The 67,570-nt window shown below is 32.0% G+C and overlaps 4 protein-coding genes across 4 annotated transcripts in view; 1 reads left to right on the top strand and 3 right to left on the bottom strand.

Moving 5' to 3' along the window:
- LOC111714304 (DNA fragmentation factor subunit beta) overlaps positions 1-15,172 on the top strand; it is an 18,556-nt gene extending 3,384 nt beyond the window's left edge. Inside the window, exons 6-15 of the mRNA XM_023489386.1 lie at positions 541-620; positions 912-1,074; positions 1,625-1,662; positions 4,777-4,935; positions 6,799-6,833; positions 7,004-7,056; positions 12,018-12,097; positions 12,545-12,614; positions 13,618-13,659; positions 14,757-15,172. Coding sequence (XP_023345154.1) covers positions 541-620; positions 912-1,074; positions 1,625-1,662; positions 4,777-4,935; positions 6,799-6,833; positions 7,004-7,056; positions 12,018-12,097; positions 12,545-12,614; positions 13,618-13,659; positions 14,757-14,840 — 804 coding nt within the window. The 3' untranslated portion in view covers positions 14,841-15,172. The remainder of the gene's footprint in view (positions 1-540; positions 621-911; positions 1,075-1,624; positions 1,663-4,776; positions 4,936-6,798; positions 6,834-7,003; positions 7,057-12,017; positions 12,098-12,544; positions 12,615-13,617; positions 13,660-14,756) is intronic.
- A 4,519-nt stretch (positions 15,173-19,691) lies between these two features.
- LOC111714303 (FMRFamide receptor) lies at positions 19,692-34,850 on the bottom strand. Its single transcript, XM_023489385.1, has 17 exons — positions 34,753-34,850; positions 33,878-33,962; positions 33,533-33,591; positions 32,859-32,959; positions 31,727-31,853; positions 30,872-30,937; positions 30,602-30,715; positions 29,989-30,056; positions 29,457-29,517; positions 28,924-28,980; positions 28,411-28,518; positions 27,277-27,408; positions 25,926-25,973; positions 25,208-25,270; positions 22,213-22,270; positions 21,358-21,551; positions 19,692-20,565 (listed from the first exon to the last, which is right to left on the bottom strand). Exons 1-17 carry the CDS (start codon positions 34,782-34,784, stop codon positions 20,241-20,243), a joined length of 1,698 nt encoding a protein of 565 aa, XP_023345153.1. The 5' UTR covers positions 34,785-34,850; the 3' UTR covers positions 19,692-20,240.
- Positions 34,851-41,074: 6,224 nt separating this feature from the next.
- On the bottom strand, positions 41,075-44,331 carry LOC111714300 (multiple coagulation factor deficiency protein 2 homolog). The gene is made up of 7 exons (XM_023489375.1): positions 44,271-44,331; positions 43,929-44,018; positions 43,134-43,310; positions 42,131-42,219; positions 41,916-41,992; positions 41,625-41,714; positions 41,075-41,273 (listed from the first exon to the last, which is right to left on the bottom strand). The coding sequence occupies exons 2-7, from the start codon at positions 43,993-43,995 to the stop codon at positions 41,132-41,134; spliced, it is 642 nt and encodes a 213-aa protein (XP_023345143.1). The 5' UTR covers positions 43,996-44,018; positions 44,271-44,331; the 3' UTR covers positions 41,075-41,131.
- A 17,988-nt stretch (positions 44,332-62,319) lies between these two features.
- On the bottom strand, positions 62,320-65,819 carry LOC111714306 (uncharacterized). The gene is made up of 4 exons (XM_023489389.1): positions 65,687-65,819; positions 64,971-65,040; positions 63,581-64,026; positions 62,320-63,009 (listed from the first exon to the last, which is right to left on the bottom strand). Exons 3-4 carry the CDS (start codon positions 64,004-64,006, stop codon positions 62,947-62,949), a joined length of 489 nt encoding a protein of 162 aa, XP_023345157.1. The 5' UTR covers positions 64,007-64,026; positions 64,971-65,040; positions 65,687-65,819; the 3' UTR covers positions 62,320-62,946.
- Positions 65,820-67,570: the final 1,751 nt, after the last annotated feature.

The raw sequence follows: 67,570 nt of genomic DNA, 5'->3' as shown, positions 1-67,570 counted from the left end.
ATGTTAATGATGTTAATGATGTTAATGATGTTAATGATGTTAATGATGTTAATGATGTTAATGATGTTAATTATGTTAATGATGTTAATGATGTTAATGATGTCCAACAGAAAACGAGGTTTTCGTAAGTGAAACCAATTTTCAAAATTACAGTAATTGTTAAAGCAACGGATGACAATTTTTTTTGAAACCACAACCTTTTTTAGGCAAATAAACAATTTTATCTAGTTTTTTTAAATGATAATTGTTTAATGAATGAAAACAGTCTAACGTTAATTTTGCCTTTTGGACTTCCCAAACTGTATTGTTCGGACACCTGAGCGAAACTCTTGTGTTTCTTTTTTGGGGTGTATACATTTGCGTAGATTTTAGTTTAAGAAATCAGAAAATGTAAAGAAATTACATTAAATAGTATTTATTAACAAAAATATTGGTTTCTACAAATTTGTCTGACCTCAATTACGAAACTGGGTTTCATTACGATACTCAGTCTTAAGTTTTGGGCTCTGGATGTTCTTTGTACAGTTTAAACATTTTCAGGAAGTTCTCGAGTTTATGCGAGAAGATTTTGAGACAAAGTACACAGAAATCAGGGATGGAACTTTAAGAATTATTACACCGTTTAATTATCGACAAGTCGTCTTCCTCTTTTTTTGACGGGTCGTCTTCCTGTTATTCTGGCGCAGACTGTGTAGAAAAATAATATTACCACCATTTGGTGAAGAATATCTTATTTCTTTATGAACATTTCCGCACAATAAAATATTTTACTGAAGGAAAAAGGTTTTAATTAAAAAAAAGTATTTTTGTCCATTCATTTGGAAAATTGTCGAGATTAATATAAGATGTTTTAAGTGATTTTTATTATTATTATTATTATTATTATTATTATTATTATTATTTAACGGGAGGGCTCAGCATCTTTTGGGGCCTAAAAACCCCTTCGGCTCGGATGGTAAGATGATGAGACTTGCCTTCCCTCCCTCGTTATTTTGGCTGTTATTGTTTTGTTGCAGTACACGTGACGAGGATCCTGATTGGTTCGGAGACCTCAATACCCGAGCTAAAACAAAGGAAAACAAGTTTTTTATTTTGTTTTTATTTTTAGCGTTTTATGTTTCATTTGATATCCGAGGTTTAGAATAAATTGAAAAAGATTGAAATTCATAGATCAAAGATCAAAAGGATGAAAGATTTTATCAACTCTTCATATCAGCAGTGCATTTTTTTCAAATAAATCGTGTATTTTTCTTCAGTAAAATTTATTTTAAGAGTTGTTAACTTAGCTTTGACATTTTAGAGCTGTTTTAACAAAGCTCTCCAGTGATCCTTCAGATATAAATAATTTTTTGAAGAAGGTATTTGAACAGTTAACATTTTATATTCTAACAGAATTGTTTAGAAAAAAAATCAAGGATTGGCGACGCGATTTCAATTTCATTTAAAGAGTTAAATGAAATTAAATCGTTTTTTATTATTATGAGTATTAAATTTTGACAATTTCCATCCATGAAAAATATATATTTTTAGCCAGAGAAAAAAGATATCTTATTCACTTGAATTTACGTTTTTTTTTAATGATCAAGGTTATTTGTTATTGAATTTATAAATCTTGTTTATTTAGGAGGAGTTTATGTACAGAAACTGTCAGGCAAGAATAAGGTAAATATCTAGTTATATCCATTTATTCTATATATATATATATATATTTTGCTTGTCTGGTTGTCCGTTTGTATCCAATAAACGTCAAAACGGCTGAACCGATCGGGCCCAAATTTATTGTGGAACCTCGCGTGACCCCATGGAAGGTTATGGATGATCGAATTTTCAAAAATTTGCCTTCATCACAATTCTATTTTTGAAAATTCGAAAATCCACGATTTTTTTTTTTTAAATCCGCGAATTTTTTGTTTGTTTTTGTTTTACAATGTACACAAAATGAACATGCTCACAATAAAAAGGAAAGATAGCGCGAAGTGTCCTAAAAGCTTATAATATAGATACTTTGCTTGTCTGTTTGAGTGTCTGTCTGTTCGTTTGTATCCAAAATCGTCAAAACGGCTCAACAGATCGGGCCCAAATTTTGTGTGGGACCTCACATGACCCCTGGGAATGGTTATGCATGCTCCAAATTACAAAAAATTCTGTGCAAAAGTTTTTCATTTTTGTAAAATTTTGAAAATGCGCGAAAAAATATTATGAAATCAGCAAACTTTTTTTGTTTTTGTTTTATATCATACAAAGAGAAGAGGCTCACATATAAAACCACAATCACGCACCTCTCCCCCTTTAGTAAAAGAAAATTCATTCTATATGAAGCATAAAGTCTGACCGTGTCAACCTTGTTGCACCGGCTATTCCTGTCCATAGAGCTAGGTGCAGTACAAACTTGAACTGGAAAGGTTGACCAGGCTCAGAAATTCATATGTACTACGGCTGCCAAGTGTCAGTTCAATTAAAAGTTAAAAGCGCCTAATTTACATCCATATCCTTAAAAGCTTTGTTTGATCTAGTACGAATTATGTATCCATGTTTTTTTTTCTCTAAACTGTTTTTTTTCATGCGCAGTTTCTCTGCAAAAGTGGCTTCCGCATTCCTTGTTTATAAGCCTAGTAAATATATAAAGTAGTAATCTCTGTTTGTCTGTTGCGATTAGAACTTTGGAACCTCTAAAATTTTGACTGAGGAACTTATTAGAACCAGGGGAATGTTCTTAGCTTGGTTTAAAACGTTTAAGTTAAGTGGGTTAAATATTTTAGAGCAATTTTAGTTTCTAGACAAAGCTGGGTTCCCTATCTAATAAAGCATACTACCGGATATAATAGATGGGCAAAACAGAGTTACCCACGAAGAAGACACTTTAACGACGACCTTAATTTCTCTTTAATGACGACCTTAATTTCTCTTTAATGGCGACCTTAATTTCTTACGTTTCTTCATCTTTTATAAGTTCTATAAATGATTTGGCAAAGAAATTAAAAATCGAGAATCACGAATGTAAGAAAATGGCTGAATCTAATCTGTAAAGTCGTCTTTGAAGCCTCATCCTTTATGGGTGTATCTAGGTATTGAATGGGGTCACACCAAGGTTGTATAATACAACTTTGGGTCACACGGTATTCATATAAAAACATGCAGCAAGAAGGATATTTTTTGAAAGTTGAAATTTACCCAAAATTGTTTCAAATCTGAGGAAATGCCGCCCATAGATGTAAGTGATATAAATGGCGTATGAATAAATTTAACTTTTGAAAATATTGAAACTTTAATTATAACCTTTCTGATTACTCTGCGACTATCTCAGGGGGGAAACACATTAAGTTGTAGGATCGAAATGCAAAAAATTGAAAATTTATAACGGCCGCGTTCTCCCATCGAAAACTCATATACTTAAGTACAGTTTTATAAGAAAATAAAATTAAAATATGATTAAATTTTGTAGATTTCTTTGTAAGATAAGTTTTTAAAAAGATTTTTTCTTCAAGTTTCCTGAAAATAATCTTTCTTACAACGAACAATATTGAATTCATCTTTAAAATTTGATTTGTTATCGAAATTGAATCATTTCCGAGATCTGTTCAATTCAATAAACTATGTCTAAAGAAAAATTTAGAAACACTTACTTTAGAGAAAAGCCTGTTTAACCCTATTCCCGCTGGGGGGGGGGGTCAATTTGACCCCCCCCCCTGTAGTTTTTTTTACATAACTCAAAAAGTATTGGTCTGAGGCTGTTGAAATTTTCTGACTTTTCTTACATACCCAAAGCCCTCCCTTTAGGCCTAAAACCGGGCTTTATTACTAACTGCCTGAGTCCTCAGGCACACTGCCTGAATGACTGCTTTTGCCTGTAACAAACTAAATCTTTGTTTTGACCCACTTTCACTTGTCAGATTTTGATAAAATTTAGCTTTTTGGAAAGCCTATGACATAAGGAAACGGATTGCACAAGTTTTGCGAGAAAAAATTGCAAATTTTTTGCAAACAACCTGTCAAAGGAAATTTGCACATTTTTAGTTTTTCTTGATTAAAAATCAGGTTAATTAAAATTTTGCAAAACTTTTTGCATATTTGAAATGGCATGGTCAAGGGCTTTTCAAAAATGTATAATTTGTCATTTTTTGGACAAATTTTTTTTGCAAACATTTTTACTATAAAACTGGATTTTGCGATAAAAAATTCAATTTTCGCAAATTTGCAATTTTTTTTTGCAGATTCTAAAAGTAGAGCACAAGAGCTTTCTAATGATGTATCATTTGTCATATTTGGACATAAAACATGGGATTTAGAGGGGGGGGTCAAATTGACCCCCCCAGCGTATCCTGGTTTTCAAGTACCCCAGCAGGGATAGGGTTAATATTTATAGTTTTTGATACTGTTTGCTAACCTTACACTTTGGATTAAAATTTTTTAAGAAATCCACTTAAACTATTTTTTAAAAGCCGTGAAATTATAATTTATAATTTATATAAAATATTTAGTTATCAGAAGACCAATGGATCACGCAGTGTCACTATTTCGAGTAATATATGTATATATGGTACAGTGGGACCCAGTAAAATGTGGAATATGAAGACGACATTTGTATTATTTATGCCGTTTTGCAGCAAGTGTTACCAGTAGGTTGAAAATCAACTAATTATGTGAAATAAGTCCGTGTACACACTGTACAATTGCTTTGTTTTTGTTCATTGGTCTATTTGAAATTATAACTGGAGATTTACAGTCGTCTTCCATATCCACAGTTTTATGTATCCCACTGTCTAATCTCTAATTTAGGGGATACTTATCCCGTGCTGAACTCCAGCTCAAGGAATGGAAGGGTTCCATGAAAGCGCGGGAAATGTTCCAGAAAATTTGTGAAAGTTTCCGCCTGGAACTGAAGGGGAACGGGTTCCATGGAGAAATGTTCCAAAGATCTGCTCAGCAGATTAACAGGTCTAATATTTATTTTATAATTAAAACTAAAACTATCAGAAGTCGGAACTCTTTTGTGAGGTAATGTTAATTTTGAATGCTTGATCTCGATATCTAATGTTGGCTGTGGGCACTTTTAAATTTAAGGATAAATGCTTGATCCCTCTAGATCCAGACTGCTATACACATAGATCCAAACTGCTGTACACATAGATCCAGACTGCTATACACATAGATCCAGACTGCTATACATATAGATCCAGACTGCTATACACATTTGCATCATTTTTAAAGACTGGGTCGATTTTAAAGTAACACAACTCTTAGCCTTTGATTTTAACTATCGCTAATTTACTTATAGTCTTTTTCTAGCCATAGACACTTACATAAAAAGTTGTTTTGATCTTTTTGAAGAAATTGGCAAATTACTCATCATTTTCTCAGTTCATCCTAGATTATAGTCTTTGTAAGACTTCTCTCTCCCAAGCTGTCTTATTCAAGCCTAGGTGCTGAGAAAGCTGTATCCTGAAATGCTGGAATACATAAACAGGAAAGAGTAATAATCAAAAAGAGGAAGAATATTTAAAAAGAGTCCTAAAGCATTCTAGCAGTACATTATACACACATCCGACTTTGTACCTAACCTACTCAGCAAATGTAGCCCTCATGGAAAATCTCTGATCACATATGCTAATGATAAAGGGACAATTCCCCAGCTGTATTTACGATGCAGATCTAGTGTGATAATGGGATAATGTATCCTAATTCTGCATACACATAGGAAAGATGTATAAAACCAGAGGAAAAAAAACAGGGATTTTCTGCAAGAAGATCTCTAGATCTACTTCCTAAACCTCCAACCTTATCCTACTTCACGAGCAGATATAGTGGAACTCAGAAACCCCTGTACTATGGAATCTTAATCAAAACTTTCTGAGAGGGATCAGCAATTTGGCATGGTAGTACTTGTCCTAGGGAGTGCTTGAACCTACCTGAATACAGTATTAGGCTATGGAGATCTTTTTGAACCTTTTTTTTAGATTACTGCAGGATATATGAATAATGCAGCAGATTCTACTAATTTGAATCCGGGGGGGTATAATCCTGTAGAAAAATTGGCAAAGTCAGCTTCATGATGAGCTTACATAATCGTGTGGAGGAGCGTGCTAATCAAATTCAGAATATAGAAATACAAATTGCTTTATCAACTATCTTCAGAATTACATATTACCCTTTCTGTGGGGGGGGGGTATGCAGATAACACAGACAACACAGTTAACATTTACGAGTCGCTTACAAATTGTAATTTGTAAAAATATGAAAATAAAAAAATAACTTAGGAATTGAGTTTTTGCCACAAATTAAAAAATGTCTATTCACTTTATCTTTGCAACCTGATGTTGACCTTTGATATTTCAAACTTATTTTATTTTATCTAATAGAATTTATAGTTTTAAATATCAAAGGTGTATGACATCGGGTTACAAAGAAATAAGGATTAAATAATCTAAGTTTGTGGCTAAAACATGATTTTTTTGTAAAAAAACTCATCAATTTCTACGTGATAGTTATTAACCCTTGAATCACTGTGATGGAGAAGTTATTTTCAGTAAAATATTTTTTTCCCATAATATATTAGTTTTCCACAAAAAAAGAATTCACGAAATTTTTATTATTATTTTAAATAAAACTAAAGCAGGAAAATATTGTTTTTCAGAATTTAAACTTTGAATATTTTAAAGTTTTTTTAAAAATAATTGTTTGTCAATTCTTTTAAGTTGGTATTTTTTCCCGTTCAGTTACTGTGTTTAAACTGAACGGTTCTTTTCGGAATCGGTAATTTTCTAAAAAAATTCCACGCAACATCATTTCTTTTTGTTTCAGAATTTGTGACAGTGCGGGCTTATTCAAATGCGAAGGAAAGTTTTAAACTTCTTAATTAAAATTTTTAGAAAATTAACATTTTAGTTTGATTTTTGTATCAACGTATATAAAACAACATTTTTTGATCTATTAATCAAATTAATAATTTTATTTAGCAAAACTTTTAAAATAAATTTGTCACGTTGTTTACAACGTTATTACTAAGGCTTATACCGGGAACCACGGTGCTCCTATTCAGCAGCAGGAGAAAAAAATCAGGTAAAAAGGCTCGAAATTACGATAGTAAGAAAATCGCTTATTTGCAGCAAAAGAAGGATGAATTCCAAATAAAAGAAAAAAACGCTTAATTGTCAGAAAATACTGGATGACTGCGATTTTTTGTTGAATATGAGCGATTTTTTGTCGCTTGTTTGGTAGCCATCCAACTTTTGCTGCCAATTAAAGGATGTTGTTGATTTCGAAATGCATGCAAGCCATTTTTCTTTAATTTCTCCTATTACAATTTTTTGTTGCATTTTTAATAGATATAATTAATAATATAATTACATATAGTCTGTATAGTCCCGTATTACGTCACAAGAACTTCAGCCATTGGTGACGTAATAGGTCCATATGTAATTATAATATCAATTATATCTATTAAAAATGCAAAATAAAAATTATAATATTATAATAGGAACAAACCTGAGATATCGTCGTTTTCAGATTGTTTGCGTATTTGTTGAATATGATCTGTTTAATACTACAACTTTTATACAAAATCTGGCATATGCCCGTTTTGGTATAATTTTGACACAGTTTTATATTAATTTCTCGAGACAGGAACATCAGATAGATGTTTTATTGGTATCGTTCAAGTCCTGAGATTCTCAGATTTCAGGATATATCCCCTTTCATTCTTCCTTTACAGTCCCTTTAATTAGCAACCTATACCCCCTTTCATTCTTCCTTTACAGTCCCTTTAATTAGCAACCTATACCCCCTCTCATTTTTCTTTTTCAGTCCCTTTAATTAGCAACTTTAATTAGCGAAACTTGAAAGCAGATTCATCATTTTTAAATCTGTCCAGCCCGTGATTTAAAAAATTCAGAAAATACGGCTCGGGTCTAAGCATTCGTTGGGCCTTATTTGCGGCTTGAGCTTTCGGATTCAAGCTGCATCTTATTTTCCACAGGGTTGAGTTTAAAAACCGGTTTAATATTCTATTTGGCGGATTTTCATGGTAGGAATTGACGCATTCCCAGTTTTTATGAGAACAAGACGCAACATTGAGCCTTATTCTCCACTAAACCCTACTAAGGTCGGTTTTATTTTCATTAAGCCGAACTCCTTAAGTCGAGCCGAAGATCTTGCAGCTGTCAATCATGTGAAACAAGCTGTCGTCAGAGTTGGGTCGAAGATTGTGTCTTAAAGTCGGGTTTAAGGAATTACGGCTCGAGCTGAAGTTTTTAAATCGCGGGCTCGGATCTCTGTGATATTAAATTTAGTTCGTTAATTTTCACACAAAAAAATTGTTCTTCTTTCTTTTATATTTACAATAGAAAATGAATAATGTAATTCAATGTTCTTGAGTGTTTTTTTGAAAAATATATATTTCCAGCTTATTTTTCTGCACTCCTTTTATATTTGACAGAATTCTTACAAACTGCATGTTAAATGCGTTTTTTTATTAATTTTTAATGCCCTTGTTGCACAGTTTGTTTTGTAAAAGTTTCAATTTTTAATGAGTCGCACAATTATTTGAGAGTAAAATCTTGGAATCTAAGTTTACTTTTAAAAAAATCAAGTCGTTTTAAGTATTTTTCGTCTTTTTTAATTTCTCGGGGGGGGGGGGGCGATCCACTTTAGTAGTTAGGTTTGATATTTTATTTTATTTGCGTTGCCCATTGAATTTTAAAAACACACGAAAAAAACACGAATTTTGAATAGGAAAAAAAACATGGCTTTTCCAGCTATAGCTAACACATAAATATTAGTACGTTTTATACTAGTTATGAGTTTAGTATGTTCATTTATCTACTAAACAAAAACATTGAAAGAGAGATAGATTAATTCCTCCTCGAATTAATCTCTTCTCGCAAATAGGGATGGGAATAAAATAAGATTTTAACATTTCAAAACTGTACTTTGTAAAAGTTTGCTATTTTAAAAGCATGCAAAAATATTATCCTAAAAAAAATAAAGGAAAAAATTAACAAAAAAATAAGGTTTTAAAACGGTCCATTTCGATTATGTTTTGCTTGTATCTTCTCTGATGGTCAATATTTGCCAAATTTTTAAAACAAACAATTTTGAAATTAGTAAAACATCTCAAATTTTTATGGAATCTTTTAAAAGTCGAAAACCTTTAACTCTGTATTAAAGAATAAACCAATTTTTTGCCCATCACTACTTTCTAAGAAATCTACCTTATAACTGATGATCATCTTGGTATCCGAAACATTGTTGCTCTCTGGATCCAGATTCGGAACCAAAGAATATCAATAAAAAAACTGGTTCTTAAAGTGCTTGCCTCAAACTTAATTATCTAATCCTTTGACCTTTGCAACCTGAGCCCGGATTTAAAAACTTCGGCTCGAGCCGTAATTCCTTAAACCCGACTTTAAGACCCAATCTTCGACCCAACTCTGACGACAGCTTTGGTCACGTAATTGACAGCTGCAAGATCTTCGACTCTGAGCCCGCGATTTTAAAAACTCGGGAAAATACGGCTCAGGTCTAAGTTGTTAATAATCTCATTTTCCACAGAGTTGAGTTCAAAAAACCGGTTTAATATTCTTTTTGGTGGATTTTCATGGAAGTAATTGGTTTTTATGAGAATAGACTCAACAACATTTAGCCTTATTCTCCATTAAAACCAACCAAGGTCGGTTTTATTTTCATTGGGCCTAACTTCTTAAGTCGAGCGGAAGATCATGCAGCTGTCAATCACGTAACACAAGCTGTCGTCAGAGTTGGGTCGAAAAGTGGGTCTTAAAGTCGGGTTTAAGGAATTACGACTCGAGCCAAAATTTTTAAATCGCAGGCTCTGATCGTAGATCTTTGATATACTAGATCAAATAGTCAAAGTTAAAAAATAAGGGTTATACACCATCAGGCTGCAAATATTTATGAATTTGAAAATTATGACTTGAGATGTGTTAAGTTTCTTTCAAGTGAGTCAGACAGTTCCGAAAATTCTTCCTTACATTTAGGATTTGAAAAGTACAAACTATTTGGTTTATTGTTTATTACTTATACTATTATATGGAGCCATCCGTACAACAGTGCTTTGTTTCAGGCTGAAAGAAGTTATAGTTATAGTATTTATTTTCAAACATAAAATACAAAATAATAATGCATGATGGTTTAGCAAAACACAAAAGTAAATTTAATATGAGCAAATTGAAAATATAATGTTACAATTACTTTGTTCTGACCGGTATTTGTTGAAACAAACTGTTTATATTGAAATATCAACTGAATAAACATTCATTGTGCCTTAACAAGTAGATACTTAGTCAGCACTCAAATAATCAAAACATTTTCAGGAATTCATTCATTGAACTTATACAATACATATTGATTCAGCAAAAGTAGCAATGTATTCTTGTTGACTGTAGTAGACTTTGACATCCACCATTGGCAAAGGGTGTGAACCCATTCAGTAGACTTTGACATCCACCATTAGCAAAGGGTGTGAACCCATTCAGTAGACTTTGACATCCACCATTAGCAAAGGGTGTGAACCCATAATCGTTGACTGTAGTAGACTTTGACATATACCATTAGCAAAGGGTGCGAACCCTTACTCAGTGACTTTAGTAGACTTTGACATCTAGCATTACCGAAGGGTGTGAACCCATACTCGTTGACTGTAGTAGACTTTGACATTCACCATTATCAAAGGGTGTACACCCTTACTCGTTGACTGTAGTAGACTTTGACATTCACCATTATCAAAGGGTGTACACCCTTACTCGTTGACTGTAGTAGACTTTGACATCTACCATTAGCAAAGGGTGTGAACCCATACTCGTTGACTGTAGTAGACTTTGACATCTACCATTTTTAAAGGGTGTGCACCCATACTCGTTGACTGTAGTAGACTTTGACATCTACCATTAGCAAAGGGTGTAAACCCATACTCGTTAACTGTAGTAGACTTTGACATTCACCATTATCAAAGGGTTTTAACCTGTTCTTATTTACTTTAGTAGACTTTGACATCTACCATTAGTAAAGGGCTTGAACCCATACTCGTTGACTGTAGTAGACTTTGACATATACCATTATCAAAGGGTGTAAACCCATACCAACGAGGTTAAAGTGTATAGAGTGATGATGTACGCTAATCCTTTACTTATTTCATAGGCCATAAACTATACCGAGAGCGTACTGCATATTTGTTTATTATAAGTTGATTCTGGCCTAACCTATAGTATATCAATATTAGTAAACAGTAGTAAGTGTATAGTACAGCTAACTGAACAATCCTCCCCCTGACCCATACTCGTTGACTGCATAAAGGTTATATAAGGGTTGCGACACTAGTCCTGAATATATTCTGCAAGCATTTTGCATGCTTTCTCTCAGAGAGAGGGGCTGTTGAGACCTGGACTGCTTTCTACTAACTAAGTAATTGATAAACTCCTAATAGATGCTTGTGTGATATGTAAGTTTGGTTCATTGTGAACAGCCAATAAAGTTTCAGCAAAAAATTAACCCCCAAAAAATCTAAAATTCCTAACTGGACAAATTCTTGGAGTGAAAACTCAAGAGAGGCTCGACTTAATTGAGGGAGGGTGTGCAGGGCCGCCATGAGCCCCGCAAAATGGTCTCCAAGCCTCCGTAACCGCAGATGAGTATTTAAAATGACCTGGCGCTTCCCCTAAACGTTAGAATATATTTTATATAAGTAATAAATAAAATGTTTAAAAGAAAATATTTAATCTCTAATTTATGGTTATGCAGTGTTATCTAAATATTGCATCTCTGCTAAAATATTAAATATTTTTTCAAAAAATTTGTATACATTTCTTATGTACTATATATTCTAAAGGATAGGGGTAGAGTGGCTCCAGAGGCTTGAGTCTCTATTGCTTGGATCCATTGACCGACTTTAATGAATTTGAGCTGGGTAGCTCATAATCGCCGATTCAAAGTTAAAGATTCATGAGGATTTGATCGAAAGTTCAGCGACCTTTTTAAATACAAATTTTTGATTTTGCTTGATGCAGGTTCATGAGATAAACCCATATAGGAGTAGGGAACACAGAATACTCTTCTCAACCTGGAATCTAGATCATGTCATAGAGAGGTGATATTTCACATTTCATACATATCATGATTCTTACGTTTGTAACGTTGACTGTTGTAAATGAATATGTCCGAGGGGGACTTAACATTCAAGGGATGCCTCCGCCCCCTGTGTTAACTGACTTGACCCCTCAAAGAAACCATAGTTTTTATTTCTCCCCCTAACTGTATACGCACTAATATTTATCTAAAATTTTATAAAGGATATATTTTTAATTAGAACAGTTACAATTAAAATTATTATAATAAAATCGATGCCATTGTTTTTCTTGTTTTTAATTTACTTTTTTTGAATTGAATATGGCGCTGTTTGATTAAATTTATTATTCTTTCAGTTTTTATCGTAAAACATTTTAAGATATGAAAAATTAAAATTTGTTTAAGGTTCTAGAAAATATGAAAGTTGTGAAATGATTCTGAATTTATATATTGATATATTTTATTTAAGATCCCGCAGTATTGTCCCTAGCATGATAGAAGCTGTAGAAACTTTGGAAAAATCAAAGAAAAAACTTAAGGAACATATTTCATCTTCAAAATATACTTTGCTTCGTCTGAATGTCTGTTTGTTTTTAAATTTAAATGTCAAAACTTCACATGACCCCGGGGAAGGTTTTTATGGATGCTCAGAGTAACTAAAAGTTGTCTCAAAAATCTTGAAAATCCATGAAAATAAAAAATTGTAAATCCTCAAAATATTTTATTTTTGTTTTATCGAAGATTAGAATACATTGTTTTCGTAATCTTTAAGTGTTAATTTATAGATTAGCCTACAAATAATTTCATTTTTTTTTCAATCCTCTGTGTAAAAAGGTTCAATTTTTGGCATCAACAAGGAAATTTTTTAATTAAGTCTCTATGAAAAAGGGCAACTTAAGTTTTCTTTTTTCAATTATGAGAAATCCATGTAATTATGAACTAACTTCTATTTATTCTTCATTCATATTTTTTGATTTCTTTTTAAAAGGAAAACTCATCTGTAATTTAATAATCTGTTATTCTAGAAGAAAACAAATTAANGGGGTCGACTCTTTTTGCCTCAGAGCACTCTCATTTTTGACACTATCACCGTGAAATTCTTTGAATTTTGATAAAAAGAAAGTTAAAGGATGTTTTTTGTAAAATAATTTTTTTATGCATAGGGTAGGGTGCACCGTGCAGGGCGGTAAAAAGCCCGGTCTGTGTTGAAAAATCTAAAATAGCCCATAACTTTTATTATGACTAAAGCTACCTATCTAAAAACTATAATTTTGAAAAGCCCTTGAAAAATGGATGTAGAAACATGTGTCACAATTTGATATTTGTTTAAAACAAACAGATACTTTTTAAAAAAAAAATTTCAACCCTCCTCAGCACCTAAAATATAAAAGTCATTGATCTAACTTTTTCAATGTGCTAGCCTTGAAAAATTGGGCTATGAACATGCATTTCAACCCGATGCTTTTCTCTAAGGCCTTTTTCTAGAAGGGGGGGGGGGGGATGATGGACATAATTTAATTAAGAAATATTATGATTATGCAGATTAACAATGAATACTTTTATTCTCTTCTATTCACACGAAAGGTTTGTTTTTTATTAATTTGATGATTTATCTCTTTATTATGGAGAAGATTCAGGATTCTTTGAAATGGTTTAAAGTAAATTAAAATAGTTCGATTTAAAACCTATACTTCTATTTAAAACTAAATAGAGTTAGAGATTTTCGCCGATCACTTTTTAAAATTTGTAATTGTAAATTCCAAATACTTTCAGTTCTAATTTTCAGAAAGTTTAAATTCTTAAATATCATGCATATCTTAATTTTAAAGTTCAAAGTTAGTTTTCGAGTGAAATTGGCACAAGTTTTAGAATATATAAATTTCAGCCATGGTTTATTTAATCAGATTTCAAACATTAATCCCCCAGTGTCCGAATTTAATGAATTTAAGCCGGTCTCAAATCCCCCAAAAACCGGTTTCAATTCAACGTCGGCTGAAATCTTGAAAAATTGAATACAATTTAAGGAGAAAATGCTGATAAATTGAGTATAAATTAAAACAGAAAATGGGCGCGAAGTACTCTGATAGTTTAGTTATATATATATATATATATCAGGCATTGATTTTGTTATGACATTAATTGCAAAGATTTCCTATTCCACTGTCCAACTTTGTTATATTTAGTAACATGGAAAAACACTCAACACAAAAAGATTTATCTCAAGTTTAATATTTATTATGAATCTTACTGGGAGAACTTTTAAAAGCCTTAAACTGAAAAAGCAAAGGCGGATAAAATGTATTATTCAGATCTTTACGCAAAAAAAATAAAACGGAAGACTTTTTTGTAACGGATTGCACATTGCACAAAGGCTAAAATCAATGGAAAGTTTAAAGACTTGAATTAACATTTATTCCGTTAAAAACAGCTGGCTTGTACTTTTACCATATATCATTTGGAAAAAGAATATTTTGGTAATTAACCTAATAATTAACCTAATAATTAACCTAATAATTAACCTAACAATTAACCTAATAATTAACCTAATAATTAACCTAATAATTAACCTAATAACTCCAAAAGATATGGATAAGTGCTTTCTGCAGGAAATACCATTGCAAAAGTTTTGACCTAAGCCAATTTTTTATTAATATATAAAAAATTATTTTTTTATTATTTAGAATCTTCGCCTTGTTCACATAGTCTGCCACGACAAACAGGAGCATGGGTCTGCTAAATGTAACAAAGCTTTGTACTTCAAATAAACCGCAGTGCTACAGTCGTTGTTGTATATTTCGATCCAATGAACACAACTTTTGATTTTAATTTTTGATTTATACCAAGATTTTTAACAGAATAAATAAACATAAACATGAAAACATATAGAAGTTAGAAGCTGTCAATTAACAGCTTCTCTCAGTTTACTTGCAATGTTGTCATTTGAAAAAAGTTTATCAAAAATCAAAAGAAAAGTCGTTTTCATCGTATTGATAATAGCGCCTACCACTGTTGTATCTATATCTTATTTGTACTTCAAACAAGCCATTGTGCCTTTTGCTGTATTAATTTGTACTTTAAATAAACCACTGTGCTAGTATTTTTAATGTATTAGTACTTTAAGTAAACCACTGTGCGAGTATTTTTAATGTATTGGTACTTTAAGTAAACCAGTGTGCTAGTATTTTTAATGTAATAGTACTTTAAGTAAACCACTGTGCTAGTATTTTTAATGTATTAGTACTTTAAGTAAACCAGTGTGCTAGTATTTTTAATGTATTAGTACTTTAAGTAAACCACTGTGCTAGTAGTATTTATATTTATATATATTATATTTGTATATATGATAAACCATTTTAAAAATGAATCAATAAACTTGTTCAAGGTATAATTTTCGTGCTCCGAGATGAAAAGAGTTCTATGTTAAAGATGTCTATTCAATCAGAGTTTAAGAAGTAAAAACTAAAAATCTTGAGAACAATAGAATTCTTAGATAATCTGTTTTTTTGAATCTGATAATTAGGCTCAACCACTCAAAACTTGAAATAAACCTCCCCTAATTAAGACGGTCCAAACTGCACAGTAAATTGTGATGGTTTATTTGAAATATATCATGCTTTGTTGTTGAAGAAAAATTTAAATGAATCTAGATATAATTCTAAGTAAAAAAAATCACTTAACCATTTTAGAACAAATATGAATAAATATAACATTTTTAATTTGACCTTATGTTGTGGGGTCCTATGCCAAATGTTTTGTTCTAGGATTGACAGGGTTTCCCATACAGGATGAGACTGAAAAGACGACTTTAAACTAAGTCAAACTAAGTCTTTTGCCTTGAATGAATTCTTTAGATAGCTTATGTGATTCAGCAGAGAAAGAAACAAAGGATTTGAGTTTTTGCCACACACTCTGGTCTCTGATTTTCCAATTCCTATAACTTGGCAACCTGTTCTCCAAGACCTTTGATATTTCAAACTATTAATTCACCGTAAGGTTGCAAAGATATAGTGGTTAGAAAATGCGAGTTACAAATTCCGTACAGTCGTCTCTGAAGTCTCATCCTTTGTGGGCAATCCTGTATCCAAAATCGTCATTGCGGTTATAACAAAGGAAATTGAGTCTTTAGCTTTGCCGCGAACTCAAATTTTCAAATTCTTTTATCTTTAAAAAGAGCAATGGTATAAACCTTTGATATTTCAAACTAATATTATTTGATCTAACAGAATTTATTGTTTGGAATATCGAAGGTTTATAACATTAAGTTGCAAAGATACAGGTTTTATGGAAATCTGATTCTATGACAAAGACAAAATTCATTTCTCAATTTCTTGCCCAGCAATGTACGGTTCCTTCTGTCATCCATGTGTCTTATATTCTTATTTTTGATTTATCATTTACCAGTTAATCGACATACATTATCCTCTGCTAAAGAATCCTTCTCTCTACAGGGTGTCGCACGAAACATGACAGTATGCAGGACGACTTGAATGTCGTCTTGATTTTTGATATAATTTGCTGCGTTTATTTGTCAACCTAATTTTAATAGTAAATTTCTAGAGATAATAATCACAAAATTTCCCTTGTCCTGCCATTTCCAAAATGTGGTCTGCCTTTTTTGTGCTTTCAATATTGCCCGAGATATGAAGAATTTCGTTCAGATTTCGACAATTTTGCTTTTATTTAACAAAATTGAAATCTGAACCAAACTCTTTATATCTCCAGTAATATTGAAAGCACAAAAAACGCAGACCACTTTTTGGAAATGCCAGGGCTAGGAGAGTTATGTGATAATTGTTTCAAGAATCATACATGTTAAAGTAGATAGAAGACTAAATGTCACAAATAAATTCAAATACCAAAGACGACTTTCAAGTCGTCTTGCTATTGTCATGTTTCGTGGGACACCCTGTATATAAATAATATCTCTCTCTAATCAATATTTATAAATCTCTCTCTCTCTCTCTCTGCTGCTAATAAATCTCTCAACTAAAACATAATAATAATAAACTTTTATTATAAATAATTAGCTTAGCTTTGCATTCCCATTTTTGCGGGCATTTTACTTAACTGTTTTAAATTAAATATTGCTAAAATTATCAAATGAAATCGATTTTCTGTGGGACTAACTAAATAACGATATTTTTTGAAAAAATAAGAATTTAATTAATTTTCATTGGAAAAACATTCATTAGAGATGATTGTTTTAGCGAAGCATTACAAAAATTAAGTGCAAAGCACTACACAGTATACAAAATGCCATATATTAGTAGTGCCGTAAACGAATTTCTTTCGTAATCTGGGGGGGGGATGTAGGTTTGAATGTTGTCTGCTTGGTTTTCCCGGCCATCTCTGTTCAGCAATTTACAATTAAAATTTCTTCAAAAAATGGAAAGAGAAATTTATTTACTTTCCTAGGTATATTCGATGTAAAATCAATCATTATTGCCTCTTCTTGATTTTGTATTCAAGCTAAGGTTTTCTTGGAAGCCAAGCATTTTTTACACTACAAGATAATATTGGAATATGATCCGGTTCAGACTTCAGAAATTCCATCGGCAAGGAATCTAAATTCTTCAATATTCTGTTAGTCGTATCAACTTTAAATCAACTTTTAGAAATAAAATTAAGATACTAAACAAAGATTTTAAATTCATTATTTTATGATATATAGACATGCTAGCTTAAAAATATCTTAACTGAGTGCCACGAGTCTGGTTCAGTGTGTGGTATTTCCGGTTCACACTCTGGTTCAGTGTGTGGCATTTCCGGTTCACATAAGAAACTTTTTAACCTGTATTCCCGGTTCACATCAGCAACTTTTTAACCTGCATTTCCGGTTCACATCAGCATCTTTTCAACCTGTATTTCCGGTTTACATAAGCATCTTTTCAACCTGTATTTCCGGTTTACATAAGCAGCTTTTCAACCTGTATTTCCGGTTCACACAAGCATCTTTTGAATTTGTTTAAAGGTCTTAAATTCTATTGATATCCTTAAACTCGCTTCTGCCGCAAAAATCCGAAAGTCACGTTTTTCAAAGAAACCTTAACTAAAAATAATCAATTTTTGGGCAAAAATAGGATACTTCCTTCATCGTTGACAATAGAAAGGTTTAAAGGCTATCGTAAGGAATTTTATAATTGTGAGACAATTTATTCATGAAGTGATTACAAATATAATACAATTTTACAAATATATGTACAGATTACATTTACATATCTACAAGATTGCAGATCTATACAAGACTTTTGAAAACAAATTTCGATGAGTGAAAAAAAATCATGTTTTGAATACTTATTTTGTTATACAAGATTAAATATAAATACATTTTACAAGAATACAGATATATACATATTACAAATATTTACAAGATTAAATATAAATACATTATTCAATAATACAGATATATACATATTTCAAATATATTCAAGATTACATATATATACATTATACAAGATAACACATATATACAATATTGAAAATATATACAAGATTACAAATGTATCCAAGGTTCTAAATGTATATAATGTTACAACTGTGTACAAGATTACAAATGTATACAAGATTACAGATATACACAAGATTACAGATATATCTAAGAATACATATACAAAAAGATTACAGATATATACAAGATTACAAATATTTGATGATTACAAACGTATACAAGATTAATAATTTATACAACAAATTTACAAATGTATACAAGATTGATTACAAATTAATACAAGAATACAAACGTCAACAAGATTTATAATTTATACAACATATTAATGATCTGCGTAATTTTTAATTCTATACTTTTTAATCACAATTTTACAATCTTACTATTAGCAGAAAGAGAAATCAGAACGTTTGGTTTTGATGAAGTTATAGAATTGTCAAAAGTTAAAAACTGATTAAATTTTGTTCAATTTTACCGATAATAAAATAAAATTGATTTAAGAAATATCCAATTTTGTATGTAATTTGTTGCTATGGCACAAAATTACGTTTTAAACCCAACTTTGAATAAGCATTTTATTAAATATTTTGTTAAGAACAATTTAACTGTACTAATTTTTATCTAAAGAAATCTTACAACAATTTTCAGTTATTTGAAATTGTATAAGTTTCGAATTGAAATTAATGAAAATGTATTATATTGTTTATCAAAATCCTATTTTGAACATTCTAGCAAATCTTTTCCAATTTGATATTTGCAAGCAGCTCAACAAATGCAAATTTACGACCAAAAATCATATTTGTTCAAAACAGCTTTCATTTTTCATAATGTCACTGATTTTTTAGTTTTCATAGCGTGACCCTCTGAGAAATAAATTGTAAAAAAAATCATTGCCCATTTGCAGACAATAAAGTAGAATAACATCACGCTCTACAAAGTTTTCACAAAAAGTTTTCATCTTAAAGATGATACAATTTTATAAAATTTTATACAATTATATACAATTTTATACAATTTATACAATTTTATACATTTTATACAATTTACTTATCCACGGAAGCCGTTTGTGAAGTAAAATTCTCTTACTTTTCCGTAATGTAATTTTCATCAATATATGAATTTAATTGCCCCCCCCCCCCCCCTCCCTAAATTATCTTAGTTGCGCCCCTGTCACTGTCCGTTCTTAATTTACAAATAAGGACAAATTAGAAAAGCTAAAATATGCTGAGAATTTTAGAGAACGACTTTTTTAAAGGATTTACATTACGCGGCGTTCTGCAGTAATTTTCAGTACTCTGACCGATGATATTTAGCAGCGTTGTTTTATAAACAAAACTAAAAACAGATTAACATTAAATCCATTTTTTGTTTTTCATAACATGTTCTTGTAAATGCCAATAATTGGTTATTGGAAAACATAGAACTAAAGAGTATTAAATACAACAATATAATCAAGAAAAAGATATAGATATTTTGTTCCCTTTCATCTTAATTTAGTCACATTTGCTAAGACATAAACCTTTTAATCCCATTATGATAATGGGGAGTTAGAATTAAAGCTGATATTTTACACTCGATGGAATTTAGAACTTCATATAACACTAACATTCAGATATCTTTTATTATTATCTTATGTATGTTTTCATAGTGTTTTGCGACATCGCCCAATAGCTGTGGCTTGTTCGTCGGTCGGAACGAATGTTTTCGCTTAATATATAATCTACAACCACTCAGGGATACTAGAACGTACCTGAATATCAAAAGGTAAGACTGTATCTTCTAAAAATATTAAGGGCGTGGCCTTGTCATTCACCATCGTGGAAACCGTTAGTCGGCTACGGGTGGGCGTGTCTGGTTTGTCCCAACTATCTGAAGAAGTTTGAAAAACACTTTCAACAATCAAAGTGGGCGGAGACAGTCTGTACCGCCTACTCAAGGACGGTGAGGACAGGTCCCCCTCGCTGAGACAAGGCGTGTCCAGAAGATCCAGCCTCTGTGTGGTGTACTCGATGGGGAGGCTAACACGTCTTGAGGGAATGTTGCAACTAAAATATTTTTATAGACATTAGTCCTGTAGCAACTTAACACTTCATTACCCGACAGCAATCATAATTTTGAAGAAAATAGGCATTTGGGGAATTCCCAGATTTACCCAATTTCTGTAGAAATTTGAGGCTGCTATATTTTTGAGATTTTGGAAATTTCCCAAATGAATGGATATTTCGGGAATTCCCCAAAACAGTGATACAAGAATTGAGTCTTTGTCACAAACTCATATTTTCTGATACTTGTATTTCCGCAACCTGATGATGTAAAACTTTGATATTTCAAACTTAGCTTATTTGAGCTTAAAGCACTCATAGTTTGAAATATCTAATGTCTACGACATAGGGTTGCTACGGTATAGGGAACAGAAAATCAAAGTTTGTGGCAAAAATTCAATTCCTTTTATACCAAGTAGATATCTATTTTTTTTAAAAACCAACGGTATTTGAACTTAATGAATCTCATGGGAAATAAGAATCTGAAAATTTGCAAGAAAACTGAATCATAGGACTGAAAAAAATTATTTTAGTTTTCATGGAAAGCATAGGACTGAATCATAGAACGGATCAAAGAACGGATTGTATGAATTGAATGATAGATGGTAAGAGTTTTGTAGGACAGATCGTAGGATTTTGTCAGTTTTTAAACTAATTGCAGGATGGATTGTAGGACGGATTGTAGGATGGATTTTCTTCATAGGATTGATAGGCCAAGTAGGACAGATCTTAGGGCTAATTGCAAAACAGATCCTAGAATTTATTGTAAGACGGCCATTAGAACGGATTGAATACTTGGAATTTGATGAGAATGTAGTATACTCCGAAAGAGCTGAGGGAGGAGGAGGAGGAGGAGGAGAAACTTCTAGCTGGGCAGTTCGCTGTCCACGGGATCCTCGGGAAGCTCTTGAGGCTCGCAGGACTCGTGACTGACGAGGAGGGGTAGGAAGCAGATTCATCTCTACATTGTCAATACGACGAGATGGGCCCTGAAAACAAAATTTAAAAATAAAAGTGTGTATTTTACGGAAAAGCTAGGATTTGCAAACCAGGATTTTCACAAAAAAATCACATTTTTTAGTTCTGACTCTTGCTTTTGAAAAGTTCTCCCCAAATTATTGCTCAAAAAGAGTATGTTGCAGTGTTTCTCAATAAAAATGGGAATTAATAGACGACTTAAATATCGTACATGAAGTTCATCAAAAAAAGATTGAAAGTCTAATGAGGTCTACCATCTTAATATTTTAAAAAATTGACAGAGATATTAAACATTTGAACAGTTTTGTTTAGTTTCAATTAAACATGAAATCTGGACAAATTTCCTAATATCTCTGTCAATTTCCTAATATCTCTGTCAATTTCCTAATATCTCTGTCAATTTCCTAATATCTCTGTCAATTTCCTAATATCTCTGTCAATTTTAAAGGTAAAAATGTTTGGAAATCCCGAGACGGTATAGTATAGTTTTCGGTGTTAAATGTTTTAACTTTAGATACTAAAATATGATGTTTACGAAATATTCCAGCATGGAACAAAGACGATATAGAAGTTGTCATGTAATTCGCATGTTTATTGAGACACCCTGTATCTTACCTAAACAACAAAATCTCTGATAAATATATGTTTGAACAAATTGAGCTGAGAGGATACCTTTATTTTTCGGTAGAAGCTCGTTATTCCACTTTTAAGCATAGTCTTAAACTCAGAGCTGAAAAAAATACTTCGTTGATATTGATCTAGTATCTACCTAAATATCTATATTTTAAACTAAATATCAATTTTAAGAAATCAAATTGGCTAACCCTTAGCAATTTACAAGTAATCGTATATTTAATTTTAATCTCGAGTGTCCAAATATATATTAACTAGCCTAAGAGGGCGCTTCGCGCCCATCTTCTAAATTAGTTGTGAACATGTTCTCTTTGTGTACATCGTAAAACAAAACAAAAATAATTCGCGGATTTTCAAAATTTTTAAAAATTTAATGACGATTGAATTTTGATGGAGACAAATATTTGAAATTTTGATTTTTTATAAACCTTCCCTGGGGTCCCTAGATGTCCCACAAAAAATTTGGGCCCGATCGGTTCAGCCGTTTTGACGTTTATTGGATACAAACAGACAGACAGACAGACAAACAAGCAAACAAACAAACAGACAAGCCAAATTTATATATAGATGTACACTGTGTACTGTGTATGAGTTGTATTCCAAAATTTAATTAAAAAATCGTTAAAATTTATCAAATTGGATTAACGGAACCGAATTGCAAAAAAAATCTTTAAAATCTGAGGACGACACTTAAAAACATCTATATATAAATTTGGCTTGTCTGTTTGTCTGTCTGTCTGTCTGTCTGTTTGTATCCAATAAACGTCAAAACGGCTGAACCGATCGGGCCCAAATTTTTTGTGGGACATCTAGGGACCCCAGGGAAGGTTTATGAATGATTGAAATTTTAAATATTTGTCTCCATCAAAATTCGATCTTCATTAAATTTTTTAAAATTTTGAAAATCCACGAAATTTTTTGTGAAAATCCGCGAATTATTTTTGTTTTGTTTTACGATGTACACAAAGAGAACATGTTCACAATTAATTTAGAAGATGGACGCGAAGCGCCCTCTAAGGCTAGTATAAATACATTTAAAAAACTATTTTTGGCAAGTTTCATGCAATTTTATTCGAAAAAAGAACGAAAGTTGCCGTTTTTAAAAACCCTATCCGTTTCGTTTTCGTTTTCAATCGTTATTTTTTCTTCAAAAACCTTCGTTCCATTTACGGAACGTTGCCCAGCCCTGCAAAATACTAGGGCTGGACAGGGTCTGACTTTTAGCCGTTATTTATTTCTGTTAGTTTTCTGCAATTTGAAGTAAAAATATGAAGAAAGTTGCCGTTCTTTTAATACACAAAAGTTTGGGGTTTTTTCAATTCTTAATTTTTTTCAAAAACGGCTTTTTCCGTTAGTTAAAGATGAAAAAACTTACAATTTTGCCATTCGTTGACGGACTCTTTTGTTAATTTTCGAAAACCTCCGTTTCGCATTTAACATTTCCGTTAACTTTGTTTTCCGTCGCCCTGGGTACTATTGGATATGGATAGGTTAATTATTCCTGAGATTAACTGTCTGGCCACATGAGTTTGTCTACAAAAATTAGATTAATTAAAAACCATGACGGGCACTTCAGCTTGTTATCGCTAAATAAAAGTTTATTTTTATTCATAACAAGACCACTTAGAGAGGATCAGAAAAATAACATCTCAGTCTATTTTAAATCCATTGAAGTGTAAGTGTATTATAAAGTTTTACATAAGTTTACACTCGAAACATGGTAGGTTACAAAAATTGTAGACGTGACAACAAACTCTAGAGATTTCCGCAAAGAAAGCACATTTTAAGAGATACCTAACGTTTTCCACACTTTGAAGGAGTTTCTTTTACGTGATAGCGGAGTTTACTCAATTTCCAATATGGCGGCAGGTAAACAGGAAGTTTCTTACGTCACACTATTTTTGAAAGACATTTTTAATGTAACTTTGGGTTTAAAGGGAATTTTCGATGGGATTTCAATTGTAAATCCGAGTTATGAAAAACTTAACGTGACACCGTAGTTAAAAGTAGGGTATCCAATCAGAATTCAATTGCGCTGAATTGCATGCTCAAATTGTGCGGAATTGCGCGCAGAATTACAGGGCTCGCAATAGTGCGCAAGTAAAATCCACTTGCGTTTGAAACCCTAGTTTAAAGTTAAGAGAGTTTCAAAGTTGCACCATGTTTGTAAGGTGTTCCTAACGTGATAATAGGTTTTATAATTTAACATTTTAAAGAGATTTTTGACAAGGTTTCAGAACCATCATCGAATCGTCATTAAATGTTTTTTATGAAGTATTGTGTAAATAATTACAAATCGTTGATGTCACACCATTAAATGAAAATTAATTTGAGTTTTAAAGAGACAGTCGACGTAAAATCAAGTGATCCTCTCACACCGGACTAAGCAGGAGTTAGAGGTATTCGGTTTCTTCTATTTGAAATCATACACGTTTTGATCAATAATGAAGCAATCTTACGGATTTGTTACGGAGTTGTTACATTCAAAATGTAAATGCTGGCAAAAAAGTATTTAAGAAAAAGGCTAAAATATTATGTTTAATATGTCAAATTGTGATCGAAAGTCACAGCTTTCTGAAATATTGACAGAATCATTAAATCCACGTGCTCTATTTAAACTCACAGAGACACCCTTTAAACTGTAGCTCAGCAGCTTAAAGGGAGTGTTCGCGAAAAATTAAAGGAGGTATAGGCTTAATTGTATGGGCACTAAGTTATTCGGTATGAGACGTCTTTAACAAGTTTCTCCTTATAGACGCAACAGATAGAAGTAAGATTAGTAGCGATCAAAAGCGCTTTTTTATCGCATTAAGCCTATACCCCCTTTCATTTTTCGCGAACACTCCCTTTAATATGGAAGATATTGTCCTTTATTTTCATAAAAACAGAGTTGAATCGTATATCCACGAGTACATATGAAACTGTACATGGAAAGAAAACCTGTTTGAATCTGACACATCAGTTACTCTATAAATGTAGGGTTAAGTAAAATTACGTTTACAGTCCCTTTAATAAATTATTTGATTATAATTACTTGAATGAACAGTAGATCAGAACATTTGTGGAGGCATTCATCACTAACATCAGGTGGTTGAACCTAAACATTATATAATTAGGTTGAACCTAAACATTATATAATTAGGGTAAACATAAACATTATATAATTAGGTTGAACCTAAACATTATGTAATTAGGTTGAACCTAAACATTATATAATTAGGTTGAACCTAAACATTATATAATTAGGTTGAAAGAAGATTTTATTCTGAACAGAACTATTCTGTGTTCTAAACAGAAAACCAAATTTAACCGTTGCACTGTCAGAACTAAAAAATTTCAGGTCGTCATTTAGGTCTTTGTGGATAACCCTGTAGGTTAAATTAGAACAGTATATTCCAGTATTGAATAAAATCTTTTAGAAAAACATGGATCTTCTTTTTCTTTTCATGTTAATCAATTTTCAATAGTTTTTAATATTGAAAATTAAAAATGAAAATTATGAATACACAACCCCGATAAACAGGACGAAAAGAACGTCACAAAAAGAAAAAGAGGTTTATGGAAGAGATATCAGTGAGAGCAAATAAGTAATCCATATTTTCAAATCAGTTTTTATCTTTATTTTGAAAAGAGTTTTTGCCACAATTCAAATCACATGTTTTTTTTGTGAAAAAAACTGTTAAAAAAACGCTTTAAAAAAATAAGAAATAAAATAATTTAAAATAAAAAACTTAGTTCTAAAAAATGTTTACCCTGTCAAACACTGAAACCAGGCTGGAGATATGAGATTATTCCCACACCTGAAAAATATTTAAATTAAAAACGCCAAAAAATATTTTTTTATTTTGTATCTAAAATTCAAATTCAATTTGCATTTACGGAATTGAATTTCAGATTCACAACGGTACCCTTTAAACCTTAATGCGACTATTTTTTAAAAGTGTTTAATTTTGACAATTTCTTCCAATGTTTCTGTCATAGAAATCCGCGGGTCACTCTAAAGGAGAAACCACAAAAAATAAAAATTTTCAAAAAAATAAACATAGAAATCACATTCTTTATCAGCCAGATCTTTAAAAGGTATCGTTGAGAATAGGACATGTAACTTTACAACTAGAGGGTTTCTTGAAATAACGTGTACAGTCCCTTTAAGTACTAGGATTGATGTATTTAAGATACAGTCCCTTTAAGTACTAGGATTGCTGTATTTAAGATACAGTTCATTTAAGTACTAGGATTGCTGTATTTAAGATACAGTCCCTTTAAGTACTAGGATTGCTGTATTTAAGATACAGTCCCTTTAAGTACTAGGATTGCTGTATTTAAGATACAGTTCCTTTAAGTACTAGGATTGCTGTATTTAAGATACAGTTGCTTTAAGTAATAGGATTGCTGTATTTAAGATACAGTTCCTTTAAGTACTAGGATTGCTGTATTTAAGATACAGTCCCTTTAAGTACTAGGATTGCTGTATTTAAGATACAGTTGCTTTAAGTAATAGGATTGCTGTATTTGAAATGACTTAAAACCTCAAGTAGTATCAGCAAGCAAAGAGAATGGAATAAAAAATGATGATGTAAGGAGCTCAGAGAAAAAAATATTAATGAAAACCATTTATTGGTTATCGGTTAGTGAAAACAATCTTTTCTAAAGGAATAATAATAAAGATTATTATTGATTAACTGTTAATATCATGTTCAGCTAGAGCCAATCTCAATTGAAAGGGACTGGTTACGTTTTTTAAGGAACCAAATGTGCTTTTCTCCTCAATCCATCGATTCATAACATGGATATCGACCAGACAAATGTCACGCAAAGCTGCTCCTTTAGTAAAAGTAAATTCAACATATTTGAAGCATAAAGCCTGACCGCGTCAACCTTGTTGCACCGGCTAGTCCTATTGAGTGTCTGCTTTATTTACCCAATGTCCGGGCGACACAGTACAAGCTGGGACTGCACTGTTAGAAATGCCATTTTGTAAATTTTCGATATCATCATATTTCAGGCCTGGCCTGAAATATGATGATATCGAAAATTTACAAAATGGCATTTCTAACAGTGTATAGTCCCCTAATTCACCAATATATATATATAATGACATACTTGATCATGGTGCTCATGTGGATGAACTCGAACATGTTGAGGAGCATGCGGGGGATGTTGAAGAGGAGAAAGAACCCAACAATGACGACCAGGACGAACGCCAGGTTTATGTCACTCTGCATTTGCTGCTGTCTGATGAACAAATATATTTTGAAAAATCTTAAATTTTTCAAAAGAAAACGACACAACTTTGCAACTTGCCTTTGAACAAAGTTTATACACAAATCCGGAACTTTCAAGTAAGGTGGGGGGGGGGGGGGGCTCTCAGCCCTCTCTTACGTTATTGAACCGTAACAGTATATGTTTCGTACCCGGTGCAATATTTTTATCGTTATATTGTATTGAGTAGGTTTATATTGTATTTTGTATATTTTCTATTGTATATTGTATCTATATATTCTTTGCTTGTCTGTCTGGGTGTTTGTCTGTGTGTTTGTATCCAATAAACGTCAAAACGGCTGAACTAATCGAGTTCAAATTTTGTGAGGGGCCTTACATGACCCCAGGGAAGGTTCATGGATGATCAAAAATTTCTCCAACAAAATTTGTGTTGCATTCAATTTAGAAAGTCCACGATATTTTTTATAAATCCGCAAACTTTTTTTTAGTTTTTTGAAAGCCTAGTATTGCATATCATGTATAAATGTAAATGTGAACTCTTTTTAAAAATAACGAAGCTGCTAAGCTGCAACTCAATTCTTTGTCAACTATTATTCTTTATTCTTTGAAAATCCAGTCATCAAAAGTAAGGAAGTGTAATTATGTAATATTTTTTATATGATAATGTACTGTATGTAGCAACAATTTCAAAGCAGTCTCAAACTCCGGCTAATTTTTTTTTTCATTGTATAAATATTTTAGTTAAAATACTGCAAAATTCTGCACAATTCTGCACAGTTCAGAAAATTCATTTTACAGTTTACTGTAAACTGACAACACATTATTTTTGTAGATTATCTAACCATAATAATCCTCAACATTTTCCTGCTCCACACATTTTTTAAATGAACAAAATTAGAATTTTCTCATTCAATCCTACTAATTTTATTTCTAAAATGGTTTAAAAATATTGACGTTTATTAGATAAAATATAAAACTCAACGAATTCATTAAAATCATTAAAAAGATTTTTACCTTCGGTTTGCAGTTTGTGTGGCGGGTTGGCGTTGATTTACACGTTGATGGGTTGCTCTTTTGAAGAACACAAGAGCTGTGAACGGAATAAGTCCTGTGATCACCATCCTATTTATTAAAATTGTTACAGACCCAATCTGATCAATCCATTTTTTTCTGCTTTTTAAGAAAAAATTGTTTTTAAACCCATGTAAAAATATACCAAACAATTGCTGATTAAACTTAATTTTGGGTTTAAAATAAAAGTGATATATATTCACAAAATCGTATCAATCATTCGATCTTTGATCCGAATGATGAGATGAAGTTGTGATGCAGTAATATTTCACTAGATGCAGATGGAAGATATTCAAGTTAATTATACTATTTTGCTTTTTTTTAATGGAAAGGTTTTTTTTCATATTGTTATTTACAGCTCGGGGCCGCGCAAGAATCGCCTTTCATTACTCTATTTAGAGCTATTTTCACAATCTTTCACATAATGTTCTAAATTTGTGTAGCACTAAGTTATACCTTGTAAGGAAAGTATAGTATTTCACATATGTTGGATTGTTTCTCAGGCTGGTCAGTCTGAAATATAAACATTGTTTCCTTCAGTTTTGTAATTATAAGTTGTACCTACCCATTCAACTTACAATTAGTAATTATAAACAGAAAATCTTTCAACTAGATTTCTGCACATCAGTGTTTATTTATATTATATTTATATCGCGATTAATTATATGTAAAGAATTTATGCTAGAAAATGTAATGCCCCTGTTTCCAGGTGCGTAAATAAGGATTTTCTAAGGAGGAGAGGGGGGGGGGGGGGAATTTTAAAACATTTTGAGAGTGTTTTTTTCTACAGTCTCTAGTAAACACCTTTATGATATATTCACTAATTACATTGATCGACTACATTTATTCTGTAAAAAAACTGGATTTATTTCACTCATATATTATATATATAAGTATATATGTTAATTTCACTATATTAAAAAAGAAATGTCACTTTTTGAAATTTAATTCTAGGAGTTAAGGATGATTTACACTTGATAGTTCTATACCTGACCGCCAGGGTGTTGTTAACAGTCTCTTTAGGATCGTCATGTACCATTGTGAAGTTCACTAGAGAAAAAAATTTGAAATAAAGAATTTTATCAAATAACAATTTTTTTCTGTAAAGGGCCTCGAACGTATTTTCAAATAATCCTTCATTTTTTAGAGTGACACTTTTAATTCACAATGGTACCTTTCAAAGCTTTGTTAGATCAAGTGCTAGTTAGGAGACGATGTTCATAATTTTGGAAACTGATTAATTTATGGTTCCTCTGCAAAAGTGACAAGCGCATTATTGCGGCAAAAGAATAATGTAGAAATATTCAGAATTTACTACACTTAAACCTAGAAAAACGACGAAATCTTCTTCTTTTTTGATCGGATAAAGGGTTCACTTGTATTTAGAACTGGCCCTTAAATGAAGGGTCACTTGAATTTCAACGACAAAACGAATGATGATCATTGATAAGTTAATCAATATACGCATTTAATTGACATTTAATTGATATTTCAATAATTAATTTATTAATTTGACAATACCTAGAAAGCTCCAATCCTCTGCTGAGAGAAGGTTTGAGGCATTTTGCTCATTAAGTACCAACAACAGACTAAATTATTAAATTACTAGAGTACTGTGACTTCTGTAGAATGTGAAGATTATGTTCAGACTCAACGTTTATGATTTTAAATAGTGCAATGAACATGAGTGATTGTGCAGTGCCCAGAGGCACATTTCACTTCTAAGTAGATTTTTAAGCAACTGGCATATATTTTTGATTAAAGCAACATCAAGTATACAAAAAAAGATTGTTTAACTTTTTAATAATTCCACAACTACATGGAACCTTTATTCAGGAATTCAATTCCATAGGTCTGATTTAAAGGCAATTTCCCAGAGAAGTTACGCGCGCTAGCCGCGTTGAATTACAAGAAAGAGAGAGATTAGTATATCTTTAGGGTTAGGATTGGTTAAGACACTTTCTGGGCCGAGCGCCGCGAATAGGACAAGATAGAGGGCCGAGCACCGTGGCTGGAACAAGCTCTTTCTGTATTGAGCTACTGCCTGATTTAAAACCATGAGAATAATTAATTAGGATCAAGAACTTTTATAATATCTGAACCGACATTCTAAACATTTACAAAATAAAATTACTTTGTTGCGTTGGTTTCTTCTTTGGTGGAGGTGTAGTAGTATTCAGTTTCTAGGAACTTAGGAACATTTAGCAGTACACTTAGTAGTACTACAGGAACCAGGTACCAAAACACTCTAAACAGATCAGTACATACATCGCAGTACATTAAAAGGTACATCGCGCGTGAAGGGTAACTTTAATGTACATTTCGTAAAGCAAAAAGGGTTATCTTAATTTTGATTAAAAAAATCTTTAAAAATCTTTAAAATTTCAGAAAATAAAAAACTTACCGAAGCTTAGTGGAGTAGGTGAGAGTCATAGTTCTATAATGGTTTGGATGACACACTGCGAGGTATCTAAACAAAATACAATATATTTCAGACATACAAAGTTTAGAACTTTAGAATCTGTTCATAGCGCGCTCAACAAGAGGAATTGGATATATCGTCGTCAGATGCAGAAACTTCCTTTTATTGAACTTTTCTAATTATTTCGTAGTAGTATTTAATTCCTTCCTTTTAAAAGTTTAAGTCTCTTGTTTCTATTTTATTATTCTAATTTTGCTGCGTATATAAAAATGAATGCACAAAATAAATTAACTTTATCACCAAATCTGAATATTAAATCAATTATATTAATAAATCAAATTAATAAAAAACAAGAATTATTAAAAGTTAGTAGAATATGCCAGAACCAAATAGAATCTTGGAATAATTGATTAGGTATATATCTTAAACAAATGAAATAAAGGTTGTATAAAACATTAGAAACAATATCAGCATGCATAAATTTTCAAGATTGGGTTAACTTTGAAGTGTCGCAACCCCTTGGCCTTTGATTTTTTCCTTCCCAACTTTCTTTTTTTTTAGCCTTAAACCTTAAACCTTAAACCTTAAACCTTAAACCTTAAACCTGTAGCCTTAAACCTTAAACCTTAAACCTTAAACCTGTAGTCTTAAACCTTAAACCTGAAACCTTAAACCTGTAGCCTTAAACCTGTAGCGTTTTAGAACAAAAAATCACGAGCCCCCTTTTAAGAAAAGTGAAAGCTCTCTTTTGGCTAAAAAATTATTTTAAAATCAAAATAAAAACTCAAAATTGAACAGGATTTTGTGAAGAGTCCCTTTAAATAGTTATAAATTTACCTCTCCCAAGCTATGGCCACAGTAACGAATATAGAACAGCAGTATGAGGTGTTGTTGAGAGGGTAGGAGAACCGAGGGATTAAATACAACCACACCACACTATCATGCTTCCACGGCCAAGCAAATACTTAACGAAAGTTTTTCAAAATTCAATGTTGGATGTTATTCCTAAAGGGACCCTTCTTGCAAAGATGTCAAGACCGGTTCCCAACGTTATCCTTGAAACCTTAACCTGAGCTGAAAACTTTAGAATGGAATCCTGACTTCTTGATCCGATTATCCACTGTGGAAACTTTTCATTTTAGTCCTTAATCCACTCTTTTTGTCTCTCCTTGGATATCCGTTTATTGTTTTCTCCAATGAGAATATTTCTGTTATCTCATTGGTTGCCCACTTTTCTCTGATTGGCTGCTACGGTTTCTCAGATGATTAAATATTAATTTGAATTTTATCGTTTTTCATACACTTTTAAGATAATCTTGCAAGATTATGTAAATCTGGAGATTAAGAAAAAGAGTGGATTAAGCCTTAATCCCGATATCCACCATTCAAAAGTTCCCAGCTCTGATCAGAAATGTGGAAGATAATGTCGGTTTATGAGTAGAAAGTGTTGAAATCTAATAATTTTTCAAGAAATCCAAGAAATGTGCCACTTTTGCTGAGAGACCGCAAATGAGAAAGCAGTTATAAAAAAACATGGATTTCTAATTCATGCTTGATCAGACAAAGCTTTTAAGGGTACCTTTGTAAATCGGGCATTGTCATCGAAGGTCACTTGAAAGTACGCGGACAGTCCCTTTAATGTTAGGTCAGGAAAGAAACCCCAATTTTTCCACCAATTTCTTAACTGAGTCGATATTATTCCAAAGACTGGCATTTTAAAAAATTTCTTTAAAATAAAGTTTTCCCAAAAAATGAAGGTTTGTCAAATATTTTACGTTTTATCGTGCGTTTGGTGAATATGGAGGAAATTGTGAGAATTAAGCACAATAAAATTAAAATATAAAATGACTCTAGTTTCCTTGTTTTAAGTCAAATATGAGGTTACAGTTGTGAATTATACATGCAATTCTTTACATGTTGGGGTCACTTCAAATTATGACTACAGTCCTTTTAACTGTGTACTTGTTACCTCTAGCTAGTGAGTAGTCCATGATGGTGAAGAGGATGAAGATGGTGTCGAAGGCCTCCAACGCAATGAGGAGGCTGTTGAACGAGGATGATGTACTTTGTCTACAGGAAAACAATTAGAAATACTTTGTTAAAACTTAACCCATCAAACTGTATGCGTACTGTAAGCTTACTGTAGCTGCTTAAAAGTCGGCACGGTACTCGGAATGAACCAGAGTTTACAGAACCAGTGGCTGTAGTGAACGTCGTCTTTTATCTTTGAGAAGGAATTTAAGGTATTTAAGCTATTTATAATATACACAAAATAAGAGCCGGTTGATTTCTTAAATAGACATTTTGTCACAAGATAGCTAAACTAGCAAATATAGTCCTTACTTCGTTTCTCAGCTTTCATGTTTAGTGGGACTCCTTTTCTTTAGGAATAATATAATAGAAATTTTTAAAGATACTTGAACAACAAAAATCAAAAATGCAAACATTTTGAGTGTAAAAATTATGAACTGGAAATTAACAGAAATATCGGGGTTTCCAAATAATCGAAAATGCAAACATTTTAAATTGGAAAATAAATTTGTGCAAAAGAACTTAAAATAAGAATTCAAATTATTCGTGGAAAAGGATTCAGCTAAGTGCTCTCAAATTAGTAATTTTTTAGATTTATATTTTTAGGTTTACCTCGAGAGAATTATTACAGAAATGATGTTTCCGATGATTCCGAAAATTCCGAAGAAAGTCTGAAAATTGTGTAAAATACAGAGGTTTTTATAAAACAATGTTGTTATAGCTAGAAATTATAATTTGATGTAAATATTTCTTATGGAGCACAGCCGCTGTGCACTGGCAATTAATTTTATCATCATTGCAATTTGTATCTATCATAATTACTGACTTAAATTAGGATTTTAGGAACTTAATTTCAAAAATAATTTTCGTTTACCGGAAATAAACGTAATTGAAAAATTAAAAAAAAAAAGTAAACACCTATAAGAATAGAATGCTGAATGAAAAATGTCATATTACCAGCAATATCCCTTCAAGCCAATAGGAACATTCGTTGATAAGTTCCCTATCATTTACTGATAACATACCACAATCATCAGTACTCCTGAACATGATCGTTGATTAGTCCCTATCATTTACTGATAACATACCACAATTCAGTACTCCTAAACATGATTGTTGATTAGTTCCCTATCATTTACTGATAATATCACACAATTATCAGTACTCCTGAACATGATCGTTGATTAGTTCTCTATCATTTACTGATAATTTTACACAATCATCAGTACTCCTAAACATGATCGTTAATGAGTTCCCTATCATTTACTGATAATATTACACAATCATCAGTACTCTTGAACATGATTATTGAGTAATACCTGTATAATAATGTAAACTAAAAGCTGATGGTTGCAGAAATTTTTTTTTAAGAAAGAAGGGGGTGATGCGCCGTAAAAACTCAGTAATGTTTTGTTTTATATAAAGTAGAAAGTTTGTTTTTAGTTTGTATGTCCGATCATAACTCAGAACCCCGTGACCAACTTGGCTTGAATTTTGATTGGGGTAGAACCACTGTAATATTCTTGGTTAAAAATTGATTGACTTTTTTTGGGAAAACTCCAGACAAAGCTGGGTTCCCAAGCTAGTTTATTTATAAAGCAATTTAACCCAAGCATCAATTATAAAATTTCCAGACAAAGCTGGGTTCCTAATCTAGTTTATTTATAAAGCAATTTAATCCAAGCATCAATTATAAAATTTCCAGACAAAGCTGGGTTCCTAATCTAGTTTATTTATAAAGGAATTTAATCCAAGCACAAATTATAAAATTTCCAGACAAAGCTGGGTTCCCAAGCTAGTACAAAGTAACCCATGAATAAAAATGTACTTACATGCCAAGAAAAGTTGAGTTGTTCTTCAGCATTTTACCTTTAAACAAAAGACGTTTATAGCGTCAATATATATAAAGTAGTAATCTCTGTTTGTCTGTCCGATCATAACTCATGAACCCCTCGACCGATTCGTCTCAAATGTTGACTTAGGAACTTGGGAGAAACACGGGAATGCTATTAGCTTGGTTTCAAAGTCTAAGTTGAGTGGGTTGATTTTTATAAGGAAAAATAGGGAAAATCTTAATTTACGAGTAATCGACGAGCGCGGGTAAACGGCGTGAGTAACTAGAGAAACCCGTGCAACGCTGGGTTCCCAAGATAGGAATTTGTTTATTTTGTTAAAATTTTACAAAATATTTCTTTTTTAAACTGAAGTAAAAACTTTAAAGGGACTGTTAAGCTGTAATTTAAATTGTCCTAGAAACCTGATCGATAAGGTTTAATTCTGATGATTCTTACATTGTATTCCTGCATTAGAAATGCGCAAGGGCAAGACATTTTAATAAAGCATCCACAATTAAAAATAATCATTTTTCAATTTTATAAACATAGAAATCTAATTCATTACCGTTGCCGTCAGGCATGAATTAATTTTTTAATTAATATTAAATAATAATGGATCCCTTTAGATTACGCTTACAACCCCTTTAAAAGGTTCCCCACTCCCTCCCTTTAGAAGATATTTTGTTTATATGTAGAGATGTTAAAAATTATTTTAAAGAATTGATTTTCATTGTAACAACCTTTATACAATGTTGACATTAATTGGATTTATACAATATAAACATTAATTGGATTTATACAATATTTACATTAATTGGATGAATACAATATTTACATTAATTGTATTTATACAATATTTACAATAATTGAATGAATAAAATATTGACATCAATTGGATGAATACAATATTTTAATTTGAAAGTCTATATTTCATCAAATCTAAAATATCTATAAAATTTGGACTAGGTTATAAAATTGAACATTTAAAGACGTTGACGGTTGAACCCATTCTCCTTCAGTGCATTCCTGTCTAGACACCTTGCTGCACTCCGTGACTGTTCTGCACTCCTGTTCACTCCCATAGTTGGTCACCTGCCGGGGCACTTTAAGACATTCCTCGCCTCACATGCAACCTTAGATTCAACTTTGTCAGTAACTGTGGTGCAGGAAGGTCTGGGTACGTTAACACAAGCATCATGGCACTTCTGTTCCGGTACATTGTTGGTGACAGTTAGTTCAACAGTCGTGCATTCCTTCTGGTGGGGCACGTGGTACATTCTTCCCTTGGAACCTGTTTGACAGGTACTTGTGTACATTGCTTCCTAGGTACACTGTTACAGACCTCATTTGGAACCTGATGGCAGACCTCTCTTGCTTTGCTGTAGCATTTCTGTCTGTGCACTGCAGTTTTGAAACCTGTTCTGGAACATCACGGCAGGATTCATGGGGTACAGGGCGGCATACGGGAACACTGACAGAGTTACATTCATGAACAGAGATATAGTCAATATACTCAATGGGAACCTCACGGCACTCTTCTTTTGGTACATCACGACATTCTTGTCATCCCAACACTTCTCCTTGGGAATATCCTGGCACAACATCTTGGGGATATTCTGGCACACTAGGTGAGGTTCATCCCAACACTTCTCCTTGGGAACCTGTTTACTGCTCTGTCTAGGTTCATCCCATCACTTCTCTCTGGGTTCATCCCAACACTTATCCTTGGGTACATCATTGCATTGCATAGAGGGCACTTCAGCACAGTGGATACCATTACAAACAGGAATGTTTACAGGATTGCGTTCTCTAACCTTCTCTGTAGAGTGTAACACCTTTTTGCTCCGGTACAGTAGAAATGACAGGTACTTGGAAAGTGTTGCATTCTTGCTTAGATTGCTTGTGGAACTTCTGGTCATGTACTGTAGTGCATTCTTGACGGGGTACATGCTCAACCTTAGTGTTATAAACAGTTTTGCACTGTTTTTCGTACTGTGTAAAGCACTTCCGATCTGTGACTGTACTATTGTACGGTTTCTGTACAGTATTACACTGTTGTCTAGGTTCATCCCAACATTTCTCATCCCAGACAGTTTTACTGAAAGAAGATTGAGATCAACTGAATAAGATTGAGATCAACTGAAATCCCATCTTTATTAGTCAAAAATAACACAATCGGGAAAGAATTAATGGAATTTCTCTTGAAATTACAACATGCAGACGCGGACATTTACGTCGGTAGTTACGTAAATATTCTTATTAATATAATTTATATTGTTTTCATTTAGGTCTGTTTGTGAAAATTAAAAATTCATTTAGGTGCTGGAAGATAAAATGACATTTATTGAAATTAGCGAAAAGAATGTCGGGGATCAAGAAGATTGTATTATGAATAGTTTGTGAATACAATTTTGAGTTCACACTGATCCAAACTGCTATGAAAAGTTGAATCAGGATTTAAAGTGTTGCAACGCTTTGAACTTAAATTTACCTCGCTAATTCACTTGTATTGTTTTGTATCTTTAGACATGTATTATGCATATTGTAAAACCATGAAGCACTTAAAGCTTTATGAATTATAAGCAAAGTTATTATTAATATTTTTCGCGGGAAAGCATTCATTCGTTGGCTCACTGTGTTCAATTGTCATGATGTGAGTTCATGAGCAAAAAAGCTTGTCAATGCACAATTTAATTTTTGTTAATCAAATCACTGTGATCTTGCCAGGCTACATTTGTTGCATAACACGCGCAGGGTCGACTCTACACTGTACAGTACAGCGGACTGCATATACAGTACGTGTTGTAGTACCGACACGGATCATACAACTTTTGGACTGGGGGGTGCTCTTTATTACTCGCTTCCGTTAGGAATAATAATTAGTCATATTTTCAAATAAATCATATTTTTGTCTTTTAATTAACAATTTTGTACTCGAATAATATTTTTCCTTTTAGAAAACTTTTAGATTAAACTTACCACTCTAGAACAAATCTTTTAATCTTTCAAATAAATATTAAAAGATTGATGTTAAATTCAAACAAAATTTTAAAGAAATTTCTATTTTTCAAATGTTTATTTAAGTACGTAGTACGTATACCAAATACAACAATATAATTTTAAATCCTAAACTTGTGTTTGACTAATCAAAAACTGCTGACGACCGATCGAATTCATAAATAGAATTAGATTTCCATGTTTTTGTCTTTGAAAACTGTTTTTTTTATTATTCAATTATTAAAATTTAATTATCAGAAAAAAAACAGTTTTTAAGCCAGGAAAACGACAATATCTTCCACATTATTGATCAGATTTAGGTTTTAATGGGGGGGGGGGGCCTCGACTTTCGTCAGTCTCCCCCCCCCACCCGGCTCACCCACACTCCAGTTCTTATTTTAAATTAGTTTTGTATCAAATTTTCAAATTGAATTTTAGAATTTTCTTTTTTATCTCATTTTATTGTTTGCCAAAGCACGTGATTCAGCCATTTTGCCATTAATTCAATTTAGAAACAAAACTTTATCTCGTTTTCTCGGAAAGAGAATATTTCTGTGCAACATCTCCAAAATAATAACGTAAAAATAAGATAATCTGTTCTTCTGTACACTTTCTGTCCACAGAGTTTATCATATTTTTTATTCAGAGTTTTTAATATTTCTTCTTAATATTTTAAAAATATTAATTTTAGCAGGAGTAATTAAATAAACTTTTTTAAACATTCATAAAGTGTTTTTTTATAAATGGGATCTATCTACTCTATTCAGCAGGTTTTAAGTTTTTTTAGCAAATTTTCAATATCTTTCCATGGCATAGTCATTTTTAATCCAGCGTTTTTTTTGTTGTTGTCTAAATTACGCTTTCATTATTTTATCATTTCTTGAGATCTTTGTCATATTTTCAATCCAGTATTTTATCATTTATTAAGAACGTTTTTCATATTTTCTATCCAACATTTTATCATTTATTGGGAATGTTTTTAATGTCTTTTATCCAGTGCAGCGTTTTTAATATGTGGATTGTTTCCTTTCTTAGCCGTCTTTCTTCCCCTTATTTCCTCTCTTTTCACTCTTCTTTCTCTTCTTTCTCTTCTCTTTCTCTTCTTTCTCTTCTTTCTCATCTTTCTCTTCTTTCTCTTCTTTCTCTCCTTTATCTTCTCTCTCTTCTTTATATGCTTTCTCTTCTTTCTCTCCTTTCTCTTCTTTCTCTTCTTTCTCTATCTTTCTCTTCTTTCTCTTCTTTATCTTCTTTCTCTTCTTTCTCCTCTTTAACTTCTTTCTCTTCTTTCTCTCCTTTCACTTTTTTCTCTTTTTTCTCTCCTTTCTCTCCTTTCTCTTCTTTCTCTTCTTTCTCTTCTTTCTCTTCTTTCTCTTTTTTATCATTGTTCTTTTCCTCTTTTTCCTTGTCCATTGAGTATCGTGGAGTACAACCTCCTAATATCTATTAGATAATGTCCCGTGTTTGTAGTTCCAATATAGTTAATAAATTAGTTTTTAATCTATCTAGAAAGACTAATAAAAGTCTAAAATAGATTCTTTTATATTTGCAAGACCTTTGCTCGGAAACTTTTATGCTATACAAGAGAAACACAAGGGGTTAAGGGACTTTAAGGATAATTTCAAGTGACCCTTCATGCAATGATGGCAATGCCCGATTTACAACAGTACCCTTGTAAGCTTTGTCGTAGGAATTAGATATCAACGTTTTTGTTTCTTTAAACTGTTTATTTTCATTTGCAGTTTCTCTGTGAGAAAAAATTTCTTGCTGATAAGAAGCAATAGAGAAACTCACAGAATTAAGCACTTTTAGGGGCAAAAGAGATTATTTGCGACCAGATTAAGAGGTGTGGTAACAGTTCGCCCAATCACGTTTCACCCAAAACGTTTCACCCAATTTTAGGTAAAATAACGTTTTTTTTTCTTCTAAAACATAATTATTCTGTATTCTATATTCTATATTCTGTATTCTGTATTCTGTATTCTGTATTCTGTATTCTGTATTATGTATTCTGTATTCTGTATTCTGTATTATGTATTCTGTATTCTGTATTCCGTATTCTGTATTCTGTATTCTGTTTCTTGTATGGTTTGGGATAACATCTCAACACTGAATTAGAAGAGAAATGCAATATTTCTAAAGGAAAATATACAATAACAACCCTGATCCGGATCCGTTGGATCCAGGTTTTGAAGTTTTCTGGAAAAAGGAATTTAGTCTTTGCCACAAACTCAACTTTTCTAATACCTATATCGTTGCAACCTGGTGTTGTAAAACTTGGGAATGGTTTGCGAAGAAATAGTTGTTTAAAATCAGAGTTTGTGGCAAAGACTCAATTCTATTATGATCCGGTTCCGAATCGTTTTTCTAGACATAAATATGATCCTGATCTATTCTCCCGGAAATATTGAGGATCCGGGTCCTTTTTTACGGACAGATCCAGGGTTCTGACCCGGATTTTTTCTCACTTTCTTCTATATTATAAATTAACCAACAAAATAGAATGTATATGAAAATATCTTTAAACTTAAAAATCAGAAATTACTTTTTGACTCAAACAACCATTAGATTTGAATCCGAGTCCGAGTCCGAGTAGTTCCGACCAAAGTTTTAAACCAACAGACGAATATCTGTATCTAACGGAGAAATATATCTCTCTCTCTCTTTTCTCTCTTCTCTCACTCTCTATCTCTTCTCTCTATCTCTCTTCTCTCTTCTCTTTCTCTCTTTTCTCTGCTCTTTCAATTCTTTTTACTTCTCTTTCTCTTCTCTATCTCTTTTTCTCTTCTCTTTCTCTTCTCTTTCTCTTCTCTTTCTCTTCTCTTTCTCTTTCTCTCTTTCTCTTCTCTTTCTCTTCTCTTTCTCTTCTCTTTCTCTTCTCTTTCTCTTCTCTTTCTCTTTCTCTTCTCTTTCTCTTCTTGTTGTCAACAATGCAGTACGATCAGCTGATATGATTTTACCCAGATTTGTTTGCATTTCTAGCTTGTAGACCTAATTAAAATGTACTGCAGTTTGGCATTTGATCATTTGGTATTTGATCTTTTAATATTTTTGAGTTGTTTCATCATCAACAAAAAAATTAAGTTCATAAAAAAACCTTAAAAATATATATGTTGAAACTCCATGGGAAATACTTACAATGCCCTAGTCCTTGGAAATAGTTAAAAGTTTGGATGCTAGAAGGAATTACTTAATAAATTAAGGTATTGGGAAACCATCTACTTCTTTTGTTTGTTTACTTGTTTGCGCATCCTATATTCTTTTAGAAATAATATAATTACACAAGAAACCATATTTATTTCTTTTTCTTTAATCTACAAACAAGTTTTACAAAACAAAACAAAACAAAAACAATATTATACAAACAAATATAAGAATATTCTTATTTTTTAACTTTCAGACCAGCCATTTTACCAGAGTGGAATGCCGCAGCAAATTCTACAAAACCCAGTGCTCCATCCAAGTCCAAGTCGTCTTCATTCAGTATTTTGTCAACAATTTTCTCTGTGCGCCTGAGTCGCTGCCTAAAATAAAACAAATTAAAATTAGGATTTTATTTTCTTTAGAAAATAACATAGTTAAAGATCATATAGGACAATATGATAGTATGTGCTTTGTCTAAATCAGGTTATCTATAGAACAATTAAGAATAATCTTAGGCATCTTAAATATTCGATATGTTTTAAAACTTAAATGGATTATTGGCCTTCAAGTGGCTTCAAAAAGTACTGCGACTTTGATAATTTATAATCTTTGTGCATTAATAGCAAACGTTAACAGTATATACACATTTCAGAAATCTATTCTTTTTTTAAATGGATAAATTGTTTAATCCCCTGTAAATCTAAAAAACCTTTTTATTTAACTAAGGCTACCTTTGTGCAGGAGGAGAGTGTTGGAAAGGATCATGATGAGAATCCCCTGGATCCTCATGATCTTCATCATGGTGGTAGTTGTGATCATGACTTAAACAAAGCTTTTTTTTATTTTCAGAATTAATACTAAATTGTAGGTATTTCATCTAGCAGTATTCATGGTTTGCCATATCAAATGTCTAAAGCATGAGGCTGCGAAGATATAAGGATTTGAAAATTAGTTTTGTGGGAGTTATCAGTACCTTTTTTTCATTTAATTTTGCTATTTTTTTAAAGAAAGAGATAGAATACCTGAGTGCTTTAAAGAGTTCTAGCCCGTCCATTTTAGTGTTCATGTCCCAGTCATGAGAATTAAACCAAAGAAACAACTGAAAAAAAGTAAAATCATGTTTAGTCTGTTTCTTAAAAATATCATCTTCATTGGATAGGACCATATTGTTGTCATGACTATTAAAGAATCCAATTTATAATTTATATTTTTAAATGAAAAAGTACAAAATACTGACTTTTTGATCCAACTCCATGGTTTCAATGTCTCTAGAAGAGAACAGATCTTTAAAGTCATCCATTAAATGTTCTGAGTCCAACACCAAATCTGAAAAATAAAATGTCAGTTTTTTTTATTATATTAGACGCCACTTTGAGAAAACGATATTCTATTAACAAATGGAATGAATCCTTGAGCAGTTAGTTAAAACAAAGAATAGAGAGAATTGAAACAAAAAGCACAGATAATATCAATAAACTTCAGGCCTAACCCAATCGAACGATGTATAAATATAGTAATAACCCCCATATCTTAAAAACCTAAACCTAAATGTATATATTACGTTAAAATCACCTGACCATATTATCGGTCAGTTTTAATATTCATCTATACCTCATACTCAAATATAGTTTAGTTGGATATGAACTCTGTTTTATCACAGTCAGACGTATTAGTTCTCGGTAGAGAGTATAGAGTTTGAGAGAGTTGTATCTGGATTGATACATACTTAAAGAACTATTGGAGCAAGGTATTTGTTACACCACTTTACGAACAGAAGTTTGAAAACATAACAAGGAATTCCCCCAAAGAGAAGAAAAGAATCATTACAAACAAACATTTAGTTTAATCAAAGGAATCGGTAAAGGGACTGTACGCAACATTTCAAGTGACTCTCCAAGGAAAAAAGGCAATTCCAGATTCAGAACAGTAACAATTTGGAATATATTGTCATTTTTCTAGGCTTAAAAGTGGTTATTTCTGTTAATTTCTATATGCTTTCTTATTTAGAAATGCACAAGTTACTTTTGTAGAGAAATCACAATTAAAAATAATCAGTTTTCAAAATGTTATAATGATTGATTATCTACAATTCCTACTATATCGGATAAAGTTTTAAAGGGTAAAGCTTAGAATCAGGCTTGCCATCTTTATAGAGGGTCACTTTAAATTACACTAATTACAATCACAATCCCTTTAAATAGAAACAGATTGAAAATAGTGTTAATTTGCCCAAGCTCTACCTTGAACTACACTGTTATCATTATGGCGATGATTCTGATGCTCTTGATGATCCAGATTCTGCTGATCTAAAATCTGCTGAGAATCCAAATACTGCTGATGATCTTCCTGATGATTTTGATGCTGCTGAGAATTATCTAAATGTTGAGCATATTGTTCTGCTGTTCGCTCCGACATCCCTGTAAAATAGTAGTTAAAAATACAGGTCAAAGGGCTTTGAAGTAGGAGCTCAGTTTTTTATTGTTGAACAAATAAGACTAAATTTTTGTCCATTAATGTCTCTTTAATAATATCTAGATCTTGAAAAAAATGTCTCTTTATTACTTGCAATATGCCGAGCATGAGCAGACAAATTTTGTTTCACTTTTCCGAATGAATTCGCTCACGGATATCTCCAAGAAATATACTTTTACAGTTATTTATTAATCCAAGCGAAAAGTGTCAAAAGTATTTCAACTCTGTCTTCCTGTCGTTTATCTAGGAAATGTTTGACATAGAATAAACTTTCCATATTAGATTTTTAAAGTGCGCCAAGTAAATTGTATTAAATAATTGCATTTTGACCAATAAAACTGCTGATTGGGAAGACGACATTCAAGCATTCTCAGATAGAACTAATATTGTGCACGATCAACTCCTGATATTGTTATGCTTCAGCCTATATCCTTTTACTTAAACAGTCCCTTTAACCACGTCAATGGAAGTCTTAACAACTTATCAAGGGATGTTTAATGTTCATTAGACTAACAGTCGTCTTCCTATTCCATAGTTTTATAGTTTCCACTGCACCATCTGACCTGGTGGAACCCAACTATGTCCAGGGTTTAGGAAGAGGAAAACAAAAACAGTCAGACCTCTTATCATCTTTAAGCGCTCGAAAAATTAGTCTGAAAAAACAATGTTATAAAACGTTTTGCGTTTTAGGCAATGATTGTGCATTTTAGGCAATGATTGTTCATATTAGGCAATACTTATGTATATTAGGCATGTTAGGCAATAATTGGGTAAATAAGACAATAATTGTGCACGTTATGCAATGATTAAACAATTAATGTTACTGTTTTGCAATAATTGTGCATATTGCCTTGCAAATTTTATTCAAAAAGGTCCTTTTTGTTATTAAGCATACTTTTTATTACCTTTTTTATGCTGAGAATCTCTTATATAATTGATAAAAGATAAATGCTCCCATGGCAATCTAGAATCAGAATACAACACATCAACTTTTCCTTCTTTGATCAGATCTCAGGCTCTTAAAAACTTTCTTACTCTGTCAAAACTTTCAGTTTAACGGGACTGTGTACGGAATATCATCAAACCAGCTATTTAAAGGGACTGTATACGGAATATCATGAAACCAACTATTTAAAGGAACTGTATACAAAATATCATGAAACCAACTATTTAAAGGAACTGTATACGGAATATCATGAAACCAACTATTTAAAGGGACTGTATACGCAATATCATGAAACCAACTATTTAAAGGAACTGTATACGGAATATCATGAAACCATCTATTTAAAGGGACTGTACGCGCAATATCATTAAACCAACTATTTAAAAAGACCGTATTACGCAATATCATAAAACCAACTATTTAAAGGGACTGTATACGGAATATCATTAAACCAACTATAATTTAAGGATTTACAAACCTACTACTACACTATCTAAAATTGATAATATCTGATCGTGTGTTCTTGCCGATTTATGCGGAAGAAAAACAGAGGAAAATGACAGAATTTAAAACCAAAATTCGACTTTTGCGCAGATATAAGCAAAATGTTACTTAAATGTGAATCGGTAATCTGACTAGTTATTGAAATCCTTTAAATTGTTTATTTAGGTTCACTTTTTAACCCTATTTAGCCTGACCTTTGGTTTACTGAATGGCTGCCGGGGGGGGGTCAAATCCCCCCCCCTCTTTTTTTATTTTGATACAAATCTGTAACATTTGATACGTTTCTGAAAAGCCCTTGGACTCTACTCAATAATTTGAAAAAAAGTGGCAAATTTGTAAAAATCCAAATATTCATTGCGAAATCTAGTTGAAAAAAAATGTGCAAAAAAATTACGCAATATGCAACAAATTATACATTTTTGAAAAGCCCTTGACCCAGCGAATTACAATCTGCAAAAGCATTTGCAAAATTTCTAAAACTATAATTAAAACTATACAAGTGAAGAAGTGCAAATTGTATTTAAAGCCGTCTGTGCAAAAATCTGTGCAAAGTTTCTTTTCAAAAATTGTTCAATCTGGTTGCTTTTGTTATAGGCTTTCCAAAGTGCTATTAAATGTTGAAATCCAATCACTGGAAGTAGGTCTAAGTATAGATTTAGTCTGGTATAGGTAAATAAGGCACTTTTAGGCAGTAGGCCTGAGGACTCAGGCATTTTGTATTAAAGCCCGGCTTTTCGCCTAAAGTGGTGCATGGGTTAGTTCGAAAAGTCAGAAAATTTGAGCTTTCTAGCTAAAATGCTTTTTTGAGTTGTCGCAAAAAAGTAAAAAAAAAAATAGGGTTAACTCAAAAATGAACTGTCAAAAACATTTTAAGTGGCTACTATACTCCGTGTAAAAGTGACATTATAACAGTGCTTTTTTAGAAGTTGATTTGCGGGTTTCTACACCAATGATAAGTAAGAAAATGGCAAGAATGTAAAAAATGACAGTGTATTCTAGATAAAGTTTTAATGGGGCCCATTGTATTGTTTATCAATTCTAATAATGAAACTGCACGAAAGGTCCTGATGAACAAGATTTTCTGTTTGACCCCGATGAAGCAACAACAAAAAATAACAGCAAACATGGCAAACCAAGAAATACTATTTTTCAGTGACAAAATTGATTTAAAAACATTTCTAACTCTGAAACAATCTCAAAATGGAAGTTTGAAAGTAAGAAAATGAAGAAATCAGAAGTATTGGAAAAGAAGTTTTCCAATTTAATAAAGTTTTCCTCAAGAATATATTTTAGCCATGAAGCACCAAGATCTTATAGATTTTAAAGGGAAAAATATAATTATTTTTAAGATATCTATATTTTTAATAAATTTAGACTGTGCAGTGGGTTATTATGAAGACAAATAATAGACTTAAGATAAACATAGCAATTGTGAAGTGTGAACAGATTTAAAGTTGATTTTTGAGCTACTGGTAAAGATATTTCCTTCGAAACATCAAAAACAAATCCGATTTCTTTAATGTTGTCGGTTCGGTTCGGTTTAACAAAATAACGGGTCCGCAATCTATAAACTACATGTTGGAAAGCCATTGGAGTGTAATTTCAAAAAATAGCAATTACTCCAAAAATTACAAAAAATTACTTTGAAATACTTGTAAAAGATGTTTCTTTTGTCAAATGTATTTCAAAAAGGTATAAAAACGTCGATAAATATAGATTAAGTCTGGTATAACAAAAATAAGGTCTATGAGGAGAAATAAGCCCTGCTTTTATTGCAGGCTAATGATATATACTATCTAACCATCGGTTCAGGCATAGATTAGACTATTTGCAGAATATAAAATGTAAAATTATTTTTATACAGTTTAACCCAGAACCTAGGAGGACCGAAAGAATTTATTAAATGTCGTTTTCTAAACTTACAGATAATTGAATGCTGCAGATATTTAGTTTTTTAAGTGTATAATTACATGGAGCTCTCTAAAACTGATCATGCATATTTCTTGGCTATATTTAATTATTTTAAACTACTGATATTAAGGTAGAGTATAAATATCATTAAAAAGAATTCAAGACGACATTTTATAAATTCCTTTGATTCCTCCAAAGTTTTGGGTTAAATTGTAAAAATGTTAAGTTTAAAAACTCTTTTTTCTTCTACCGTATGATATAACGATAATTTGTTGGTTCGTTTTTATTTTCTTTTCTCTGGAAAAAAGTGCTGCGTTAAGTTTAGTAAAATGAAACGGATTACAGTATTGAAATGTTGGAACCTAAACGAGTGTAACCCAAAATGCAAGAAACATAAATGTACATGGTTACTCTAATTGTTACATTCGTTTTTATTTGCAGCAGTAATATTGATTTTGCTTGAGCCAAACCTTTTAATATACCATTAAAAGACTTATTTTTAAACAGAAATTCAAATTATTTTTAATTATCGTTAAACAAAAAAAATTCTTAGGTCGTCATTAAAATTTCATCCTTTGTGGGTAACCCTGTTAATGCCACCATTATTACAAAGAATGAAAATAGTGAATGTCGTATTCCTGAATATGAAGATGTTCTACTTTTAAGAGGATCAATATCTGAGCCACGAGCGCTAAATGAGGATAGTAGGCTGCTAGCGCCATCTTGTAATTGTAATGTTTACAATATGCATTGGCTTCTTTCCATCACATTTTACTTATTATGTGAAATTTTCTGAAAATTTATAAATAACTGAAGTTTTAAGATTATGATTAAACTACCTAACAACGTTTAATGAACATTAACAGTTTATTATTACAGTTTACTTAACCCTATACCGATTGAGTTATTTTTGTTCTAATTTTTCGAGTTGAGAAATGGGAGTATGATACGATAGATGTCCCTAGTGTTCAACTTTTCATTAAACGAAATTATACCTCTAATTTGGGAGGTTACACAATGTTCAAAAAGTATTAACATGTACAAGAAAATAGTACATGAATTTTTCAAGGGCTCTCAATAAAAAATTAGCTTAAATAATTTTAAAAAATTATGGGCCATTTTAAAAAAAAATTTAGCGCTATCGTGACAGGATTAAAACTTTAGGAACGAATTGACGGAATAAGAATTCACACATTTTTTGTCCATTATTCAGGGGCTTTCAAAAAATGTAAGTTTTAAATCTTGGAAGCTAAAATAACATAAAGTGCATGAAAAAAATATTAGAAAATAAAAATGTAGGTTGGGTGGGGGACGCCAGAGTTTCCTCTCCTCCAGCCTTGTTAAGGTTAATGCCGATCTAAAACTCTTTAAAATAAGCATATTAAAATGTAATTATAAACCATTTTCAGAAAGCTATAACCAGCTTGTAATAAAATGTAAATAAATCCGTAAAGTCGTCTCTTAAATCTCACCCTGTAACTAAATCAAGATTTGACTAGAGCAAAATAATGAGGTTGAAATTCTCTACTTTCCCTCTAAACTGATAGATATACTTACAGTCCACATCTTAAGCTACAACATTCAGCTTTCTTTTCTTTTAGTTCACAGACATATGAAGGAAGGGTGTGGGGGTAATTGTTCTGAAATAGATTGGCAATGTAAATTTTTCCATTTATTAACCACTTATTCATATTTTAATAGAAAATTATTGTTCAAGGGTCAGAGTTTTAAACAAATAATAGGATTTTAAATCAGAGATGTCGTTCTACAAGGTGAACTTGACTGAAGCATGTAAACAGTTTATTACACCGCTATGGATAGTGTACATTTTAGAGTGCGTTGCACGGGAAGCCGTTATAGTACATTTGAATTTCCGAGCCGGGTCAACCTCTCCGGTCCAAGTTTGTACTGTATCGCCCGGACATTGGGAATATAAAGCAGACACTCAATAGGACTAGCCGGTGCAACAAGGTTGATGTGGTCAGACTTTAGGTTGAATTTACTTTTACTGAAGGGTCAGGGGTGCGTGGTTGGTGTAAATATCTTGCACATTTTCTTACCTGGATGGGAACTAAAATTGTTAAGTTTCACTAATTTTTTTAGTTAATAATAAAAAAATGTGTTTAAAAATATTATATGATAAGATAATATGAAATGTTTTATTATTTTTATGAAAAAATCTGTCTGCCTGAAGACGACGTTACTTTGGAAAAAATATTTCTAGGTAAGACGACAAAGAAGGATCGACAAAAGACGACTTTTTATTAGGATCTTTTACATTAACAATAATTTGTCCAAGAGGAGGCTGAATTTTTTTGTATTTAAGGGAAACAATGAAAATCATTTTGTTCACTACTTCAGCAACCTGAAGATTGATTGATAAAAAATTGGGTGAAGTGAGAAGTGATAAACATGTGTTTAGAAGAAGTGATAAATATGTGTTTAGGAGGTGTCCGTTAATGAACGGCAAAAACCGTAAATTTTTACAACGTTAACGGAGCGGATTTTAACCTAAAATTGCATTTAACTCTTCTGTTTTCAAAATGCTAAGAATAAAACGATTTCTTATCAGTTAACGATTTCATAAAACGTTAATATTGTAAAGGACCGTTAATAGCTGCGCGTTTACGATTTCTTTAACCATTAAAAAAACAGACCTGGTGTTCTAAACTTGAAAATTAACGGCTACTTGAAAAAAAATTGTTTAACAGTTGGAACTAACTGTTAACGGAACGTGTTGGAACGTGCCCAGCCCTAGTGATAAATCAAAAATATGTGTTTAGGTGAAGTGAGAAATTATTAATATATGTTTAGTGGAAGTGAGCAATCATAAATATGTGTCTAGGTGAAGTGAGAAATTATTAATATATGTTTAGTGGAAGTGAGAAATCATATATATGTGTTTAGGGGAAATGAAAATAAGAAAAATGTGGAATGAACGATTTCGTTTTACATTAGATTTTACTGTAAGATCGTTCATTGAGAAAACGAACGAAAAAAATAGAAAATGATAATTTTGAGAACGGACAAAATAATTTTCGTGGACTGTTAAAAAAAATAAACGAATTAAATAATTCACGTACCATGAACAAATGGAATGCATAAAACACGCCCATCTCTACATATTTCTAAATATGTAAAGGGCTTTTTACTTTTTAGAGATAATGAAACTTCTTAGTAACAATTTTAAATTAGATAATTCCACTTTTTATAATTTCAACTATAAACCTTTCTATAAGTAAAATCTTGCTGGTTATAACGACAAATATGCCAATATTAAGAGTTTGAAACTACAATTACAAATTATTGAGTTTTTCAAACTTTTATATTCCCATTAAAGGAATAGATAGGAATAATGGTATTTTTATGCATGTTGGAAGCATCATAAACCTTTTCATATTTTCCCGTTGTTATTTTAACATATAACTATATTTTAACATATAACTATATTTGTTGCTTTCCTTCATAGCACAATGATAACATGCACCTATTTTTTAAATTATGCTTCAACATTTAAGATTTAGTATTTAGTCATAAACTCATTTTTGAAAGCTTTTTCAAATTCATTCTTTTTTTTGAAAATTTTAACATATTTCACCTTCTTCCAACATAACCCCCCCCCTTGATTTGCATCCTTTGGGTAATTTCAAAGTGAATAAATACTATTCAATATTAATAGTATTTAATCACTTTGGGGTCAATTAGGTGAAAATAACGACCCGCTCTTCGAAGCTTTTGATGAAAAAACAAAAATGCGCATTTTCATTTCTAAAGACGATAAAATTAAGTACTATTTGATTTTTTCGCAAAATTTAAATTCTTACCTAACCAAGTGCCCTCGCTGCGCTTTGTAATTTAAATCAAAATGATTTTATTGTAAATTTGTTAAAATGCATGATTTCTCCACTTTCTTTGAACTTACCTAAAAAATAATTTTAATCAATATTTTTTAATTATTAATTTTTTTTACAAGATTTGAAAATAGAAAATTAAAGTATAACATACATACTTGGGTTTAAAAGTACTTTTTAGAATTGTTCACTGTACTTTTTTGTTGAAGCTGTTTAGTATTGTATTTACGAGTAAACAAGAAGAGCAGACAAAACCCCTTATTAAGATCTATCATTAGCTAGGGGTGTGCTCAGATACCTTTTTCGTTATAAATAATATACTCGTTTTATTATTTATTTAATTATATTCTATTTATTCATTATTTATAACACTATTCTAATTCTCTGATAAGCGTTAATGCACTATAGATTTTTTTATATGAATTTTAAAGATATATTTGTTATAAATTAACTATCTAAACCGCTAAGAAAAGATGTGACAATTTTGATAATTTATTAAAACATAAATTGCAACATACAATCAAATTTTAGATTTTTCTATAAATGTTTGAAATGCCTGCTATTTTCTTAGTTCTGAATTTTGACTCTGTCCATAAAATTGTCAGCGACACGAAGCAGAGTATCTCTTGTTAGCTGGGATGAATATTTCTCAACAATCATCTTCAGCTCATTTATTTAAGTTTTCTTGATTAACTTTGGCCTCTGCAGCCCCTAGAAGTAAAAATCGCGGTTCGAATGAATTTACCAAATTCTCTTTTGTATTTTGCAGATTTTTATAACAGATTATCAAAAGAGAACTTTATATATTTTGCTAAATTTCGTCATGTTGCTTGTGGACACAAATTAAATGATTTTTCATGTTTGGTAGATTTCTTGATGATGTCCATCCCTACCTGTATTTCTACCCAATACTAAGAGCAATGAGCATAGTTAACTGTTGTATTGTTATTCATTATATTCAAGAATATATTTACGTAAACAAAAAGGAAAACTTTTTTAGACTCAACTCACTTCATTAAACACTATACACAATTTTTTTAAATTATATTTTTGCAACCGGATGGTGAAAATCTTTGATATTAAACATTCTTACTTTTTTGATTTAGCAGAATTTTTTGTTAAAAATACAAATTTTCTATTATCAATTTTAGATTTAAACTGTTGCTCTGAAATTCTGATTATCAAACAATAGACATTTTTTCCCAGTCCAAAAGCCTTCCCTGTGGACTTGTGAGTTGCTGTTAAAATTTGGACTTGATCGGTTCAGCCGTGTTGACTTGTATTTGATACATACAGACAAGCAAACAAACAGTCAAGTCAAAATTATATACAGATTGTACTTATAATTTAATTATTGCCTGTTTTGTCTGTATCCAATTATAGTACTTTATCTATTATCTAGCTTCATATCTTTATGTAAAATAATAAAGCGTTTGTGTGGTGTACATATTATATGTATATAATTCTAACGGTATTTTTATGTATCTTTTCTCCAAATATTTGTATTGTATTATGTAATATAGGTTTTTTGTTTGCACAAAATGTTTGTAAACCTAAAATAAAGTAAAAATGGCTCAGCATAAAATAATAGTGTATTAGTGAATAGAAATTAGAGACAGTATAGTATTTAACTTTAATACCTATAAGTTTGCTGTAATATTACTAGAAATTTTAAATTGAAAAAATAGGAACAAGTCAGAAATGGAAGTAAAAATCAAAATGTAAGCATGACAGAATAAAAAATTGTATAATGTATAAACAATGTCAAACATAAAAAGAATTTAATTATTACAGCGTTTGTGGCCCCCCGGCCCCCTACCCCACCTAAAAAAGTCAAAAATACTAAAAACTATTAAAGGAACAGATCAAATTTTTTAAAACGATCACAAAATAGCGTCTTTGTTTTGTTTTAAAAGCAAAACAATTTCGAGAAAGGATTTTCAAAGAAAAAACTAAATTTTTAAAATAATGCCCATACCCAAGTATTGCATTCATCTGTAGGTTTGTTTACATAAAGGAACTAGTTTTTAAAACAATAACAAGGAGTGTAAACAAAGGTTTACACGGTGTACTAGTAAAAAACGCCAAGTATGACATTGACGAACCCTACAACCATCTTATCTGTACACACATTGGTTTGGATAAACCTTAGTTGTACACACATTGGTTTGGATAAACCTTAGGTGTACACACATTGGTTTGGATAAACCTTAGTTGTACATACATTGGTTTGCATAAACCTTAGTTGTACACACAATGGTTTTCTTATTAACTGATGGTTCCCACAATTTCCTATTTTTAACGCCATATTATGCAAGCAGGACTGCTCCTCTATACCAGTATTCAGTCGAGCAAATAATTCATATTCATCCAAGCTTTCATCTCAACATTTACCTAATACTACAGGGGGACCGGGGCACAGTGGGGTATCAGGGGAGGGTCAGCAATATTTAGTTTACGCTTTAAACATCGTATTCGATCAAGTAAAAAAATGATGATATAAGTTTCTAAGTTGCAATAGTGTTTCGCTGAAGTTCTAAAATCCGATGGAAAACTGGTCTCTTTCATTTAATTCACGAATCAGAGACAAAACAAATGCTTGGGTGGGCTTGCGACGCCCCCAAACATTTGATTAATGGTCGATATGATCCATTTATATTACTAGATTATCCTAAATCAGTTAAAAGTTCTTGTAAAAAAGATATAAACCATTCGTTTCTTTAATACAATGTTTATGTAAGGGAAAAGATTTCAGAGTACATTAAACTTGTCCATTCTCATCATGAAACACAAGACATATGCATTTTAAAAGAAAGATTTTGACAAAAAACGGGCACCCCCCCTTGACCCCCTAAAAGCATTTGAAGAACTATAAACATCGTCTTCCTTATAAAATAAGAAATGCTGCAAATAAATTTATAATTAAATCTCAAAAACTCTGTAATTCCGTCTGGAAACCCTAGTAGAACCACTCGAAGGTTCTTAGCTTAGTTTAAAGTTCTAAGTTGAGTGGGTTGACTTTACGTAGTTTTGAGAAATCCCACTCTGTCATTGAATTGATAAAATCATATATAGTTTTTAAAAATTGAATTAAACCCCCTTTTATTTAATTAGATCATAATAGACTGTTCAATTTCAGTCTTTTCAAAAACTGATACATCTTTGCATATTTGAAAGACATGGCCATGGAGTGAATTTGCTTCGAAAAAAAATTATGTTTAACGTTACTTTGAAAAATTAACAAAGCAGAGGCAAAAAGTATTGTACATACGTATTTTGACTTAATGATCTTCCTCCAAGGAACCCCTTTATAAGTTTTACAAAGACTAGAAATTCAAGGCGCTTCGCGCCCTTCTTTCTAGCCTTAGAGGGCGCTTCGCGCCCATATTCTAAATTAGTTGTGAACATGTTCTCTTTGTGTACATCGTAAAACTAAACAAAAATAATTCGCGGATTTTTACAAAAAATTTCGCGGATTTTCAAAATTTTTAAAAATTTAATGACGGTCGAATTTTGATAGAGACAAATATTTGAAATTTTGATTTTTCATAAACATTCCCTGGGGTCCCTAGATCGGTTCAGCCGTTTTGACGTTTATTGGATACAAACAAACAAACAAACAAACAGACAGACAAGCCAAATTTATATATAGATTAAACCCTCCCCCCCGCCCCCCAGCAACAGCAATTCACCAAAATTGAAGATTTGATTTCAGCCCCATCAATCGTAAATGTATTTTCTTTGAGAAGTATAAATCATAAGCAATGGGGAAACAAAATATCAAAATTACTTTTTGCTTCAATCTAAATTCTATTTCATTTTATCTAACTCCTTACATCAAACTATGCAGTAAATTGTAAGAAGGAAATTTTATTCAGTGGTTGGCTTTTACATCGATACAAAAAATACGAATTTTCTATTTAAGTTTTGCTTTCTATCAGGCTTTCTTTTAAATAACAAGTTTACAAGTAAACAAAGAGAAGCTGTTAAATGATAGCTTCTCTTTGTTTTTCTATTTCTATGTTTATTAGTATCGCATGTTGTTTGAATAGAAATAAAATTTTAAATATGTCACAGAATAAATTTTTTTTTCTCAGAGCTGAAGGAGCTACCCCAAGTCACAAAGTCCTACCCCTGATGTGTCTAATTAGAATTAAAATTTGACCATATCCTTTTGTCTTGTTTTAAGTGTCTTATTATTTTAATTCTTCTAATTTCGTAGATTATTTGATTTTTATTGGTGCTGAGCTGAACACTTTAGAATAGTGAATACCGAGAGCAATGCTTGATCTCTTTTTTTTAATCTCCAGATTAAATATAGCTTGTTCTCATCATGTTATTAATCTCCGGATTAATTAACAGATCAGGATTACGGATATCCCATTCTATAGATTTCAGCTCAGGGTCATTTTCCTGGTTGATTTTTCTTTCTTTATTGGTGGATATTTCTAATTTTATTGGTGTATATTTCTAATTTTATTGGTGGATATTTTTAATTTTATTGGTGGATATTTCTAATTTTATTGGTGGATATTTCTAATTTTGTTGGTGGATATTTCTAATTTTATTGGTGGATATTTCTAATTTTATTGGTGGATATTTCTAATTTTATTGGTGGATATTTCTACTTTCCTTGGCGGGTTTTCAAACTTCAGAAACCTTTTCTTTGGTCATGTGAGGTCTCACACACAAAAAAATATTTGCCCCATTAGTCTAGACGTTTAAACACTTAAATTTCAAACAAATAGACATCACAAAATTAAATTTTATACACTGCACTGGCTAGATGCCATCAAGGAAAATCTGTTTTTATTCTAGATCTTCCTATTGAAGAAAATACAAACTGTTTAGTAAACCTGGAGGAACTATTTCTAGATTGGACAGACAGCAAAATAAGTGATAAGGAGGAGAAGTAGAGAAGCTTGATATATCATATTTACTGGAAAAACTGAATTCCATTTTGTATTCGTCCCAGTAAAATAACAATGTGTCCTTTCTAGGGGGCAATTTTTTGGGGGGTCAGGGACAAAAACAATTTGGGACGGAAAAAAGTTAATTTCTTGAACCTTGTGACATTTATCTACAAGAATGACATGACTCATTTGGTGTACAGTCCCTTTTGCCGTCTACGGATTGTATATAAAATGTACAACAGCTGCTGCTGCTATAGCTTCCTAATGAACCGAAGTTTTCAGCGAGCTGGCAGAACAATAGAATTTAAAATAATTTAAAAAAATTTGTTTTTATACTTTTGGGTTAAAAAGGAAATGTTAAGACAAAACATGAAATTGGATGGTAAAAGGCAATATTATATACTCTTGTCCTTTTTAGGTTTACTCAGCTTTCTAAACTAAAATAAATTCTGATTTTTTTTAAGGTAGAAACATATTTGAAAGCTAAAGACAAAAGCGTAAAAGAAAAAATTAGAATTGAGAACGTCCCACCCCACAGTGGGGTATTGGGGGAGGGTCGCCCAAAATGAATATATTACAGAAACCTCTTATTTATGTAAAATAAGGCTTGGTCGCTTGAGTTTTTTTAGAGAAGTTTCTTTAAGTTGTTTAAATGTTATGTTTTAGTTAGGATTTCGATCGAAAACCTGCTATATTTCATTGAAAACACTTAAAATAGGATTTTTCAACACGCTATTCTGACTAAATCAAGGTTTTGGCGTTCTGCTGGCGCCCCTAAATATTTTCTATATGGCTGTTAGAATATATTTATATATTTAGATTATTATGTGCTTTTACTTCAAAATTTATGTTTTTCTTCCGAAATACTTGCCCTAACAAAGACATCTAGATATATTGCAGGATTACAGGATCCATTCAAGGTTAAATATATGAACAGGAAAAGTAATTATAAACTGAAATCATTAAAAATCAATGCTAGCTATACAATTCATACAATGTTTGTAAATGAAAAGATTTTCAGAATATATTCATTTTGTCCATTTTCAACATGAAACATAAGACAAATTTCTCGAATCCCTTCCTTCTAGTTCTTGTTGGGTTTAGCTTGAGAGTTTTGGCAAACTTGTTGAGTGAGTGAGAGTGGAACAAAACTTAGAATTATAGGATGCACTAAGCACGTAGCTTGAGACAAAAACAAACGAGAATTACTTCAAATATATTTGTTTAGTAAAGGATATATTAGCCTTAAAAGATTTGGAACAGGTCTTAATTTCCACCCCCCCCCCCTCTCAAAATAATGTCGTTTTTCATAATTAGCTTGGTAATTTGATGCTGAAAAAACGTTAAACAGTTCTTAATTTTTTTCTTAAAGATTTCTGAGAAATACTTGAATGCTCTTTATCTTATAATTTTTAAAAGCTTTTAACACGGGGCTTTGGACATGAATTCAACTATTAAAGGTAAATAAAGGTTGTTAAACATTTTTTGCATTTTTAAAAATGTTGTTTTTGTTTTTAATCACAAAAGCAAAAACTTTGTAGAAAAAATATTACAAATAATACCATTTACTTATATAAATTAGAACCAATGAAAATATCTGTAATCAAATACACAAATTCAGTTTAAGTTATATTTCGCAATCGCTAATTGTCATCAAAAACAATTATTTTTCTTAAAATGCAAAGGCCATCCCTCAGCCATAACTCTATTTATATTATTTTTGTTATGATGTGGTCTATATGTGCATTGTGCATATATTAAACAGACTACAGAATCTTATCAATATTCATCAGATAAACCAGTAATTAGGAGAACAGATGGGTGGGGGGGGGGGGGATGATGGGGGGGGGGGGAAAAATTTGCTTGTGGTTAATTTTATGAGAAGATTTGTGTTTTGAATTAATGAATTAAGTTTAAAACTTGCATTTTGATCTAATTTGATACACATATTCCTTTTTGGCATACTTCCTCATTCCTTTATTATATGACAGATTAAAGTTGTATTTTACATTCCAATTCGAAAGTTTTAAGCTTTTTGGAAAGCCTAAAGGGAAAAAATTAGATTGTGCAAGACTGCTAAAAATCTGTTGTAAATTTCCAAACAGTCCTTTCAAGTAAATTCTGTAAACTTCAGCTAGCCTTTTATGCATTAAAAGTAAACAGTATAATCTCCGTTATCATAGCAAAGTAAAACTGTCGTTTTTTAAAAGTTTGTCAATTTTGAGTTGTCAGCCCTAAAATATGCTAAAGGAATTGAGTCTTGCCACAAATTCAAATTTTCTAATCCCTATATCTTTGCAACTTAAAGACATAAACCTTTTACATTTCAAACTTAGATTATTTGATCCATCATAATTCAGAGTTTGAAATATCTAAGGTTATCTAAGATATTGCGGCTAGAAAATCAGAGTTTGTGGCAAAGACTCATTTCCTTTATAAAATCGGAGGATTACAAAATTGAATTTTAAATTTAAATTTAAAATGAATTTTGCATACAGGTAAAATTTCTCATAAAATTCCAAAACCATCGAATTTTATGCTGCGTTTTATTCACGTTTTAATATTTCCAATATCCAATATTCCACTTCAACGAACAGACTAACAGACGGTAGATTTACAGACTTTAGACTAACAGACAGTAGATTTACAGACTGTAGACTAACAGACGGTAGATTTACAGACTCTAGACTAACAGACAGTAGATTTACAGACTGTAGACTAACAGACGGTAGATTTACAGACTCTAGACTAACAGACAGTAGATTTACAGACTGTAGACTAACATACGGTAGATTTACAGAATGTAAACTAACAGACGGTAGATTTACAGACTGTAGACTAACAGACGGTAGACTAACAGAAAGGAGACTACCATATACAGTAGACTAACATATATAGTAGACTATCATATATAGTAGATTAACATATATAGTAGACTAACATATATAGTAGACTAACATATACAGTAGACTACCATATACAGTAGACTACCATATACAGTAGACTACCATATACAGTAGACTAACATATACAGTAGATTAACTTATATGCAATACCCAGGTGCCCCCAGTACAACCCAGTACCTGCAACCAGTACACAGCAGTTTAACCCAAGGTACCCTTTACCCTATAGTACCCTGCATAACGTCCCAGTGTATGTATCCATATTTCTAGCACATTCCTGAATTTAATTACTGTAGGGTGAAATACGTCCCCTTCTTTTCGTAATTATAAAGCATCAGTTTTTACCCGTATTATGTTGTTTTAAACTGAAAGTTCTAGAACTTAATGATATATAATTACTCCATGGTGAAATTCGTCCCCCTCTTTTTGATCCCCTGTTCTCTGTTAGAGCCAATCAGATCTCATGCAACGCAATTACAATAATTATGATAATTAAAAAGTACCCAACTCTTTTATCCCCTCCAATAGGAACCCTTACTGTCCAATTATGTATCATTATAAGTGTAAACAACCAATCAAAATCTGAATAGTCCAATTATCGCGCGCAGTTCCTGCTCCCTTGGGAGTATAAAAAGGGGCTTGATTTCTCCCCAAGCCTGAGTTCAGAACAGAAATTTTTCCAGAGTGAAACTGCGTGTGACTCCGCCTATTCAGGTTTTGAAGTTTTCTTTATTACTTTTGCTTTTGCTCCCCTTTTCTATTTCCAAGTTTAGCTTAGTTCTTTTAGATTGATTCTTTTACTCTGAAGGCTCGTATTCATGTATGTTCTCCCTAGTACTTAGTTTTTAAGGATTTATATTGTGTCAGTTTCAAAGATAAATAAAATATCTTCTGTGCTTTTAACTTGTTTATTTGAGACCAGAACTTTGAGCTCAGATTTATTTCAAGTAAGATAAAGAATCACACAATAGTCAATAGTTGAGCAGTTTGATTTGGAATATTTAAGTTAGAATTAAAGTTTTGTCTTTCTCTTACACCAGTACCCCCCTTACCCCAAGTACTACCCAGTACCACCATGTACCCTGCAGTACCCTCACTACCACCCAGTACCACCCAGTACACTGCAGTACCCCCCAGTACCATCCGGTACTCCCTAGTACTCTCCGGTAACCCCCAGTACCAACCAGAACACAGAAGTACGCTTATACCCTGTTAAAAGGACTTTCCATAAAGTAGAGTTTTGAGTTTACAAATTGGCATGGTTGCAATCCCGCCCTCTGTTAAGTGCCTAGTGTTAAACCATGAATGGAAACACGGATATACAGGGTGTCCCCTATCATATTAGACTATTAACGGGCTCTTTTTTTTTGGACGACGATATTCTATAGAGATGCGCTTCCTAAGTTTTTAAAATATCTATCTATCTCGAAATAGATTAAGATTTGCTTCGGTACAATCGTATACAAATTCATTGTCAACAACATGGCGGCGGAATTTAGATTTTCTATTCAACAAAGAACTTTTATAAACTATATGTTCATAAAATATTCACATGTTAAAGTTAGTGAGAGGGTTCCATTGATCCAGCGACTTTTTGCTAACGAATTTCCAGGGGTTAAACTCCCCTGTAAGGCAACCATGTTTAACATGAGAAAAAAATATCGCTCACATGGATCCTTAGAAAATCGCATAAAAAGGTCCGGGGCTGGGCCCAAGAGAACAGTGAGGACACCGGAAAATTTGGACAAAGTGAGAAATGTAATTGAACAAGACATGAACAAACCATATGATCAGATCGCAAATTCAGCTAGTTCCATTTAACAAAAATAACGTCACTTTGCAGGTTCTCACATGGTTCTACTAAAATTTCAAATAACTAAATTTTCCTTTTTTCTTAACATTAATTTGGCACTTAAAAGCTTTTAAAAACCCTTGTTTTTAGTATTGTACTATAGCACCGATTCACAGGCACAGTTTGGCAAGGTTGGACATTCAACTGTTAGAAAATGATACTAATAAGCCAAATTGGTCAAGGAATTTATAATAGATCTGTAGTTCTGATTTTCTGAAAAGGCAATTTAATTCTGTTTCTGTTTGAACTGAAAATCCGCAATTTTTTAAACGATAACTTTGCAGGGTAATCCATAATTCTGCGTAAATAGGCCGCCCAAATTAATTATCATAGTTTTCAATATGGGGAATATTTGTAAAATCGTGAACACAAATTTTAATTATTATTGAATTTTTATTTAACAACTAAAAATATGAAGAAAATTATTCTGTGAAAATTTATGTTTGACAGTTTTTGACAAAATATAATTTCTTCTGCAAAATCATACTTGAACACTTTTCATCTTTATTTCTTTAATTTATTGCCTTACTTCTGATCAGATCTAGAAGATTCTGGAAATCCACGAACGCATTTTTCCCCCTTTGACCCCTGAAGTTGTACTGTAACCAGAGTTCAGCTGTTCCAAGTCGTCGCATCACACGTCGAACTGTTTCTCCCGCTGTTTTACCCACATCGGTCTCAAGGGCAGATTTCTAAAATTTAACGTTTAACAATCTTCTGTTATAATGATTTTAAAATCCTTTCCGCAAAAGTGTTCCCCAAAAGTGTGAACAGAGTTTTTGAAGCCTTTTATGCATCAAATTTGAACTTATGATATAACTAATTAAATAATATGTTAACATTTGTTTGTAAACCTATAGAACGATTTCTGGATCTCATGTGTAACACATGGTTCTAATTGGCCTGTCCTAGCCGCGGCGCTCAGTCCCCTAGCGCGAATTTTGCTGAAAATTAGTGGATATATACAAAATTGATAGGAGGGCTTAGGTGGGGTCCAAAACTCTACTATGACGGACCCGATTTCTATAAATAATAAACCATGGCCGCAGCACTCAGCCCCCCTAGCCTGTCATAACCGCAGCGCTCGGCCTAGAATATCTTAAAACCTAACCTAACCCTGAAATAATACACAATAATTACTAATTTTGATAAAAATAGTTGGAGAAGGAGGGTCCAGTCATCGTTCTCTAGGATTGACCCAGTTATTTACTGGGGCCAGAATTTAAAACTTTAAAACGCAAGAATAACTACATGAACTCGTAATCGCGCCTTATTAAAGGAACAATAATCATTGTATGTTGTGGATAAAAGGGATTGTTATCAAAGTTCATAAAAAATTATTTTATCATATAACTTTGGATTAGGTTAAATCATGAAAATTTCTGGACTGAGTTCTGTAGCTGGGACAGACCAGTTAGCCGGGCGTTGAAGCCACATATCGAAATATACCGGCATATGATTCATCCTGACTACCAGCATTACGCCCTCGACCCAGATACTCCTCAATGGGGGGAGGTGATCTTTCAGAGATATATACAATTTATTAAATCAATTATTTAAAATTATTTTGTCCAAAAGTATATTTCTATATATGTAAGCATGACTGGCCGGACCGTATTGGCTGACATTGTCTATGGAACCCCGGGGTGACATATGCTTAACAAATGTTGACGTTTATAAAATTCCACTGGCAACACCTTGAAGTTCTATATATTTACGAAGACCATTAATAAAACCATTTTTCCTGTAAATTGAAGTTTGGTCATTTTTATTTCTAGGTTTGATCCATTAATACAAATGATCGACGAAATTAAGTACAGTGGCAGTGGGACTGCAAAAGAAACTTTAATGTCTCATATATATCTTTCAATAATTGATTCAACAATATCATGTCTGTTCTTTTATATTAAAAGGTCCGGCCTGAGGACATTTTATTTTCTTTCTCTTTCTCAGGTTATTTTTGTTCACAACACCCAGATACAGGCGTTACCTTTACTGAGATGTTAAGGCACTAGTTTCTACGCGGTTGAAAGATTTCACTCGATTAATTAAGGGGGGGGAGGGTGATCGAGAATAAAACTCAAAATTTTTATTGTATGATTCGTAGAATTTATTTCTGTGTACAATGTTTGCTTTAAGTTTTTTCTCATTAAAAACTAAAAACTCAATTTTTCAATTTCCTCTATCTGTACAGTGTTTATTCAATTGGTGTTTAATCAAATTATATTTGAAATTTTAACTATTTGATCTAGGAAAATTTTTTAGCATCCTAGGCCTAATCATTAGAGTTTTAGGTGAGTCATCAGATCCATTGTAAAAAAAAGCTTCGTTTACCAGATTTTTGTAAACTTGAAGAATTCGACGTTGGTTTTTATATTAAAAACAGATATTTTTCTTATAAAAATACGTTATCAAACCAGGGATGACTAAGAAATGAACCACGTACGTAAAAATGAAGAGTATTGTTAAAAGTGTTACACTTCAATTGTAATTAAGGTCTCTGAAAATTCTGTACAACTAGTACAACTTTTGAGGCCTGCTTCCAGGAATTTCAAAAATTCAACATCTGAAGAAAAATTACAACTAAAATTGCATTTGAATAGAAAATCGTAATTAAGTACAACAAAGACAATATATTTTCTTTCCCGAATTTCTTAAATTTAACAGAACTTCATATTTGATTGATTGATTGATTGATTGATTAAACACCTATCTCCTCCCCCTCCACCTCACTTCCACTGGAGGAGCTGGATTCTGAGGTGTCCTAGAATACAGGGATATAATAAATATATAAAATAATATTAGGAAATGTAGATGTGATGTGTTTACAATACATAAATAAAAATATAATTTAAAATAAATTGAAGGGATTAAATTTGAATTATTTTTCAAATAGACTTTCTAACCTCAAACCTGTAGATGAAATAAAATGAATAATAGTTGTCAACTTGCAGACTTTTTTATAATCAGAAAAGGGATTGTACACAAAGTTTTAAATGACCCTCTTATCATAGTGGCAGTCCGATACACAACGGTGCCCTTAAATGTTTTGAAAGATCAAAAAATAAATGAGTTATCAATGTTTGAATCATAACATTATTTACAATTTAACTACATAGCAGATTTCTGCTTTAAACAAAATGGTGGAAATAGTCAAAGTTATACACTCAGGGCTTAAAAACGATAATATCTTACATATTATTGATCAGATATGGGTCTAAAGTATTTAGTTGTATATCGTGCATGCAATTCTTTACTTTGCAAAGTCACTGGAGATAACAACGAAGACCCTTTAAGAGGGGGTGGGGTGAATTATCTTATATTATATTCCCTGCCTGAAAAGGATACTCAATCTTGATATCCAACGCTCTCTCTAGTTTTACTCTCTTGAGGAAACAGATTTTAGCTTTCTCTTTAGCCGCCACCACACGGTACTTCATAAGCTTCCTCAGCTGTTTCCGGTGTTCCTGCAAATATTGCGGATTTTCTGAAATTATTGACTGACCGTTAGATTTTGAAGATTTATCCGCTTTTTCAGATTTTTGGTGTCGTTTCCTTGATTTGGTTTTCACCCCGGTAGACTCCGATCGGCTACACCCAGGGTCCGAGGAAATATTGGTTACACCAAAACCATTACATTCAGGTGTTATTTCATAATTTTCCAGCAGGGAAGTCGGTTTCAATTCTTCCTGGGACTCCTCCGGGTACTCCAGGAGGTAGGGATCAGGATTCAGAGCATGTGCATGGTCCAATGGGTCCATCACAAACTGATGATCTCCGACTGAAAATATAAACATAAAATTTTTTATAATTATAATTTATAATATCGGTAATATGATAAAGGGATAGCTTGTATTACTATGAGAAAAAAAACAAGATTAAGCAATACATATCACACAAGCTTTATGGTTAACATTCCTTCCTGATTAAAACTCCACTCCCAGATTAAAATTCCACTTCCTGATTAAATATTACTCCCCAATAAAAAGTCAACTCCCTGATTAAAACTCCACCCCCTGATTAAAACTCCACTCTCCGATTAAAAGTCCACTCTCAAATCAAAGTTCCACTACCTTTCCCGTACCTGATTAAAACTCCACTCCCTGATTAAAATTCCACTTCCTGATAATAGCTTCACTCCCCGATTAAGATTCCATTTTCTGATTAAAATTCCACTTCCTGATTAAAATTCCACTTCCTGATTCAAATTTAACTTCCTAATTCAAATTCCACTTTCCTCTTTCTAGATTTGAATATATTTGGATACACATACAGAACTGGAAACAACATTTAGTAAATTTGAAATTTCAAACCGGAAACTTGCTTTAAGACATTGAAGGTTGAATTTTTTACTACATAAGCAAACATATGGAATGCTCATTTAAGAAAAAATCGCAAGTTCAATTTGCATTTAAATTGGTAAAACTGTAAGATAAAAAAATGGAAACCTTTTTAACCCCATTTACAAATTCTGAGTCCGAATGTCGAATAACAATACAAATATTGGCAAGTTTTTAATCATTCTTTCTTTCAATTTATGAAAATATTTGTTAACAAGCCCATTTCCTCAGAATAACATGATGTTTAGAGAGATAAATGCTCTCTGAGTTACTTTAAACCCCTATTTCAGGTACAAATATATCTTTAAATCAAAAAAAATCATCTGCTCTTAAAATTTTAAGTCTCTTTCTGAATTTGATATTCTGGAATCCAATAAATGTTCACCTTCGAGGCTTCTCTCCCATTCATATGATTCATCCTGACTACCAGCATTACGCCCTCGACCCAGATACTCCTCAATAATTACAAATTAGCCAAATCTATAAACTTAATTCTATATTTACAGCGACAAGATATCAAATTATAGAATATTTATCAAATGAAAAAGAAAAATTGCAAAAACGGCTGTAGCCCTGTGGGCTATACGCGTAAATCTAAATGGTCAAATTGAACTAATTTTTTTAGGATCAAATGAATTTGAACAATTGATTATGTTAACTTAAATAAAGTATTATATTAAAATACAAACCAATAACTGATCAACATATTAAGTGAATAAACGATAGATGGCAGAATTTCTTTGCAGAAATGTAGAGGGGTAAGTATTCTAGTGTGTATGACTCCCAAATAAGCTCAACTCAATTGTCAGTAATGATTATATGATACAAATATGGGAATGTCTTTAAGAATTATATCTTTGTTTTCCTCGCATCTTTTATTTTGGGGTTAAAGTTGTTTTTAAGTGCTTTTTAAAACGTCTTTCTTGCTAATTATTTCCGCACAATCTAATATTAGGGTTTCCACAGGAATTGCGGTTACGTAAGGAATTTATCAGGATTTTTTTCCCATTTCCAATGTGGAGAAGGTTCTGGAATTTCTAAGTTTTTTTTTTTCTGTAAACTGGAAATTTCCGGACCCAGAGTACATTAAAATTAACTAACCTTTTTCAGTCTAGTGCAATTTTTCAAAAATGATTTAACTGCCTCATCAACTGCTAGTGAGGGAGTTCCATGCTGTTCAAATGCAAGTACTGAGAACAAATTAAAATCAGTGATTTTTTGATAAGTTAAACCATCGGCCTATTCTGTGACCTACCCCCCCCCCCTTCCATTTAACAAAAATAACGTCACTTTGCAGGTTCTCACATGGTTCTACTAAAATTTCAAATAACTAAATTTTCCTTTTTTCTTAACATTAATTTGGCACTTAAAAGCTTTTAAAAACCCTTGTTTTTAGTATTGTACTATAGCACCGATTCACAGGCACAGTTTGGCAAGGTTGGACATTCAACTGTTAGAAAATGATACTAATAAGCCAAATTGGTCAAGGAATTTATAATAGATCTGTAGTTCTGATTTTCTGAAAAGGCAATTTAATTCTGTTTCTGTTTGAACTGAAANTCCAAAAATCGTTCTCTAGGACAGACCCGAGGCAGGGGAAGGATGTAGGGGTTCAAAACTTGTTCTCTCATGAAATTACATCAATTACATAAAATCAATATTTACCACGTCTTCATTAAAAGCTTTGACAACCAGCTGTTTATCAAACTGATGAAGTTCATGGACAGTTTCTATTTGTTTTAACGGATTCCCTTTCATTTTCTAGTTCAGCCGGGTATATACCATTCAGAATGAATTTAACACATTTTATCTAAAATTTAAAACATTAGCATTGCAAACCAATTTAATAACTATGAAGACGTAAATACTAATCTAGAAAAAATAACCTTGTTATTTATTTTGAATTAGTTATGTCTTTTTCATAATGAAACAATAGATATAATGCTAATTCTGAATTCCGATTCACAATATTTATTATGTTCCAACCGCGTAGAATGTTTATTAATAATTGTCCGTACTCCGTGCTAAAAAATGTGGGAATGCCTCTATACTTTCTTTCAAATTAGAAGACGACAGACAGTTGATGGGTGGTGTATTTCGACCTACGCAAATCCGCTATACTCCACTTCTGACCTACGCCCAATCCACTATACTACACATTCGACATACTAGCACGTGGTTTTACAGCTGCTATATGGGCTTATGGCCGTAGCGCCCGGCCCCCTAGCCTGTCCTAGCTGATGGCGCACGGCCCCCTAGACTATAGGTCCTAGCCACAGCGCGCGGCCCAGAAATTGTCTCAACCTAACCTAACCCTTAAATAATATAAAAATAAACAGCTGGCGTAGGTTCGATATTGCAGTATGGTCGGAAGTAGGTCGGAAGTTTAGTAGGGGGATGTTGCGGGGGATGTGCGTACAGACGAGGTAACATGAATTCAAGTTCAGGGTTTATGTTTTAATTCAATTTACTAAATTATAAGTGGTAAGCAGTGTGTATATACAGGGTTACCCACAAACGATGAGACTAAAGACGACAAAAACTCTTAAAATACAATTAATAAACTATAGGCTTTTAGGGCGCTTCGCACCCATATTTTAACCTTTCTGTGAGCATCTTCTCTTGTAAAGTATAAAAATGGAACAAAAAAGATTTTGCGGATTTTCAATTATTTTCTTGCGACTTTTTAAGATTTCATAAAAATCAAAAGCTTTTACAACTTTTTGTAACTCGAGAGCAATCATCCTTCCCTAATCCCTGGGGTCATGCGAGGTCCAACACAAAATTTGGGCCTTCGGTTTAGCCGTTTTGACAGACAAATTTTTTTTAAACGACGCGTTAAAACTAACTGTTAGCGAAACGGCTAGAAAAAGTTTGAACATGCCCCAACCACCTACCCAACAAACAAAAACCCGTGAAATACACAAGATTATTTGGTTTATTTCACACAAAGATAATATATATACATAGATATGCAGGCAGGTA

Source organism: Eurytemora carolleeae, unplaced genomic scaffold (genome assembly GCF_000591075.1).
Source record: "Eurytemora carolleeae unplaced genomic scaffold, Eaff_2.0 scaffold569, whole genome shotgun sequence".
NCBI classification, from domain to species: domain Eukaryota; kingdom Metazoa; phylum Arthropoda; class Copepoda; order Calanoida; family Temoridae; genus Eurytemora; species Eurytemora carolleeae.
Note: the sequence above shows the minus strand (reverse complement) of the source record. Positions and strands in the feature narration are given on the sequence as shown.

What these genes read in the sequence shown, in the direction of transcription:
- LOC111714303 (XM_023489385.1), bottom strand. Translation starts at nt 34,784, where the DNA reads ATGCTGAAGAACAACTCAACTTTTCTTGGCAT. An exon ending in TCTGTAATAATTCTCTCGAG is followed by an intron (nt 32,960 to 33,532) that starts GTAAACCTAAAA and finishes GTTTTCCTGTAG; the next exon opens with ACAAAGTACATCATCCTCGT. An exon ending in GTGGCCATAGCTTGGGAGAG is followed by an intron (nt 30,938 to 31,726) that starts GTAAATTTATAA and finishes TATTTTGTTTAG; the next exon opens with ATACCTCGCAGTGTGTCATC.
- LOC111714300 (XM_023489375.1), bottom strand. Translation starts at nt 43,995, where the DNA reads ATGATAAGAGGTCTGACTGTTTTTGTTTTCCTCTTCCTAAACCCTGGA. An exon ending in TGATAACAGTGTAGTTCAAG is followed by an intron (nt 42,220 to 43,133) that starts GTAGAGCTTGGG and finishes TTTATTTTTCAG; the next exon opens with ATTTGGTGTTGGACTCAGAA. An exon ending in CCATGGAGTTGGATCAAAAA is followed by an intron (nt 41,993 to 42,130) that starts GTCAGTATTTTG and finishes ACTTTTTTTCAG; the next exon opens with TTGTTTCTTTGGTTTAATTC.
- LOC111714306 (XM_023489389.1), bottom strand. Translation starts at nt 64,006, where the DNA reads ATGGACCCATTGGACCATGCACATGCTCTGAATCCTGATCCCTACCTC. An exon ending in AGATTGAGTATCCTTTTCAG is followed by an intron (nt 63,010 to 63,580) that starts GCAGGGAATATA and finishes CCTGTATTCTAG; the next exon opens with GACACCTCAGAATCCAGCTC.